Source organism: Nematolebias whitei, chromosome 4 (assembly GCF_014905685.2).
Source record: "Nematolebias whitei isolate Nwh7 chromosome 4, NemWhi1, whole genome shotgun sequence".
NCBI classification, from domain to species: Eukaryota; Metazoa; Chordata; class Actinopteri; order Cyprinodontiformes; family Rivulidae; genus Nematolebias; species Nematolebias whitei.
In genome coordinates, this window is record NC_056501.1 from 25362569 (window position 1) to 25418869 (window position 56301).

The 56301-nt window shown below is 39.0% G+C and overlaps 1 protein-coding gene across 1 annotated transcript; it reads left to right on the forward strand.

Moving 5' to 3' along the window:
• The first annotated feature begins 28027 nt into the window (after positions 1-28027).
• Positions 28028-49797, forward strand: frmpd3 (FERM and PDZ domain containing 3). Its single transcript, XM_037675901.1, has 11 exons — positions 28028-28111; positions 31918-32025; positions 35232-35363; positions 39394-39513; positions 43028-43164; positions 43630-43756; positions 44092-44181; positions 44355-44534; positions 44676-44811; positions 45472-46362; positions 46932-49797. The coding sequence occupies exons 2-11, from the start codon at positions 31921-31923 to the stop codon at positions 49745-49747; spliced, it is 4734 nt and encodes a 1577-aa protein (XP_037531829.1). The 5' UTR covers positions 28028-28111; positions 31918-31920; the 3' UTR covers positions 49748-49797.
• The last annotated feature ends 6504 nt before the right edge of the window (positions 49798-56301 follow it).

The window sequence follows — 56301 nt, forward strand, 5'->3', positions numbered from 1 at the left end:
TGTGTATAATTTCGTTCAAATCTTCCAGCAACAAAGGACATCAGCTAATTGCTTGTTTAACTAAGTATTAATGTCCACATGAAACATCACGTGTTACAGGCACTGTGGTTTTATGCTGAGTTTCAGTTTATTCTACCAGTGCAAACTGCTACACTTATCATCAAGTTTTCTTTTTTCATTTGTCGGCCTGATTATAATATTTATTACATGTCACAATGAAAAGCTGGTGATCATGTAATTTTGGGGGGGTCTGTGTATTTGTTTGTTCTGTCTGGTAACAAAATCTCTAATGAAGTACTAGACAGATTCAAATGCAACTCTTAGAAGAGAGGTGTCAAACTCACTTACAAAAGAGGGCTAAAATTAAAACCTTTTTCAAACTAGGGGCCAATTTCTGAATCTACATCAACTCAAATCAGATACCCAACATGTTTTCTTGGTCACAGGTTCCTCAACAAGAGTTTGATTGGTCTCATCTGATGTTCTCTGTTGTACTTTCCACATCATAATCAAAGATTACTGAAAAAATTCAAGAGATGCAGAAGTATTTTACATTTCACATATCATCTTGGGGGCCAGATGAGATGTCAACGAGGACCACATTTGACCCCCGGGCCTTGAGTTTGGCACGTATGTCTTAGGAAGTAGTCACTGAGTGAATATGTGCTAAAGTCAAACTTTAATCAACTCACATCAAGATGGCTGCCACAGCTAAAGTACCTTAGCAAATACAGAAATGATCGCAACTTAGCCCCTTTACAAATATTGAGCTGAGATTTGGTGAGGTAGTTGAGTCGTCCTGCATCCTATTCTATGACGTCACACAGATCACACAAGATCTTTGTTTAAAACTTTGGTATGCAAGGCAGTGGGTGGCGTATTTCTTTAAGGAATGCTACTTTATAAACTTTCAAATTCTGCAACAGTGTCCAAATATATAAAAGTTAGACATATTTTAATGCAAAATGAGCCATTTTCCTTTGTGTGTTTTTACAGATGATGTGCTGTTGTGTGTAATATATAAGGATAGCATACAATGCCCATTTTTCAGTTCAGTTTGCAGTCTTTCAGTCCCATTAACTAAGTCATGGCCCTCTGAGAGAAAAACGTTGCCCAGATGTCAAAAGGTCACAGTCATTTTAGCCAAGCGTCCACAGCTTGTTAGTATCACATGTAAATGAAAATCATGAGCGAGCTGTTGTACCAACTGCTGTTACAGACTAGCTTATTAATATTCTCTGTTCAGCTTATTATGTAACTGTGTGGAAATGAGCAAGAAGCTGCTAACATTTTTTTTTTGTTTGTTTTTCTGTGCAGTTAAAGCACAATGCATGAATTAATAGTACAGACAGACCGTTTGTGTGAGCGTGTCTAGCTCACTATTTGTTTACACTGTGGGAAATGATTATTAGTCCCAGGCGCAAACAAGAGAAAGTGTGGCTGTTAGGGGAAATGAGGTGCAGACCGCAGGACAGAGCCATTTTATTGGTAGGCACAAAAGGGCGGGGCTGGTAAGGGCGTGCGGGTGTCTCATGGTAGCAGAGAGCAGAGGGTGAAGCAGCTGAGAGAATGAGTGTCATTCTGTATCGTTGCGCTGTCATGCAAGCTGCAGAGACGTGTTTGCTTTACTGAAGGGTGACATCGGACAGACAGAGCTGCTCTACTGCTGTCACAGCCACTCTGTCCGTCACCTCTCACATGTGGGCGACCGGATGGAATAACTGGCCACTGGCTGCCGGACCTGAGTGGCTCCTCTTGTTGTTTTTACTCAGTGTGTGTAAAAACTACAACCAGTGTCATTTGTTATCTTATAACTCCTTAAACTAAAAAAAATAAAATGAAAGCGTGTAATGTGGAAGTGATTTTTGTAAAGGTCATGAGCGTTATCCTTGGTCTTCTAAGACGAACCAACAAAATGTGGAACAAAGTGTGTTTGTGTGGGAGACATCTAACTTCAAAACCTTACATTTTCATTTAGCTCTGTTACGTTATGAGCTACGCTTTTAATATTCACTGTATTGACATTGATTTGAATAAGATTACTATACCGTACTTTTTGTCAACAGTGATTTGGACCAAGTTGTGTAAAATAATACAGAAGACACATACAGAGTATGTCAAAATAATTATTAAACTCTTGGGTTTCATCTTTTCTTTTATAGAAAGCTCTTGCTTTTAAAAGTGAGACAGATTATATTAAAGACCAATAACTACTAAAAGTAATGCTTTAAATGATTAACATATACATGTACTATTTATTAGAGGTCATGATGGTTTGTTCTAAAATAAGCAGAATTTCCCTCAGAGGTTTTCATGATCCTGCCCCACACCATCCACCTTAAGATCCCTCCGATCATAGATATGAACTCAGAGCAGGGTTTTCTATTATGAGAAAGATTTTCTAACTACCATATAACCAAGTAAACCAGGATTTACTATTTGTTTTATATAATCCAACTGCTTAACCCAGGTCCAACAAATGATTAGATTAGATTGGATCAAACTTGATTGATCCCTTGGGAATATTCCTTCAAGGAAATTAAACTTCCAGCAGCAACGCACAGGTGGTCGAAAAAAGGGAGAGTTAGTAAGTATGAATTATGCAAAGTAAAATAATTTATGAAATAATATACACACATACTTATGGGCGGCCAGGTAAGACATAATTCAGAGGTTTTCAGTATAGTATGTGAGAGAGTTATGTTTCATAGGTGTGTATGCAAGCTAATTCATATTCTGTCAATGTGTCCTTCATGGATATAGATATGCTGACCCTTCCTGTGCAGGTGGTCAGTGTGAGTTGTTCAGTTGTTCACTGCTTCTTTCAAAGTCCCTGGATGTCAAACAAACAGCTTTGACTTTAGAAAAACACTCTAAACATTAACTCTTATTGTTGGACATGGCGAAACGGCTGCGGAGTCCCACACAGCGCAAAACACCAGACAAAGCTCATGTCTTATTTATAGCAGTTATGCATACTGACAGGTCAAAAATGGTAAATAACAAAAACAACTGGCAAATACTGACAAGTGAAGTCGGTGCCCAGTACAGCCACAGTTCAGTTTAGGTTCCCAGCAGAGCTGTAAAGTGGCTTTATAAACTCTCAGGAGAGAGTAATGCAATGCAGACCTGGCTTTTTCCTCTCAAACACCCCTGAAAGATTTAAACATAATCAAGTGGAACGTCCTCAAACTGAGAGCATAGATTCAAAAGAGCCAGCTCGGGAAACAATACCTCTGAGGAAGCTGATAGACAATCACTCTGTGCTTGTTTTTTAACATTGTAATTATTCTTCACTTTTCACGCCTGTTCTCCCATAGTCTAAGTGATGGAGAGGTCCTTTCTTTTTCACAGCCCTGTAGCATTATCTAGTTTTTTTGTTTTGTTTTGTTTTAAACCAATTCCCTATTGCTGTGCTTTTGCATCACCATGCTTTGATTTAAAAAGGCACAAACACATTCAGCTGCGTGTGCACACAAACAGAGCTGCGGCTGTGAGAATATAATACTTTGTAATAGACTAGGGTTTAATAAACATCTGGATATTATCCAGTCTTTTTTTTTCTTTTCACAGTTTGCATTATTGTTCAATTTTTGCTATTCAATTTATATTTTGTTTCATATTTATTGCGTCAGCAGGCAAAAATGAATCTGCACATTAATAAGTTATTTTTCTTTATGAGTTTTATGTCTGCGTTTCCTTATGTGCATATATGCAGCTGACCTTCAGCAAACAGCACGTGCACAGTTTCGTGGATGGGTAAAGCGGGAGATTGCCTCTATATTCACCAAATCCCAGCATTAAGGAGGTTTAGCTCTGCTTTTGGCTATGGTTCCACTTTTCACAGTTTAAAAGGCTCTCGCTGCCTCAAATCAAATCTGCTCCCACTGAACGGGCTTTATGGCATTTTCTAAAGCAAAACAATGGTAAAAACAAAACTCACGTTTGCGTTTGTAATTATATTACAGAAATATTTTCTTAAATGTACTTTGTGTTCAGACATTAGGAAACATCACAGTCAATGTAAAATAAAATTAAAAAGATCAGAAAAACAATAACTGTCTGTGACTTCTTGAAGAAATCCCTATCACTTGTCAATTTTCATGCCAGTTTTAAAATAAGATGATCTTCTCTTAAAAATTGACAAAGGTTTGCTTAGCCATTTCAGCCAAATCCTAAAAATAGCATTTTGTGTGATTGCACAATCACACAAGATCTGTTAGTACAGTTTTGTTGTTCGATCTTAGATTATGTGTTTGTGATAAGCCTCGGCTACTACCACACAAAAATTTAGCTCAACATCTGTAAAACAGACTGACTTATGGTGTTTTTGTGTTTGCTTAGGTCAGATAGTTGGTAGTCATTTTCCATCAGCAGATGTTGATGTAAAATTAATGATTGCCATACATTCAAAGAATTTCATTAAATTTGTCCAGGAGTTTATGATATACCGTACTTTTTGCTGTATAAGTTGTGGTGGTTTTTTGCATAATTTGCATGCCCTGCGATTTTTGTCGAAGCGACGTATTTATGGATTTTTTCCCATATTTATAAAACAATTTTTGGCTGGGATATGACCGTTTTCATTCATTCTGACTGAAAATATTGAACGCTACCATTTTCAGCCGCTAGATGGCAGTCGAGCAGTATGGCATGCCATTGTATCATGTAATAGGTAAAAGTGGCTATTAATGACACAATCGGCTTGCCATACTTGGCCACTGTCGTCTGCCTGGAGCAACCGTCAAATCAGCTTCATTTTGCTGCGCCACCCTGGATAAATGCAACTAATTGGACCATTTGAAGTGTATTTATTAAGTAAAACTTCAACCTTTACTGTAAAGTCGAGCAAACAAATAATTGTTTCTATCTTGTTAAATTTCGAAGAAATGGACAGTGAGTCGACCTCTACGCGTTCATTTTCCGCGTATCGGCTTTTGAAATGCAGCTGATTTGACCGTCAGAGTGACTTTATTAAGAAAAAGTTAGACTGAGACACACCTTTGCTATAATTTCGAGCAAACAAATAATTATTAAGTATTAATCTTGTTAAATTCTTGTTAAAGTTATCCCGTGCATGCTCCCACAGCCACCATTTGGCAGCCAATCGATTTTTGGCACAACACCGGCCCACATTTCCAGGTTCGGTCCACATTTCCAGGTTGTCAGTGGTGATGCGTGACAAACATGACACGTCAGCGGTGACACATAATAAATGCGACGTATATGGCAAAGCGACGTTTTTATGGATTTTACCACTTTATTAGACATATTTGGACTGATGTGACTTATAGGGCAGTGCGACGTGTACGGCGGAAAATATGGTATTTTGCTAACAGACAGGCAGACTAACTGGCACAGATACAGGTAGTTACATGATCTCCCACCTTTCATGGCACAAGGAAAAAGTTAATGGTTTAAAAACAGAAATAACAAAAGTGACTTGGTTTCAACACAATACAGAACCCTTTTTTTCTAGCTTACAATAAGAATTCATTGAACTGCAAGAATTAAATATGCATAAATATGCACTGCATGTCAGGCAGGCTCCTTCTCTCTCTGTTTTTAAGTCTTGTTTGAAAAGACTTTTATTCTCAGGCTTTTGACACTGTGTGAGTTGATTTTAACTTGTCTGTATTCTATAATGTTAGCCATTTAGTTCTTATCTTTACCTATTTGGATCTATGCATTTTATCCTGTGTGTCCTTTGCTTGTTTGTTTTTGCTGTACATCACTTTGGTTGGCCGTATTGCTGTTTTCAGTGCTTTATAAATAAAGTGGTATGGTCTAAATATTCTGGTTTCAGGGGGATTACCGGTAGAACCAAGGAATGCAGACTTAAAAGCAGGAACTTGAAGGGATATTTAAAATAATAAATGTAAAAAAGGCCGGCATGAAAAGGTGGTGGGAAATATACATTCCATCAAGGAACGTTTAATATTTAAATGAGATACAAAACATGACAACTTGTTAATTGCTGATTCCTTTTGGAAACCTGAATGAGAGAAAAATGACTTGGCTTGAAAATATCTGAAATATTTTTTTCATCACACTACTTGGGTTTTAATTGAACCTGGCTGATGATGAAAGCTGCTTTTAAGCCCAGAGCCAAGACAGTGAGTGAAGGTAATCAGATTTGTGTTAGAATAATTTACTGCTGATTAAACAATTGATGGGTTGATTGTTTTGTTTCCAGTTCTGCTTACGACACATTTCCCAACACCTTCAGCTAAACATTTTGCCAAAACAGCTGATTAAAGAGTCGTTAAAATATCCCCACTTTTTTTTCTTCCTTTTCAAACCATGTTGAGAATTTAGGCTCTTTAACCTTGTTAGTTGTTCATCTGGCAATTATTCTTTCAGTGAATAAACTGGGGCAGCACTGTGGAGCAGTGGTTAGAGCTGTTGCCTCACTGCAAAATGACTATAGGACTTGCATGTTTTCCTCATTCACGAGTGGGTTTTCTCTGGGTACTCTGGTTTCCTCGTGCATGTTAGGTTCAGTGGTAACTTTAAAACATCACTATGGTTTTTTTGACTCGTTTCTCACCATGTGGTCCTACGATACTCTTGTGACCCAATCCTGCTGGAGATTGGCACCAGCTCCACTGAGACCTTGAAAAGAAAACGCAGGTAGAGAAAATGGATGGATGGAAAAATGAACTATTAATGTTTATCTTCCCATGTCTCTAAATTTCTCAGTTACTGCTTGTAAGAGTAGCTTGTTTAAAAATTAGTGAATGAATAGAGCCTTGCACTCAAGGACTGTAACAAGTTTAGGTTGTAGTAATGGAAAGTAGTTTGTGAAAATAAGGCATAGAAAGTGCTTTTAATTCAACATAGAATACATTCTATCCTTAAGAAGGATAGTCCCATTATTTGCAAGTGTGGTTCTGTTGAATGGTTATGAGCAATTAATATCTTACCTGTTGAGCTGATTGAACAACTTTCAGTGACGTAACGTGTTGAATCCGACTGTCTACCAAAATTATGGAAATGTGTTCATTTGTAAAATCAGTGTTTGCTTAAGTGTATTGTTGTGTTCTATCATGGCCATGAAGGTAATGAGGCATTTATTTTTAGAAGTAAAGCTGTCTAAAGAAAGAACCTGATTCTAGATACTATGCTGCATTTCTCACCAGCTGTTATAGTACAGTTTTTTGTTTAGTTATGATGTTTAAAATACTCACAATGCTCCACAAATGGCTTCAGCTGGGAGAAATCTGAGTTTCACTCTGGTCCAATTGATGAGCTAATGTCTGGTCGAAGCAAATTATAGACCAAAGTCAATTCCTGCTACAGCTTGGAATCATTTCCTGAAACAACTTCAATTGCTAAATTTTGGAAGCAGTTCTTTAAAATGCTGTTTTAGAAAGCTTTACACTGCTATTAATTTCATGTTAGATGATTCTTCTAATAGAAATATAATGTTCTTTCACGGACTGCTAGCTACTAGCTTCTGCAACTACGATTTGTGTTTGCAAACAACCAATGAAAACATGTTAATAACTGTGCAATATAAAACTGATGATGGTATAAAGGTTTATAAATGGTTTTCACATAAATGCTATTATTTTTTTATTTTTTTTTTTTAGATGAGAGCTGCAATAAAACAGCAGAAATTCATTGAGATCTTTGCCTCGTTCAAACTACCTGTTAGCCTATCAATCCAGTCAGGAGTAAACTCTATTTCACACACATTAACTCTTTTTACTGAAACCATTAACTTTCAAAACAGTCATTTTTTTACATAAACTGTGTTTCACTTGTAGTTGGGGACTCTTTATTTTTTATAAACAAAGCAACAAGTATTCAGAGTAATTCTCTTGACTTACCTAAAAATAGTACAACATGGTTACAGAGGAAGACAGCGCAAAAAACATCAATATAAACAATGAGAAAATGCCCACATAGATACAGAACATGATGGATGAGCTCTACACTTTGGTCTTGTTAGGGTAAAATTCACATCTGGCACCATCATCTCTCTGCTCTTTAGCCCAGAGGTTTGAGGGTCAAGCTGCAAGATGTTTATGGTGAAGGTCACGTGTAGCAATGATTGCATTAATAATGCCGGAGTGAACCAGAGGAGCAATTAAGCCCAAGATAAGCTGCTGGCTGAGGCTGAGTGAAAGAAACAGTTTATTGTGTTTTATTCTTCTTATACGTCTAAGCTAAACTTTGTTTTATCTTGATATCAAGATTTACAAATCTTCTGCTTCTAGTTAACACCTGACCAGCTGGCTCATTTAGCCTTTTTCAGTACTTGGAGGTTAAACTGATACTGACATAAATGTATCTCATCAAACACAGCAGCCTAGCATGTCCATGTTAGTTCACTCAGTGACAGTTTCTGATATGGGCAATAAAGGCAGCTGCCCAGGGCGGCATCTTGTCAAGGGTGGCACGAGTGCCCGGCCACACCCTCCCCCTCAAAAAAACAACATGTATTATTTCATAGAGCTTGTCTAGCCTACATATTGGCTTTCTATCGTCCACTTGCAGGGAGTGGGCATCCTCCACCAGGTGCAGGGCACGAATCTTCTGCTGAAGTCTGACACAGGTTGTGAAAAGAGGAAAGGGGGATTCTCTCGTCTCCCTTGCTGGGCCAAGAACGTGTCTAATCACTAAGTACAAAGTAAATCACACCATCTGCCTCAAACTTGTCCTAAATGCCAACAAAACCAAAGGGATGCTTTTTTCAAATAGGAAGTTGGTCCCAGTAGTTCTTCCTCCGATTTTATCCTCAAATGGTGTCCCCATTGAGTTTGTTGATTCCTATAAATATTTGGGTATCTTGGTCAACTCGCATCTCTCTTTTAAGCTCCATGTGGAAAACTTGGTAAAGAAACTGAAAGTTAAACTGGGTTTCTTTTTCAGAAACAGATCCTGTCTAACTCTGAACGCTAGAAAACGCCTTGTATCTGTGACTTTCCTTCCCTCCATTGATTACGGTGACATTATTTACATGAACGCTCCTACAAGTACCCTGCAGATGTTGGATGCTGTCTATCATGGTGCACTAAGATTCATAACTGGCTGTGATTATCGTACCCACCACTGCACCCTGTATTCACTGGTTAACTGGACATCATTAACTTCACGCAGACTCTCTCACTGGTACATTTTCATCTTTAAATCACTTCTTGGTCTGTTGCCTTCATACATCTCCTCCTACATGTCTCTACATGAGTGCAGCTACAGCGTGCGCTCTCAGGACATTATTACCTGCAGTGTTCCCTCAATGAGGACTGAACTAGGCAAAAGGACCTTCTCCTACTCTGCTCCTGTTTCCAAGAATATCTTACAAAAAGATCTGAAGCTCTCGACCTTGACCTCTCTCAGTGGCTTTAAGAATCTGTTGGACTCCTGGCAGGGACCAATGCAGACATGTTCCTGTTTTTAGTTTTCTACATTCGCCTTAGAATCTAGCTGGGGTTTTTTTGTTACCTTTTTCTTTTAGCCATCCTATTTGTAAAAAAAAATTAAAAAAAAAAAAAAAAAAACTGCAGTATGACTTTTTATAATTGTTTATTGTTGTTGCTGTTGTCCATTGTTGTCATCATTCTTTGTTGAAATCAGGTCTCTCTTGTAAATGAGTCCTCGAGGCTCAATGGGATTTACCTGTCTAAATAAAGGTTGAATGAATGAAAATTGATTGTGCCCTAACAAGGCACATTTTAGTCATAATATTGTGAATACATAACCAATAGTTCACAATTTATGTGGGAAATTGCTGAAAAAAATAATACAACAACAACTCTGCACATCAACGAAGGTGTATCAGTTTAGGCCTAAGTCATTTTGACTCATGTTGGGGGAGTGCCAATTACACACATGGACGACGGACAAGAAAAGGTCAAATCACCAGGTGCACAGTTTAGGCAAAAAAAGAAAAGAAGAGGAGAAACAAACAAAAGATAAACGTATGAAGCTGTGTCATCTCTTGGAGCATGATAGGTGTTATATTATGTAGACTATAGCCTGTTGCAAGAGAGGCTTAATAGTAATTAGTTTAGCTGCTTACAATGACATTTGAGTTTCAGCAAAAATGTTATAGTTTTGAAGACTGCAGTCCTTCCAAAACTAAACTACTACATGTAAAAGTAATATTCTTTTTGCTCTCCTTGATGCAAAGTCATCAGTAACGTCATTGTGAAATCTGCTCAGCAGCTTGGACCATGTTAAATAGCCATTAACTGGAAGTGATGTTGATTTTTCTTCTATTCTGAATATTTCACAAACTGGACATATATGTAGGCCTGTTTGTTTTGTATTAGTTGTTAGTGTTTGATATGTCAGTATCAACCATACAGCTGCTGAGCAGATTTCATGATGACATTATTGATGACTTTGCATCAAGGAGAGCAAGAAGGGTCAATATTTAGTTGGCAGTTGTGCAGTTTAATCTGTATTTATGGTTTGAAAAGAAATAATGTAGATACACGTATTTAAAGAAGGGTAAGACTTTACATGACAGTTGTGCAACTTAATATGTGTTTCTTGAAGTTCAGTTGTCTTATTCAGAAAAGGTTTGGACCTTCCTTGTGTGGGCTGTGGGCCTCAGGCCTCATCTCAGACCCCAGGTTCATGAGGCTCCCGGCTTGGACTCCTTCAGAAGTAGTAACTCACAATAACTCAATAAAACAAGGAAACATGAGTTCAGTTCACCACTTGTATTAAATCAAGGCAGGAAAAGATTAGTTTACAGCACTGGCCTCTCCGATACAATTCGACGTGAGATCATGGACCAGAAGGTGTGGATGACACATTTCCTTACAAATATATTGGGCCTGGGCTCCGCCTTCATCCGGGAACACAGCCTATAAATGTGGATAAGAGGGGCGGACTAAGTGTGATCTCACTGGATCTTATGTGATCTGACGTGTCAGGAAAAACTATACGGTGTAGAAAAAGTCTCTCTGTGTGATGTGGCGAGCCAATGAGGAAATAACAAATAAAAAAAATCTATTCCTTGATGGGATATTGAATCCCTGGGAAACTCTTTTTTTTAGAGTTGCTGGCCCTGTTTAAACCGGTCAGAACCGGGTCATACTGTAATCTCAATACGATCCATCTCTGAGCAGATCAAAAACCCAGGGTCACATTGTAGATAGAATAATCTTAACACCAGACAGTTATCAGTTATTATTATTATTTATTATTTCTACAGTATTTATTTTTTGTATTTGTATTGTATACTTTTACATTCGTGGTATACAGACAGTATTTATGCGTCTTACTCTGTGTGTTCATAGTATTATTCTAGTTTCTTCAATTTCAAGTTTTTGGATAATATATTCAAATAAACTTCGGGTGTCTGTGATGGTACATGTTTATCTAAATGATATGGCATGACAAAGCGTGTCCATGCACCTCAGGGTGGGGGGGTTGGATGATGCCGGTTCGTGGGGGGGGGGGGGGGTGCAGGAGGAGTTGTTCTCCCATGGACACCACCCATCAGGCAAGTTCGCCCTGAGTCGTCCACTCGCATATTGTTGAGTGAAATGGGTTGGTACATCTGTTTACACTGCTCATGTTGTGCACCGTGTAAAATGTCCTGACACCATAGGACACGTTATGACAATGACTGTCCACTACCATTTACTTTAATTTGTCCTGACCAAGGTGCTAACATAGCGGGGGAACTTGGTGAGACAGCGAGAAACAGAGAGAGAGACAACAAGGTTTAGAGATCAAGATGTCCACCTCCGATGCACTACACTTCTTAAGGAACACATTTCCTGTCCTCTGTATGATTATAAGACTATGAACTAAAATATTGTCCACCACCTTCCTTACTCGTGTGAATGCCTTTCTTTAAAAGAAAGTGCAACACAGGACGGACAAATATGGAATTTATCTGAAGTTAAGGTCAAAACAAACAAAAACAAAAAAAAATCAACCCTTCCTGTATCACTGACTGAACTGAAAGTGACAGTTCACTTGGAATTGGAGTTTTGTGGAATGGTTAAAAACACTCAATATGTTTGAACAGGCTCGTTTTGGAACAATCAAGTTTTATTCTGACTGAACGGACGAGCTAACAGCTAGTCTGAGCCAGACTAAAATCAAAATGGATAGCGATCACTGTAGCCTACAAATGTCATGGTGATTCATGAAAATGTTGTTATACAAACCTCTACATCAGTGTGATGTTCACATTATACAGGTTTACATATAAGTTTATGATTACTTGTGATTGTAGCAGCAGCGGCTAACTGTTGCACTATTAAAGCAGCCTGGAACATTCCCAGCATAATGTTTCAAATATCACATTTCTTCCTAAATATCCATGTAATATAAAACTGATAAGATTTATAAAATAGCGTTTACATGAACTGTTGTGGATTTTTTGGAGATTGGAGTTGGTCCTGCTTGGACCAGCTGTTAGCTCGTCACTCTATTTCTTCAAAAGGAAGTGGTTCGAAGATCTGTCTGCATCAGGCAAGATATTATTTGTCCTTAATATTCTCATTCTCTCATCTGAACTTTCTCTTTTAAAGTTCTTTAAATGGCAGCTTTAATTTAGTCCTATCTTCCTCCACATCACTTTATCTTTTTTTCCCATTTTTGAATTTTGAAGAATAGCACTTATTTCCAGTTAGGTAAACAACCGAACACCGAACTCAAAAACTGTATGAATCTGTACAAATTTAAAGACTAGACTGTATCGGCCTATGAAGGAGACTCTTTAGTGCATATATATATATATAATACATATATAATTTTTTTTAAAGTGCACAACTGAGCAAAACTGTGTAACTACACTCAAAATCCAAGGCACATGGTTCATTGACTTGTATAGAAATAGGCTTTCATTGTTGAGCTTAGATTTGTTCAATTGCTTTTTCTCGTTGTTGTTTTTTTTTAATAACACAAAAAAAATTAGCTCGAAAGGGCAAAAACTTCTGGAAGTGAAAGTGATAAACTGGACAGACTGGCTTGATAAATGGATTTCACCAGCTCCAACCTGGAAGGCCATTTGTGTAAAGAGAAAATCAAGTAAAAACACAAACCTGTAGGTGGGTACTGCAGCTTGATAAATATTTTTATCCTTAACGTTACTGAAACATTAACATTAGGGAAATCACAATTTCACTGACAGAATAGCACGAGGCTCTCAGAGTTTCAGCTTTTACAGTTTACCAGGGAGAAGTATCCTCTAAATTAGTTTAATACAGGCCTAACATTCATTACAAGGAATGCATATCACCCGCTGCCTTGCATGACAGAATTTCAAGCTAAAAGTGTCTTGTGTTGAAATACGACCGAGTTGTATTTGTTTTGGTCAAACCTGGATTATAATGTTGCAAACTTAATTGCTCTCTGCTACTACCATGTCAAATTTTAGCTCATTTTCTGTAAAAATGACTAAGTTATGGTCATATTTGGGTTAGATCATTTTATATTAGCTGTGGCTCCCATAATGATTTGGACTGACTCAAAACGATGATCAGTTGTAGAAAAACAGCAAATGAAAATTTCCTGACAGTTTCATCAAACTGAACTAGGCAAAAGGGTCTTCTCCTACTCTGCTCCTGTTTCTGGGAATATCTTGCAAAAAGATCTGAAGCTCTTGACCTTGACCTCTCTAAGTGGCTTTAAACATCTGTAAAGTTCATGGGAAAAACCAATGCAGACATGTTCCTGTTTTTAGTTTTCTACACCGCCTTACAGTCTAGCTGTTTGTTGTTGTTGTTGTTGTTGTTACAGTTCCTTTTGATTGTCCTTTTGGTTGCCATTTTATTTTAATTTGTTTAAAAAAAATTGCATTTGTACGCATATTTAATGATTGTCTATTGTTGTTATTGTTGTCATCACTCTTTGTTAAAATCAGGTCTCTCTTGTAAATGAGTCCCCGAGGCTCAATGGGATTAACCTGCATAAATAAAGGTTGAATTAATTTAAAATGGCCACCACAGCTTAGTGAGATCAGCTAACACAAAAAGGGTATACCTTTGTGCTTTACATACAGTATATTGTACAAAAATGTTGGTGTGATTGAAACTCCGTGTGATCCACAACACTATATATATATATATATATATATTTTTTTTTAGCACTAATCCTTTGCACAAAACGGTCAATAAATGTTTGAATCAACACTGTATGTCTGTTAGCTAAATATTGTTTACACCACTGGATGGACATTATTGAAACCTCTATTTGTTAACATTTAGAGTGAATCCAATACAAGTTAGCCACCATAGCTAACTGGCATTAGCCAACACAAGAACACAGTGTTGCATGATAAATCCCTCCTCAGTCTCATAGTGCAGACTGACAACATAAAAGATACTCAGTTGTAGATGTACACCCAGTAGGCTAATTACTTCCTGAGAGTTTCATGAAGGTCTGTGCAGGAGTTCATGAGATATTTTGCTAACAGACATACGGGGTTGATGCTTATTGTTGTTTTTGTTGTTGTTTTTCATTTAGCCTTTATTTATACAGGTAGTCTCATTAAGTCATGAGGGCTCATTTTCAAGATTGGCCTGTTTGGGAGCAGATGGTGGGGGTTAAGAGCCTTGCTCAAGGGCCAAGAGTGGGGCAAATGAAGGTGGAAGCTGGTGTGGGTGTTTCACCTTTTCCACCCACATTTTGATGTTGTCAGTCTGGGGAGTTGAACCTGCAACTTTCCAATAACAGGCCCATCTTCTCTAACCTCTGTGCCACCACTCCCCAAATTGCCCTTGGTTTAAGTTTTTAAAAAATGCACAATTTGTAGATGCTCAAATTTTGTGTTAGAGACTATGCTCAGCTACTACCACGTCAATGTTTTGCTCAATATCCATAAAACTGACTGAGTCGTAGCCATCTTTGTCTTTCATATGGTCAGCTGGCTGTGGCAGCCATCTTGAAATGGGTTGGCTCCAAATTTAATAAGGTGTATATGTAAATCCAGTGATTGTTTCCTAAGAATCTTCATAACATTTATCTGGTGCTCTTAGATATTTTGCTAACAGTACAGACAAACACATACACCGACAGGCAAAAACACTAGCACTTGCCTTCTTTGGCTGATGACAAAGATCTAAAAGTAACAGTCTTTACATTTATCTTCCCTATTTGAGCTTCTTTTAGTAAAATAAAGGCTGCTTAGCTCAGAATCACTCATGTGCGGTGAACTGATTATAAGAGAAAGAAAGGGCTCCTGTTGATGAGCACATCACCACACATCCCCATTTTCTGATTAGTTTTAGTCTCTAAAGAAAAGAGCTGGAGTCAAAGTCATTCATTCTTGTCTTTAACCGTGTTCAAGAACTAAAATTAGACTAAATGTACTCTAAAACTCCAGCGCCACCTGCTTTTCATCCTTTCCCAACTTGTCATGAGCAAATAAACTCTGGTTATACAAGTCATAAATATTCACTGTACTTACAACTATTTACAGCTTTCCGGTTTTCAGCAACTCCTGCACAAATCTCAAGTTTTAGATTTGATTCTGTCGCCGATTCACATTATACTTCCCAATTTACATTCACCTCACAGTTGATCAGGGAGATCAACAATTATTACAGCCAGTAAAACAAGTTTAAAATAAAAATGTCAAGCGTAAAAGGAAACTAGCCAAATAATTTAGGAATGTAGCGTGGAAGTGACATGCTCACTGACGCTGAGATAGATCCTTTATTTCCATGACTGATAGTTTAATTAAACAAAAAAAAAACAATTTAAAAAAGAAAGGAGCCAGCAAGTGCTGCAAGTAAAAAAAAAACAAAATAAAACAGTCTAACGTAATTATGTACAAATGTTGCATTAAAGGGGACGTAACATTATTTTCTTAATGTTACTATTGGTGTGTCTGCAGTTATAAATTACTTGACAGTTCCAACATAAAACAATTCTATGACCTCATCAGAAGATTTCTCATTCGGTGTGTTGGTTCTATTTGCTGTGATGTCATTAACTGTGTTCAAAGTAGAGCTATCCAGTCTCCGCTTACTGTTTGACCTCTACCATCTGAGGAACACCCCACAGAGGTGGAGAGAAGGAATTGGGGTGAAAGTCAATGGTGGGTCAACCTCTTTCAGAACAGTTGCTCTAAACAGGGTTGTTTCAACAGTGTCTGCAGAAAAGCTCTTGTTCTTTATTACTGTGGAGATTTGGACTGAAGGGGGTCACAAATATTTCACTGACATACAGTGGTGCTTGAATGTTTGTGAAGCCTTTTGAATTGTCTATATTTCTGCTTAAATTTGACCTAAAACATCATCAGATTTTCACACAAGTCCTAAAAGTAGATAAAGAGAACCCATTTAAACAAATGAGACAAAAACATTATACTTGGTCATTTATTTATTGAGGAAAATGATCCAATATTACATATTTGTGAGTGATAAAAGTATGTGAACCTTTGCCTTCCTTTCAGTATCTGGTGTGACCCCCTCCTCCCTCAGCCCGTGCAGCATTAACTGCAACTAAATGTTTCCAGTAACTGTTGATCAGTCCTGCACCGGCTTGGAGGAATTTTTAGTCCATTCCTCTGTACAGAGCAGCTTCAACTCTGGGATGTTGGTGGTTTCAGCACATTAACTGCTGCTTCACGTCCTTCCACAACATCTGGATTGGATTAAGGTCAGGACTTTGACTTGGCCATTCCAAAACATGAACTTTATTCTTCTTGAACCATTGTTTGGTAGAACAACTCGTGTGTTTAGAGTCATTGTCTCGCTGCATGACCCACCTTCTCCTGAGATTCAGTTCATGGACAGATGTTCTGACATTTTCCTTTAGAATTCTCTGATATAAATCAGAATTTATTGTTCCAACAAGGATGGCAAGACGTCCTGGCCCTGATGCAGCAAAACAGGCACAAACCATGATACTACCACCACCATGTTTCACAGATGGGATAAGGTTCTTATGCAGGAATGCAGAGTTTTACTTTCTCCAAACATAAAACTTTCATTAAAACCAAAAAGTTCTATTTTGGTCTCATCCGTCCACAAAACATTCTTCCATCAGCCTTCTGGCTTGTCCACGTGATCTTTAGTAAACTGCAGACGAGCATCAATGTTCTTTTTGGAGAGCAGTGACTTTCTCCTTCAACCCTGCCATTGTTGTTCAGAGTTCTCCTGATGGTGGACTCATGAACATGAACATTAGTCAATGTGAGAGAGACCTTCAGTTGTTAGAAGTTACCCTGGGGTCCTCTGTGACCTCTTGGAGTGATCTTTGTTGGTCCACCACTCCTGGGGAGGTTAACAATGGTCTTGAATTTCTTCCATTTGTACACAATCTGTCTGACTGTGGATTGGTGGAGTCCAAACTGTTTTGAGATGGTTTTTAACCGTTTCCAGCCTGATGAGCATCAACAACTCTTTTTCAGAGTTCCTCAGAAATTTTCTTTGTTCCTACCATGATCCACTTCCACAAACATGTCATGAAGATCAGACTTTAATAGATCCTGTTCTTTAAATCAAACAGGGTGCCCACTCACACCTGATCATCATCCCAATGATTGAAAACACCTGACTCTTAATTTCACATTCAAATTAACTGCTAATCCTAGAGGTTCACATACTTTTGCCACTTACAAAAAAGTAATATTGGATCATTTTCCTCAATAAATAAATTACCAAGTATAATATTTTTGTCTAATTTGTTTAACTGGGTTCTCTTTATCTACTTTTAGGACTTGTGTAAAAATACGATGATGTTTTAGGTCATATTTATGCAGAAATATAGAAAATTATGAAGGCTTCACAAACTTTCAAGCACCACTGTACGTTCTCTTTGTAAGGTTTCAGCTATAACGCTGCATAATAACAAATGCAGTTAGCCATGCTCTTAAGATAAGCTAAAGCATTTATTTGTTGATGTGACCCAAAGAGGATGGAATGAATGCAGGGGTTCTGCATCATTTTCCTTTTCTCAAATGCGGCTCTCGTGGTTTCTGACAAAGACAGACGACTGAACAATGTCAATATCATTCGATTTTAAGGAAATAAAAAGATGGGGAAAATGTTAAATGATCAAAGAAAATGTAAGTTGGCAATCAACAATGACTGCATTTGATGTTTGACACAAAATATTGGACTGAAACAGAACAGGCAGCTTATTTACCCTCTCCTCAAAGGTTCTCAGTTGGTTGTCTACATTTCTTGAACGATACTGCTGCTTTTAGCCTCATACTGATGGAGTAGTGTTTGTATTCACATTGCCTCGAATGTCCTTCGTCTTTGTCATAGGCTGTGGTTTTAGAGCAGAACCCAGTGGTGCAGGCAGGACTCGGAGACCAGGTGGTAAAATAAGAAACACTTTAATGATTCAAAATAAAGGAACTGTCGTGGCAGCAAAACTTACTCAGTTACAGAAGCACATAGCAACACTAAGAAACACTAGGGATGCAGGAGGTCTCACCAGAAGATGCCTGGACAACAAATAACACAAAGACCCAGACTTATATACAGACTAAATGAGACAAAACCACAAACACCTGCACAGGACACGCAGGTGACACTGAAAAAGATTAATTACTATAATGGAACACCAGGGGGTGCAGGGGCAGAGAACAGCCACCAGAGGGCACCTGACAATCTTAGCTCTCACTAGAGCTGCTCTTTTTGGTCCGAGCCCCCAGCCAAACCTGACCCAAAATTCAGGTACATATGGGCTCAGGCTTTTGATGCAGTTTTAATTGTGCATGTAGCCCTGCCTGCCCTTTGTTCTTATCACACATTTAAGGATTTGCAATTGACCCACAACAAGTGACATGATGGAGCTAGACAGTATCAAACAAAAGCTATAAACGGGAGAACTCACTCCATGCCACCCACTCTCTGTGGGTGGCATGGAGCCGCAGTTTGTAAAACTGACACTTCTCAGGGAGAAGTTTGACAGATCCAGTCCCGACTGAGGACCTTTCTGGGCCCCAGAAAGGAGAGAGCATGGTTCATATTCTCTCTGTACATGTGTGTATTTTTTCCAGTCCTCCAGTTTTCTCCCACAGACCAACACGATCATTCATGTTAGACTAATTGGTAACTAAATTGTCCTTGAGTGTGAGTGAGAGCAAACATGGTTGTTTGCCTCATCTATTTCTATGTGGTTCTGCGACCTGTCCAGGTTGTACCCCGTCTCTCACAAAGTGACTGCTGGACATGGGCACCACTGACACCAACAACACCTGAAACGTGGAATTTAAAAAGTGGGTAAAGATGAACTATTTTGCGTAGGTATGGTGGTACAGAGGGAAGATGACGACACCTAACAATGTTGTGGAGAAACTCAATGACATTATTCCATTCGTCATGGTATGATGAGACTTAGGGTCTGTCTTCAAGTCACCTCTGATAATAGTTCAAAGGACCTTGACAGCACAGCCATGCAATCATGGCACATTTCCTGTCTTATCCACACTGATACTGTGTTTCAACAAGACAATACCCTTTCACATGCTATATATCTCTATCAGCTGTCTGAGTCAACCTGAGGTCCTTCCATGGTCAGCCAGGTTCCCAAATCATGCGTGGGGACAGCTCATATATTAACACAGAGCCCATACTGATTTGGATTGCAGCTGTGCCGACTTGCTGCAGAAGAGGGTGCAGTGAATGTATGACTCTGATCACAACTTGTATCCAAGCCCAACAAAGCTCACTGCCCTACTGACATGAGACCAGCCGTGTGCCCATACTGCCAATTTTGTTTTCTCCTTAATCTGATATTGTGTTTATTGTAATGCAGTCACATGACCTTGTAAATCAGTTTATGTCTATCACCATGTCTTGGTGTTTAACTTATTTTTTTCCAAAAAACAAGTATCTTCCTGCACTTGTCTAGTACTCTTTTCTTTCATTTAATTTAATGGGCCAACCACAATATTAACAACTCCCATTCTTTGTTGGAATGCGTTAAAAGAAAAAGTTTTAAGCTTCGGAAAAAAGAGAGATTTGAAGATCTGTTTGGGTTTTGATTTTTTTGTTTTTAACAAGAAAGAAATCTGGGCAGCACGGTGGCGCAACTGGTAGAGCTGCTGCCTCTCAGCGAGCAGGTCCCTGGTTCAAACCCCGGTCCAGGGGCCTTTCTGGGTGGAGTTTGCATGTTCTCTCCGTGCATGCGTGGGTTTTCTCCGGGTACTCCGGTTTCCTCCCACAGTCCAAAAACATGCATGTTAGGCTGATTGGTAACTCTAAATTGTCCCTAGGTGTGAGTGAGAGAGTGAATGGTTGTTTGTCTTGTTTGTCTCTATGTGTCCCTGTGATGGACTTGCGACCCGTCCAGGGTGTACCCCGCCCCTCGCACAGTGATTGCTGGACATGGGCACCAGCGACCCCCGTGACCCAAAATGGAATAAGCGGGTAAAGAAAATGGATGGATGGATGAAGAAAGAAATCTGTATTCAAGGCAGCTCTAATATGAAGCAGATGAAACTTTTTTGATTTTATCTGATGCTTTCTTCGCCCTCTCATTATATAAACATAACATTAATTATGATAATATACTCATTAAAAATGCCACAAATGACTAAATGCTTTAATTAAGGTTTTACTGCTTCTCATATGAGCTGGAATAAAAGTACTTACTGCTTGGTTATTTCTGCCAAATTAAATTTTGTCCTTTGTGACACAGCTGAGACTTCAGGCCCATAGGGTTAATAAGTGAAAGGTCAGCCCTGCATTCCCCGAGGCCTGGTGGGCTACCGGCACTGGAAACAGAGCAGGTGTCTGCTCGGCCATCATTCTCTTGTAGCGACCACATCACTATTCTCATCCACCCACCAACTTTCCATCCGCCAGAGCTTCGACAGGCATACTAGAGCTGTAGTCATAGCAACAGAAAGGCCTACCGATGCCCTTGGGGCTCATTTCTTGACAGTATTCCTCGGTGTCTTCTCTCAGCGAAAGGTTGGTCTTTGTGCCGAATAGCTGTTTGTCTTTGCAGACATGTAAGCATGCTGTGTCCGCCAGCTACTTCATTACTCTCCCATCTGTTAGGTTCTACCTAATCACTTGTAGTGAATGCTAAAACTGACCCTTAAAGTATGAGGAGCTCTCAAAGCTGTAAGTTCCACCACAAAAAGTGAACAGAGGAAGCAAACAGTCAGACTGGTGGCAGCTTCAGCTTCTTTTCAGTTCGAGTTATGTCTCCGTGGGGTCACTGTCCCCTTACTGAAGTCCCAAATCTGACCTTCTCTGAACTCAAGAAGAGGTTAGGAGGTATCTTCAAATCCACATACATCCCTCACAAACCACCAGCCAGGAATTTGCTTCCAGGAACAGATGGTGAAAGGGGAATGACATTAGGACGAAGCAATGAGATGAATAGGAAAGATGATCTCTACCAGAAACTTTAGGGACAATCAAAAATGTAATTATTTCTTAGAGGCTGAACAAGCAAAAGCATTTCTCTCTGCTGTGCACCTTTGATACAGACATATTGTGTCTTTTTAAGCCACTTGAATGCAAAAGCTTTCATTCAGATCTAGCTTTTTTTATTTGTCGATTCAAAGCATGTGGAATGTAATGGATTTTTAAGTTATGAACTGAGTTCAAAATGAAGCCTATCTATGACAGATCAAAGCTCTTCTGATACTCTGACACAAGGTAGAGATCAGTAATGCATCACTGGAATTAGAAATAGGCCCCATTCCCCTATAAGCCTCTGTTATCATGTGCGACAACTGACAAGAATATAAATCTAAAGTATTGACTATTGTGACCAACCCTCCCTCCTTTGCCGACACTTTATACTCTGACTGTGGCTCTCAGAAAGATATTTGCTCTCAACAATGTAACTCTGCATAATAATCCCGAGCTGTACTGTTATGCTCTTTGTCTGCATCTGGCTTTTTTTTCCTCCCAGCCCATCTGCACCATTAACATCACAATCAGTGTCTTATCTTGAGTCAGCAATCACAACAGCATAAATATCTGGCTGGCTCGTTCTTTCACACAATGATTTCCATTTTTCTGCCCAAAAAACAAAAACCCACATGTACACACACACACACACACTCGTTCAGTGATCTTGCCTTCGCGGCCGCCCACGCAGGCATCTGTAAAAGAGCATGTGTGGTTCACAGCGTTCGTGTCCACACGGGCAGAAGGTGTCAGGCTTCCGAGACCGTAATGTGCTACATCCTTTGTGTGGATTGTGTTAGAAAGTTGATAATTGCATTTTTCTGTAGGCATGCCGCAAATACCAGACACTTTTAGCAAATATATTTCAACATAAATGTCTATGCTTGAGTATTTTGAACTGTATATAAAGAGAACGAGGATTTTAGGAAACTTGGAATTTCACGGTTCGAGAAGCTCCACATCTCACTGATTTTTTTTTTTGTCTTTTCATTTTGCTTTTATTTCTCTTGGTCAGGTGAATGATTGCGAAACAGAGAGAAGCCTTTGCAGTGCAGACCTGTCCCATGTTGCTCCCTACTCTCAGGGAATGGCAAAGGTCCAGGATGGACAAACGAACGCTTGTGACAGGTACACAATGCTTACAGATATTGGTACATTCACACTCAAAACAAACATTTGTTCCATGCGGGGACAAAACCAAAGTAGACTGCTGCTATCCTAAAACAGCTCCAGTCTCAAAATTATTATTTATTTATTTATTTATTTATTCATTTTATAATAATAAGAATACATATCAATTTACATGTATGTAATTTGAAAACAAAAATAAAATGAAAGGCAGCAGATGAAGATAAAATCTTATCTTAAGTCTGCTCCTTATTTATCTAATAAACAATTTAAACAAACATTTACTGTAAGTAACAAAAACAAATAAATAACTCGCTTAATTTTTCAATTAACAAACATTTTCAATGAATTACATTCATATATTTTTTTTTTAACAATTTGATTTTTACCAGTTTCTTAAATACCAAGATTGATTTGGCTTCCTTAATATCTGTCTCTAAGTCATTCCATAAACCAACACCCTGAATTAAGGTAGATCTTCCCTTTAAACGAGTTCTGAACTGCGGTTTAACAAAAACATCTTTCCCCTTAAGATTGTAACAGCTTGATCTTTTCACGAAATACATTTGAATATTAGAAGGTAGTGTATTTGTATGAGCTCCATACATAAGTGACAAAATGTTGTAATCCACCAACTCATAGAATTTCAACAGTTTCATTTGATTAAATAAAATACTTGATGGATGATAATAATGTTTTCTTGTGATAATTCTTACAACTCTTTTCTGCAATATAAAAATAGGCTTTGTAATTGATTTACACGCTTTTCCCCAAACATTAACACAATAAACCAAGTGTGGAACAACAATTGTATTATACAACAAAAACAATGCTTTATCATTGCTTTATCCAGGGGCGGACTGGGACAATAATCCAGGCCGGGAATTTCGATACCATCCCAGGCCACCACCACCTGATTAACGCAAACCACCAAGACTGAGTTCAATTGAGCGCACTTTGAATGCATGTTGTTTGCACACGTCTAAAAAGCCATCCATAATTTCCCATCTATTCATTTTCACTTATTGACTATTTATATGTATTGGCTATTCATATAACAAAAAAAAAGTTCTTAATCTCAACGGAACTTTACCTGGTAAAATAAAGTTTAAATAAAATATTGTAATACAAGGATTTTAATATTCAGATAATTTATTGGAGTAATGAAGGGTATACACAAAATATCCTCAATAATCCAGGTAGAAAATCTAAAAAAGTTAAGTCAGGTCCTCTGGACAGATTAAAAAAAAAAAAAACTTGTTGAAACGTTTAGTCTTTAATCCAAAAGACTGTCAGTTTGAGAAGCTGCAACAAACAGTTTCAAATAGTCTCTTTTCATAGTGGATCAACCAGTTTGTTGCTGACATCCAGAACTAGCTGTTAACATGATAAAGGAGGACCATCATCAGCCTAACAATGGATCGTTAGTGCTCTAGGCTGTTTGCTATTCACAGGGGGCTGAGAGATACCAGCAATAACAGCATTGTAAGAGGGCTACAGTTGGACACAGAGGCCTCTGTCCCTGTTTAATGATGGATGAGTTCTCATCACAAAGATGGCTTCCTTTACTCCTCTCTCAAACCAACACTTCTCTCTATCAAGGATGAGCACATCTTCATCCCTGAAAGTGACTGCTGGCCTGCAGATGAGTGTAAACCACAGAGTTCTCCTGGCCTGATGATGTTGCTCTTTGGCCCAGCACAGAAGAGCAACATCTTCAGGCCAAGACTCGGCAGTTTACACTCATCTGCAGGCCAGCAGTCACTTTCAGGGATGAAGATGTGCACATCCTTGATAGAGAGGAACTATGGTTTAAGAGAGGAGTAAAGGAAGCCATCTTTGTGAAAAGAAACCATTGTTAGGGGTTGTTAGGCTGCAGGTCTTCCTTATGTTAACAGCTAGTTCTGGATGTTAACAACAAACTGGTTGATCCACTATGAGAAGAGGCTATTTGAAACTGAGCTTGTTGCAACTCCTCAGACTGAACTTAGTTTTTTGGATTAAAGACAAAAGTTTCAACAAGTTTTTTTTTTATTTGTCCAGAGGACCTGACTTAACTTTTTTAGATACAAAAAAATCTGAATTCCTAGACATTTCAACATTAAACTTTTTTCAGATCCTAACCCATATTATAAAATTTGCAATATTCTTTGTAAAAACTTAAAAACATTTGTTATATTAAGTCAGTTTTGGCCCACTTAGGTCCCTCAAAGTGAAGCTAGCATGTGGATATTAAGCTGTGCTGATAAACTGTGCCAGAGTTCAATTTTTTCAACACAAGTGTTTCTCTTACCTGCTCCATTACGAACAAACATTAATTTATAGCACTTAGCAGCATCCGCGGCCAGAGCTTATCTCTTTTTTATCCTCTCTCTCTGCTCCACCTTTCCTCGCTGTTGCTCCATTCTACAACTCAGAGACGCACGCACCGCGCGCCAACACCGTCGGGAGCGCGAGTCCTAGGGCGGGGAGGGGGGCGGGTGCAATGTGTGTGTGTGTGTCTCTGCTCTGTGAGTGACACACAGAAAAGGAAGGGAGGGGGCCGGCCCGGCCGGGGGATGTGCCAGGCTTTCTCCATCGCTGCAGTGCAGCGTGAGACCTGAGCCCAGGCAAAAGTGAATTGTTTATTTAAAATAATAAAGTCCGTGCGACCCGAACCGAGCCTTTAGTCCCGTTCCTCGGCAACCAGGCCACCGGGAATTGTCCCGACGCTCCCGATGGCCAGTCCGCCTCTGGCTTTATCAAAATGCTTACAGCAGTTTCTGCAAATGTTATTTTATAAACTGTTGTCAATTTACACCAAAGAATCTGCTGCTATCAACATTTGCACTTGCAAATAACCATAGAAGTATGAAAAAAACCTTGTCATGCAAACTGAGGGAAAGTTAAAGGTTTCTAAAATGACATAAACCATTTTTTTATTTGAGATGAAATAGGTTTATTTTAAAGTGGTAATCCATTTTGGTGTTGGCCCTGCTCTGACTAGCCATCAGCTCATAAATTCAGTCAGAATTCAACTTGAGCTTTTTACAGGGGAACTGCATTTTTTTATGTTCAAAAGTTGTTGGTTTTTTGTTTGTTTGTTTGTTTTTGTTCTTTTTTTTTTTTCTTTTTTTTTTTGTCGCTTCAGCCTTGCAGCTACACAGAAAGAGTGTTTTCAGAGTCACAGAACTGTATTGTTTTTATGGCTTCCAGAGTAGAAAAAAATCTTGAAAGCCCAACCTTGCCATTGTGTGTAGGCAGCTAAAATACAACCTTTTAAATAAAGTGATGTCATAGCCCCATAGCCTAACCTAAAACTCATTCATTCAACCTTTACTTATAGTCTCACTGAGTCATAAGGACTCATTTTCAAGAGAGACCTGTTTTAGACAAAACTACAAATAAGGTACACACAACAATAAACAACAATTAGAAAGAGATTGAACAGACATGACTTCCTTGGAAGAGTTACAGGGTAAACATAAAATAAAAAAGCATGGCAGCACAATATAAGTTTGTAAAAGTTTCATCAGAATGAAGTATAAGAGTTCTGGAACAATGTATTTTGGGTTGATGAGACTAAACTAGACAGAGTAACAAAATAGGGATGTTGGTTTGGGCTACTTGCTCTCATTACGGTAAGTTGACCATGAACTCCTCAGTTGACCAAAGGTTTTTGGAGTCAAATGTGAGGTCATCTATCCAACAGCTAAAGTATAAACCAAACTGGGTCATGATGCAAAAGGTCAAAAGCCTATCAGGTTAACACCCATAATGGCACACTCCAAGGTTGCATTAGTGTTGCTGATGGTACAGATCCCAGTCGCTCACGTACAGTTAGACCTTTGTATACTGCATTACTTCAGTTAATAGACAAAGCTGCTGGACAAGAACATTTACCACATACTTGACTAACAACAAAGAAGTAAAATAAATGGCTGAGGGAATTAAAACTTTAGCTTTGGTATTTGCACTTTGTGCCCAGTGTGCAAGCTTTATGCACATGATGCGCGTCTTGTTTCCTGCTTTTTGTGTATTTCTGTGGCAGCGTTACAGCACCACATACTGGCCTGGCATAATTAGCACAGTGTTTTGGGTTGTGTTCTGTTTTTATGTGAATGAAGGCATTTCTAGAACTCGCACCATGTTTACAAGGGTGTTTATAGAAACTGTAGAGAAATATTGTTTTAGAAAAACTGTTTTTTCATGTGGATATATCTCTATTTCTATAACTGAAGGCCTTTAATTTGCTTTTTGGCAAACAAGATATTAATTGTCTATAAGCTTTCCAGTGAACCTCTGAAATACAGCTTTATTTTGTGGGTCCTCTACAGCACTGACATGTTAGAGGAGAGCCAGGATGGTATGGACAGTGGTACCTTAAGTCCTCCTTCAGCTCGACAGGTCACCATCAAGAGGCACCCAACTCAAGGCTTTGGCTTCATTGCAGGCAGCCAGAGGCCTGTCATTGTACGCTCCGTCTCTGCAGGTTAGTGTGCATGTATGTGCAAAAGAAAGACACCAGAATACAGCAAGAGCAACGGCTGAAGTTAAACATTCATTCATGCACGTGCATGTTTCATCTGCAGACGGCCCTTCCTTTGGAAAGCTTCTCCCCGGAGACCAGATCTTGGCCATTAACGAAGAGACGGTGAGCGACGCGCCCCGAGAGAGAGTCATAGACCTTGTAAGGTAACATCCTTTACTGTCCCAGGAGGGAGGGGGGAGGAAAGGGGGTCCCACAGGTCAGGTGATCAGCAGTATGACTTGGGTAAAGAGGGTTGGATCCAAAGGAACAAAGTGTTTCTTACTGCAGGTGATGCGTGACATCAACACAAACCTGTGGATGAGTCAGTCCTTTAGCAGCTAAAAACAACAAGAAACCAGCAGAGATAAACTCCTCTGTATGTTGTGCGCTGTCTGCACCGTTGTCTAACCCACTCCATTCTCTGCTGTCTCTCTGCAGACGCTGTAAAGAGACTATCGCTCTCACTGTGCTGCAGCCACATCAGGTAGTACAATGGGACACTCGTTCGCTTTCATCCTCTTCTCTCTCAAGATTTCCTCATTGGTCACAACGCTTCTTCCTTTCCTTTTGACTCGTACAGGGAGGAAGAAAACTGTACAGTTTTGTTTCAAAAGTGCACAGTAATTTAGTGAAGGCTTACGTTAGTATTCACGGCCATACTCTGGAGTCATTTCTTTTTCTGGTAACCCCTCAGTACTCCAGGTGGGCACATAAACACCCACGTGAGACTTTATCAAACAAGGGTTGTATGATGATGTATTAATCATTACTGAAACAATGAAAATGTACTATTTATCCTGTTGAATAATAGGTTCTTGTGTTGTTTTGTGTGTGTGTGACAAGAGAAGCATTGTGCTTAGACAAACAGTCCTAAACATTGCACATTTTTGCTGATGAAAAAACATGAAAACCTTACAGAGTACTGCAGTTGTTACCTTGCATTTATCTAACACACTTCTATACAGGGTAGCATAAGAGCTGAATTCTCTATAGGTGTCATCCTTCCGTCAGCCTTCCTTTACAGAATTATTCTCCTTTTCTTTCTTCTCATCCTCAGTCACCTAAGTCTGCCTTCATAAGTGCAGCCAAAAAGGCCCGCCTGCGAACAAACCCGCCTAAAGTGCGCTTTTCAGAGCAAGTGTCCATCAGTGACCCAGACTCAGTAAGTTTGCCTCGATGTGCGTCGTTGTTCTGTCCGCTTCTACTTTTTTCTTATTAAAAAAAAAAAAGCCACGAATGCATCTTTTTCCAAACATTTTGTTAATATGAGTGTGTTTGATAGACGAAGACTGCTTGAACTCTGAAATGATTTGTGACTGATTTAGATTGGCAGAAGTGCATCATGGCTGTGTCACCTATCTAAACTGTTTTAGTCCTGTAGGCTGTTTGTGCACAGTCTTGTGTTTTAGATGCAGAGGACACAGTAATCACACTTACAAGGATAAGCTACATTTACAAGCTATATAAACTATTTGTGTGGTACGTACAGTTCACAAAGATAGCGAGAGACATATTCAGTAGTGTCAGTTAAACACGGATAAAATGTTTTATCGGTCTAAAGTCTATTTACTTGAAATAAAATTGTTAAGATTAACACAGGCTGGCTCATCACATCCACCATGCCACAGTTTTCTGATTAGACCTCAAACAGGAAATCTGCTAATTTACAGGTATACAACAGTGTTGATAAGGCTCAACTTCAAAATCATCCAATTCTTCTATGATAATGTTCCTGTCGTTCCTGAGTTGCCAGGAGCAAAGAGGGATTTTTTTCAATCATATTTATGTAGCACAAAGTTGCACTTTCCCTCCCCCATTTGTTACTGTGAGCTGAGAGCTGTGATTATTGATCAGGCACTGTTAAAAGATACTAGACATAATGTCATGCTTTCTTCCTGTGTTGGGAATTGAAGTCTTGTGATCCTGTTTTATTTGTGCTGCCACGTTGTAGTTTTGGAATTAGTGTCTGCTTATTAATGATATGGGCCTTGAATTCCCACCTACTCCACTGCACACAATGCTGGTGTCACATGGCCTTTCTTTTAGCTAAATCAACAAGAGGCAAGGCCCTGCAAAATGATCTGAGTTTTTTTTTTTATTATTATTACCAAGGGCTGTGTTTCATTTTATTGCATAGACGGGGCAGGATTTAAAACTTGTACTGCACCCAGCCTCTTGTTATATTAAATATTGGTATTGCTTGCCACCATGAAAGCCAACTGACTGTTCAATTGTGTGTACATTTGTTAGTTAGCCAAACATCTCATGACCCTTTAGACAGATTTTAGTGAAACTCAGAACGTTTTAATTGCATGTACATTCAAAACTCATTAACTTGTAGGATCAACTCTATTTAAGATGGCTACCATGACTGATCAACCTTACTAAATCCAAAAATTATTATAACTCAGTCAGTCTTGCAGACATCAAGCGATAAGTGGGTGTGGTATTCCCTGAGAGTACATAACTTTGAGTAGCATATTCTATTCTAAGCACTAACATATGTGTAAAATCTCGTTTAAAACTGTGGTCTTAAATGTTGAAGTCAACCTTGTCCATCTGTTAGCAGAATATATTTTATTGGCACTCTCAGAAAGTAATCAGTGGATGAACATGTACAACTGATGAACTTTTACAGATTGAAGAGATTTGGAGATTCAAGATTGCTGGTACAGCTGAGCAACGTTAACAATCACAAAATGAAACACAAAATTAAGCCAATTTGACAGATACTGAACTAACATTGGATATGTTCGGAGCTGAACACTGTCACCAATGTATGCACTAAATGTTGAGAGAGAATCTAAATTTAAACGTTGGAAGCAAGTCAGCAGGCAGTATGTATTTCTTTGAGGAATCCTACTTTGTTTGGTTTGTTTGTTTGTTTGTTTGTTTGTTTGTTTGTTTGTTTGTTTTTAATCAAGTATTTTATTGAATTTTTGATTTTTTTTTAACATACAACAAAAAAAGAAAAAACATAGAACAAACACCCACCACCACCACCCCTTCCTTCCCACTCCGGATCATTCACACACACAAATGCATTAAACAGGCACTGACATGTTTTCTACATACAACACAAAAGGCTGCCAAGTGTCCCAAAATCTTTTGACAGAACCCTTCAGGGTTTATCAGATTTTTTCTAGATGAATATGATAGATCACTTCTCTTATCCAATGTACATATGCTGGGGGGGGGGGGGGGGGTCCTTCCAACTGCACAAAACAAGTCTCCTGGTCAGAAGAAAGCCAAAAGCAATCACATCCTTCTCATACGTGCTGAGGACGTATCCACAGGGACCACATCGAACAGTGAAATGAGTGGTGATGGGTGCACAGTTTTCCCACATATCCCAGAGAAGGTGTCAAAAATAGATTGCCAAAAAGTCAGCAGCTTGGGACAGGTTCAGAATGTAAGCAGGAGTGTAGCTGGAGTTTGTTTACAATGATTACATGCGGGGTCCATGTAGGCTTTGATCTTGGTCAGCTTGTCTTTGAACCAGTGCAGCCTGTGCACCATCTTGAATTACAGCATGCCTCAGACAGATTGAGGATGAGTAAATGTTCTTAATGATATTTCACCGAATTGAGTCCTATGGATTCCTGCAAGTACACTTCCCATTTCAGTTTAAGAGAGTCCAAACTGGACTCATGGTATGAACTGAGCAGCTACTTTGTTTTTTTATACCATTATAGCTATACTTATTATTATAAGACTATTTAGATATGGAAGTAACAGTTTTTAAATACAGGCATTTAGATCATATGATTTATTTAACTTTTACAATTTTAGTTCTATTACATTAAATTATGACGTTTCATCAGGATCAGCCCATAACAGCCCATGCTGACAGGAAACAAAACAACTGGTTTTGATTAGCTTTTCTTTATCGTTTACTCTGATCTATGTTTGCTGCTGATCAGCATCATCAAAATTCTGTTTGGCCTTGTTATAACTCAAGGCAGTTGAGGCAACTTCTCGAAAGACACATTTTGTGTGATTGTGCCTCTCCTTATTTAGGAACAGAGGTTGTAGTGTGTTGTGTGAAGTGATAGCCCTAGATTTTGCACCCTTAACATATGGGGGAAAAAATTTGTTTTCACACAAACTTTACTCACTTCCTGCCAGCAAAACAGAACAGACTGCTCTCGAATCTTTAATTTTCTCAAAACAAACTGCCAGGCATCTGTTGCGAACACAGATTTCCATTTCAAGTAAATGGGCTTTATGAAATATGTTGTGTGAAATCGTCTTCCACTTGTTTTGATCCCTGTTCAATTTTTCCCCCCACAAATCTCACAGTTAGTTCAAATCTAATTTGTCTTGGTCATGGATCAGCATTGTTGCCTCATACTGTATTAAAATTCACAGTTTTATCTTATTACATTAGAAAGTCTGCTTTTCTTTTGATCACAAATGTAACTTCAATTTGAGCTACAAACCATTTTATTTAAAAAAAAAAATGGCAAGATTAAAAATAAAATAAATTAAAAGGTGACAGCGAGTGGCGAGTCCCTCTTTCATTTGATCCGAGCCAGACAGAATATCAGAACTTTTCTCTTTAGGAGTGTTTTGCGTAACGGCAGTGTGCTTAGAGCCCAACTTTCCTCTCTTGGTTTCTCTCACACAATTCTATGGGGAATGCTTTCAATCCCACCATCCAATTTTCTTTGCAGGGCATAAATATTAAATGGGCAGACCAGAGAAATTGAATAATCCCTTCTTTGATCATAACACAATGCATGGGGTAGCTATCTTCAGGCACAGTTTGTGACCCTTTCTCAGACATTTTTTCCTTGTTCACAAAGGACATTTTGTGTCGTTCTTTGCTACTTCCTATTGATTTTCCCTGTTTAGTGCAGAACAACCACTGCATTTGATTGTTTTCATCCCTGCTGCCTATTTTTAACACATTATCACAGTCCTTTAAATCTAAACTAGGCTATTTTCTCCTTTTACATCTTTCAGACAATGCTAAAGGACGACTCCTTGCTACTCATACCAAATGTGCTGAAGGTGTTCTTGGAGAATGGACAGATTAAGTCTTTTACGTTTGACAGCCGCACCACCGTTCGGGTACGTACAAAGGCTACTGAATCCCAGTATCACTGTGAGACTGCCTTAACTTAGCTGTGGTCAACAATTTTATACCAGTCATGGTTCAAATGACCTTCTCTGTGTGTAATGATGCAGCAGCATCACTGGCATTTAGACTGTTTACTCTTGTAGAATGAACATATGCAGATATATATTCATAAATTAAACGGATTCTTTCATTTTTCTGGACTGTATAATATCGTGCATTGAATTTAATAAAAATGTGGATGGAAACGTTAATTCTCTTTGACTCACCAACGACAGTGGGTCATTTATTAACAGAATCAAGTTTAACACATCACACATTTACATTAATTGGCAAAAATTGAAAATAACAACAGCTTATTTAGCAAGTTTTACAAGGAGTAAACAATACGGCGATTGTTTTCTCACTTCCAGCAGTACAACAGACATTAACCACACGGCGGTGGTTGAAAAACTTTGCTTCAGACATTTCTAAAAATATCTGGAATGATTTCTTAGCAGGATAGAAGAATTTTAAAGATGGGAAATGAAGTTTAAGTTGAGAGAGATGGGGAGGGAATTTGTCTGTTATAACCAGAAACAGCACGCTCCTTCTAGACCAGCTTGACCCAACGGTACGCTTTGGTTGAGATCGACTCTTTTACCTTTAGATGATAGTTTCAGCGTTGGTGTAGAGCTCTCCTTTCAACTCTTTCAGCGTCTCCGTAAGAACAGCTAAACCTTGGGAGTCGTGAGATCATCCAGAACAGACATTTCATAATTCCCTGATCTTCTCTCGTTCAGCTTGATTTTTCTTCCTCCAGCATCCTGAATTCCAGCCTTCTGAACTCTGGAACTTCTGAGGTTCAGAACTGCAGAACTGCTCGAGCTCCTGCAGAACTTCTTCATCTACAGTGAACTAGGAAGTGTTGCACCTTTTAAAAGAGCTCACTTCCGGTTCATTTGAGAACTTTCTGATTGGTCGATTGACCAAAACAGAGGTGTGTTTTGTGATGTAAGAGGTTATTAAAAAGTCAAGGAAAAAGATTAAGATTGTTTAAGAACAGACAAAAGATATTATGAAGAACTCAGACTTCGTGGAGTCAATTCTCTAGTATCTTGCTGTAAAAGTTAAACATGACATTTCTTTTTCAGTAAACTTGCAGTTGACCGAAACTTGAACTTTGACCAACTTACACAACTTGCTCATTTCAAACAGACGATCAAGAAATTGAATCATTACTCTGTAACATATTCCAACTTGATTTCCACTTTGAATGAGGATTAAAAATCGTTATTACTGTTTCACAGTTGATTTAAAAATGAGTAGTTCACTTCAACATTTAAACATTGTTTGAACTAACACAATTTGATTATCAAACATTTGTAAAATAGTAATGATAATAGAGAATAGTCTTCTTTCACTTGATTAATTCAAGAAAGAAAGTCTCAGGATGGGTCAACCTGTATTTCTGGATTCAAATCAATGAAATGACAGTTTCTGTCCCATAAGATCCTTAAGGTCAGGATTTGACCTCAGGCCTAGTTCACTACACTCTCATCAATGTCTTTTTCCACTTTTTCAGCTGCGGCAGGTAGCTGTTCAAGGGAAAAAGAGAGCGAGACAGAAAATAAAAGTGCTTTAAAGCTACCGTTACTCAGCTGTAAATGACAAATGAAGCTTCCAACTTGGGATCATAACTGAACATTTAGCTTTCAAAACATCAAACAAATTCATCTGCGGGGTGTTAAAGACTAATATGAGGGGAAGTTATTATTGGAATTGCATTTATCAGGTAATGCATAATGAATGAATGAATGAGTGACAGTATATAAAGGGTTGCGTTTACAGCTTCAAGCACCACCACTCATCCTGACAAAGTAATCAATGATTGTGGTCTTACGCACTATAAATAAATTAAATTGTGTGGGGTTTTTAGGCTATCTAATAAAAGTACATTTGGATTGATTTGTAATATTACAAGAAAAAATCCCTCCACATCTGTTTTGGTGCTGAAAGACTAGTGAAAATAAATAATGAAGTCTGACTCACATATCAAAGTTTGACATATACAAAACTAAAAAAATAAATCACTCGTGTCAAAAGTCCTGTCAAGTGTCCATCAGCTACCTCATTAGTTTGAGAAAATACAAAGAAAAACAACTTGCTTCATCAGTTCCCAGAACACAAAGAATCGTTAATGTCATTAAGCTCACCAGGAAATAAATGAACTTAGTCAGGCAGAAGTCATTTTTGTCGTCATGCTGGCCCATAAGAAGAGGCTGACGTCTCGTATTAGACCTATTAAATGTGCTCCATTACATTTTACAAATCTCCCTCCTGCTCATGGGAGACTATAGAGAAACACAGAGGCTCTTTTAAGGAAAGATGGATGATGCTCTCTCCTGTCAGTCTAATTGAATGAAATTTCAGCATAATAAGAAAGCTCAGATCAATATTATAGTGCCACAGATTAAATCAATGGCACAGTCCGATACCCAGTTGTGTGCCCATTAGACTGCCTCATCAAGCCAGGAGGCTACTATCAATGAGGCCTTCAGCTGATTGTGTGTCCTTAAATGAAAATCACACGTGTCAATACAGTTTAAACTATCTTTGTTTCTCACGCACAGCTTTTGTTTGAATTCTTTATGGAAAGTAAATTGTTAGCATGCAAGCTTGATTTTTCTGCTCCTAATGAGCGTTCCTACAGATAATAACAGCCAAAATGATGACATATGACTGATAAAAGCCGATTTTAGTCCGTCTTTTTGAAATATCATAAGGGCAGAGAAGTAAGAAAATTTCATCCTGAGGCGAAGCCTTTTCTAAGATGTGATAAGCTATGAGTTTTTCTTTAGATTGAGCTTTCTGTGCATTGTAGGAAGCAGATATGATAAAATCTCCCCATCATTCATAGATACTAATCAGCAGAAGGGCAATATTTTGCCCTACACATCCCAACACCGACAATATTTTCTTGAGCTAGATCCACTTACTGAGTATCATAGAGACTCTTTATAAAAGCTCTCTATTGCTCAAAGCAAAAAGCGTATTTGTAAAGTAATGAGCCCGTTTAGAAATTATTCCACGAAAGAAAATCTGTTTCTCTAACCACGTTCCATGTATCAATGCAGTGTATTTATCTGGTAGTGTGAATGTATTTTATCTAGTCAAATGTATTCAGGTCTCTCATCTGCTTCCATCTGTTTCCTTCCAGGATGTAATCTCCTCCCTGCAGGACCGGCTCTCGCTGCGCTACATTGAGCACTTTGCTTTGGTGTTGGAGGCAGGTGGTCTGGACCAGAATCAGAAGTTGCATCTGCTGCAGGAAAACCAGCCGCTGACACATGTAAGAAACCATTAATCTGGAGTGTCAGCAGGTTTTGTGTAAAAACTGTTTGAATGAGGTGGCTTTAAGGCATTGGAAGGATGAAAGATACAACAGCAACTCAGCACTAGCATGATGACAAATCACATTATACTTTAAAAGTCCTGCACAGAAAGTAAGCATCCAACCAAAAAAAAAAAAAAGAAAGATAATAGTAAACACAAATGCATGCAAAAGAAATTACTGCATTCAAATCAGGTTTTTGTGGGGTTTCAGGCCATCACAGACGGTCAGTGTGCAAATTTCCTCCTCAGAAGAATCAGTTCAAAAGTTCAGTTCACACAAATTAAAACTGTTTTTTTTTTACTAACTTTTTTACTTTAACTAAATTTACAGTACTAACATGAACCAGCTCATGTTCTATATGTCTTATAAAAATAAATATTTATATAGATGACATCATGACTTTAAAAAGCCTATTGTTTGTATCATCACACTGAAGTTCTAATCCGCTACTTAGACTACAAGTATGTCTTGAAGACATAAAAACCTGGATGACCCTAAATTTTCTGATTCTGAACACAGACAAGACTGAGGTTTTGTTTTTTAGACCTGAGCATTTTAGGAATAAATTTTTCATTCTTTTGCCCTCCTTGGATGGCATTAATCTGTCCTCCAGCTCTAATATAAAAAACTTTGTGTTATTTTTTTATCAGGACAAGTTTTTTTATCCCCCACATTAAAAACGTTACTAGAACCACCTGCATAATATCACTAAAATTAGAAATATCTTATCTAAAACTGATGCAGAAAAACTGGTCCATGCATTTGTCATGTCTAGACTGGATTATTGCAACGGTTTATTATTAAAAAGTCTTCAGTTGATCCAAAATGCTGCTGCCAGAGTCTTAACTGGAGTTAGTAGGAGAGATCATATCTCTCCAGTTTTAGCTTCTCTCCACTGGCTCCCTGACAAATACAGAATTGGATTCAAAATCTTACTTCTAACCTACAAAGCTCTCAACAACCTAGCTCCATCTTATTTTACAGATCTTGTTGTTCCATATTTTCCTAACAGAGCACTTCGCTGTCAGACTGCAGGCTTACTCGCGGTCTCTAGAGTTTCTAAAAGCAGAATGGGAGGAAGATCTTTCAGTTATCAGGCTCCTCTCTTGTGGAACAAACTTCCAGTTTCTGTTTGTAAAGCTGACGCATTGTCCAGTTTTAAGACTGGGCTTAAGACTTTCCTTTTTGATAAATCCTATAGTTAGGTTTGGCTTATGCTGCTATAGACAGACTACTGGAGGACAAATTTACCTAATTTCCTTAAATTAATTTTAAATATTGAATAGTTTTCATTTGATACTATTTATAACGTGTAATTCTTGACCTGCCATTGTGTATCTGTTCCTTTCAAACCCAGCCAGTCGAAGCGGTCGCTTGTCTTGAGCCTGGTTCTGCTAAAGGTTTCTCCTCATGAAGGAGTTTTTACTTTCCACTGTTGCCTTCATGTTTGCTCAACATGAGAGTTCTGTGATAAAGTTAAATTCAAAACAGTCCTCAGATAAATAATATTATTAACTTACTTTTTTATATATTTGAATGTTTCTGTTCAGTGCCCTGAGATGACTTCTGTTGTGACTTGGCACTTTATAAATAAGTTGAATTGAATTGAAGTGGGGCAGCACGGTGGCGCAACTGGTAGAGCTGCTGCCTCTCAGCGAGCAGGTCCTTGGTTCAAGCCCCGGGCCAGGGGCCTTTCTGGGTGGAGTTTGCATGTTCTCTCCGTGCATGCGTGGGTTTTCTCCAGTTACTCCAGTTTCCTCCCACAGACCAAAAACATGCGTGTTAGGCTGATTGGTAACTCTAAATTGTCCCTAGGTGTGAGTGAGAGAGTGAATGGTTGTTTGTCTCGTTTGTCTCGATGTGTCTCTGTGATGAACTGGAGACCTGTCCAGGGTGTACCCCGCCCCTCGCACAGTGATTGCTGGACATGGGCACCGGCGACCCCCGTGACCCAAAATGGAAGAAGCGGGTAAAAGATAATGGATGGATGAATTGAAGTGCAACCAGATCACTGCCAATTTTTTTACATCTATATGCTTCCCACCCGTTCCCTGCATCACGACGTACTTTGTACATTGTTTGGCTAAACTTATAATCAAGATGCTTTCATTTCTGTATTTTTTTGTTTTTATTGACAGAAAAATATTAAAGTAATATTAAGAGGTTCCTTAAAAAATCTTCCTTAAACAACTGCAAGCTTGATGGTTTACTTTGCTAATATAATACTGATTTTGTTTTAACTAAGGTTGTCTGAAAAAGCCTTCCCTCAAAAGCTACATGTGTGTCTTTGTTTTAATTCTAAAATGCAAAGTGAGTATTTCCCCCTAAAAAAATGTTATTCTTCTGTTCTTTTCTCCCTCAATCTCAAACTCGGTGAGATCAGAACTCAATCTGTGTTGGACCTGGCATGCAGACTTGGCATAATCTTTCATCCTAGACAGTGAAGCCATGAACCAAGGCATTCAGTTTACGCTGCTTATTCACTGAAAACTAAAGTAGCATTCCTCAAATGAGTGCATATTAATGGTGCCTTGCATACCAAAGATTTTGCACAATTTGTTAACGGTTGGAGTCTACATTGTTGAGTCTAAGCTACCAGCACACCAAATCTTAACTCACTATCTGTAAATCAATTAAGTTGTAGCAATTTTGGGGTTTGCTAAGGTTGATTAACTGTGGGAGCCATCTGGAATCAGGTTAACTCCAAAAGTTAATCAGTTGTAGATGTACATCCAATTATTACTTTCTTGAAGTATCATTAAAATGTGTTCAGTGATTTATGAGAAATTTTACTAACTTATAGACAAATGATCTCTCTCTCAGTCACACACACATAATCAGCCTCCTTTCGTGGCAGGAGGTGATAACAATCGTATATAATAATCTAATTTAATGTCTCCAGAATGATCTGTGCACAGTTCCAGTTCATCACTTATCAAACAGCCTTGTTAAGGTCAAAGTTCACAGAAGATATGAATGACACTCATGAAAGTGCTCATTTGAATGCATTTGAGCAGAACACTGCAGACTATAAAGTTAAAAAATACAAGTGGAGGTCACCTCCTCCTCCCTCCCCAACAGGCTGAATGAATTTTATGACCAGTTTGCATAACAACCCAAATGTGGAATAGCTTCACCTGTCAACCAACATGGCTGCCTCGTCTCATGGCAACTGTTGTATAGACACAAGAAACGTGTTTTATTTTGAATTTAATCAATTCATAATTTCAAAGGGCCTATAATATATGTGGGTTAATGCTGGATAGACATTAGTACGAAATGATTTTAAATTTGAGGACTAACAACTTTATTTCTTTATATCTATTAATTTATATGGATATCATTTACACTTGTAGTGTTTTGCACTGGTCTTGTTTTGTGGTGGTGGTGGTGGGGTTCCATATCTGCACTCATTCATGAGACATGAGGCACAGTTTTATCCCTCTGTACTTTAAATACATAATGTCAGTGGCAACGTATTTATATAGCACATAAAAACAACAAAAGCTGACCAATGTGCTTTACAGTTAAGACAGATAAAAAGAGTAAAAAATGTGCCACTCAAAAACATAAGAAAGTCAACAGTAAATACAACGCACAACAACAATAAAAATCAGCTCAACGTTTGTTCTCAGACTCTGCGTGGATCAAATGCCAACGAGTACAGATGAGTCTTAAACAAAATGCTGTTGGTATGCATGATAACATCGTTACACCCGTCAGGTGGCTTCTTAAATTTACACTTTGAATATTGTTTTCAATCTGTTTACAAATATTAATTGTTTTAGGCCTCTAATTTTCCCTGCATTCATTTTTATCTTAATTTGTATTTGCTGCACATAATTCATTGTAGCAATACAAAAACAAAGAAAACACTGCATTCAGAGGTCAATCTTCTGTCTTCACTATAGTCAGATGATCCTCGGATACATTCCGTGACTGAACATATAGCTGTCACCAAACTGACTGAGTCATATTTTCACAGGTGGTGCACAGAACATACTTCCAAGGGATGAAGTGTCTTTTCCGCATCTGTTTCTTCCCAAAGGACCCTGCAGACCTGTTGAGACGAGACCCTGCTGCATTTGAGTACCTCTATATACAGGTAAAGCATGGGATTATATGAGGGGTGGGGGGATTTAAACAGATGTCGTTCAATCTCAGATACCGGCTGTCTCTTTCAAGTAAAGCCGGTGACAAGTGGGAACCAAAGCTTTTAAGTTCCTTGAGAAAGCCGGCGTTGGTTTTAGTTTTTATTATGGCTTGTACTGTATACTTTTGTGACCTTTGATTGATTTTGAGTTGAAAATAACTGTTATGTAGGACATACTATAAGACTTTAAAAACATTTTAATACACTCATTATGGACATGACTGGCATATAAATGTTGGGGTTTTAATAATGATGGATTTTTTCAACTGTTTTTTTCCACAGGCTGTTGTGTCTACGTATCATACAATTAGGTTAGGCCTTTGATAAGGCTACTCCATTAGCCTAACGTTAGCTGCTTTATTCAGTCACGGTTATGATGAGTGTTTGGCATAGGCGTCACCACAATTATATGTGAATGGGACATGTCCCCCCCCCCACACACACACACACACACACACACACACGCGCACACACACATTTACCATGAAATATTAGTTCATCCAGAGCTGTTTCTATTTCTTCCTGAATGAATTCAGTCAACTTGATTTATAGGAAAATACTCAAACCACTTGGGGGAGGTTAGGATGCGTGAGAGAAGTAGAGCATGCTCTATTCACACAAGGAGTGCTGTTGGTCAGGCTACTTCTTGTTGTGCCGTGCTCAAAATAGTTATTGAATCAAGTGCTTACATACCGTATTTTCCTGCGTATAAGTTACAGTTTTTTTGCATAAATTTCAGTCCTGCGACTTATACACTGAAGTGACTTATATACGTTTAATTTTCCATATTCATAACGCATTTTTATGACTGATACTTTAAATATTGACCATTAACAATTGACCATTAAATAAATGCATAATAAACACAACGGGTCAGCAGTGATGCATAATAAATGCGACTTATACGCCAAAGCGAGTTGTATATGTTTTTTCCTCTTCGTGACACTTTTTTTGACTGATGTGACTTATACTCCGGAAAATACGCTAGTAAACATAGATGTTTAACGACCCGTTAAAATACACCAGAATGCAGGAAATGGCATCTACATTATTAAAATTTTGGGGGGAAGGACCCTCAGACCCCCCCACCACCTCCCCCAGCCCCCCCCCCCCCCCCCACACACACACACACACACACACACACACACATTACAAATGCTTCTGATGCCAATGGTGTTTGGGATCATTGTCCCATTGGGCCACCCAGCTGTGTCCAAGTTTCAACCATCAGGCAGTTGATTAGAGGCTAAATTAAAAAATAAAAATGTAAGTGGTGGTTCTTTATTATTGTTCCATGCACTTTATACAATTGACCAGTACCAACACATGATGCTACCAACTCATGATTCATGGTTTGTATATTGCTTTTTGATTTGAAAGCCTCCCTTTGACTCCTCTAAACAGAATTTTTGTCATTGTGGCCAAATCGTTCTATCTTTGTCTTGTTTGCCTATGAAGTTTCTTGGGAAGACATTTGTGCAGCTAAGAATTTCAATTGAGCCTGAAGTTGGTGTTTTAGTGGCTTGGTTTCCTTCTTGGTGAGAGGTGATGCAACTTACTACTTTGTGGACAGTGACCCTGGTGTTTCAGCAGTTTTCAGTTCATGACAGGCTTGAGCCTTGGTGGTTAATGAATTGTCCCTGAACATTCTAACCAATTTTATTTCAGTATGAGTATTAGTCATTCCAATAGGTACTTTCAAATAGTTTATATGCTGGCTAAGGGAAACTACCAGCTGCAGAGTATCATGATTACCAACAAGAACTTCATAGATCTTTGCCTTGTCTTATTAAAATGTATTCAAAAAATTTCAGCACCATTTATTAACAGATGTAGGTCAATCCACGTATGTATATATATTAGCCAGTGTGTATAATTTAGCAAAATCCACTATAAATTCAAGCTTGTGTGTCTAATATTTTTTTTGTCATTCAAGTTGTATGTTTTATAATCACTCGCTGGGAGGGTGAAAAGTCCACCTGTCTCCAGTCCTTCCTCCAGACCTCTAATTGAGAGGGTGGGGAGTGAGGCTGCTAGCTAACTCTTAGTTGGAGGCGGAAACGTCCAAGACCTGCCTAGCACCAAAAAGAAGAAACAAAAGCCTACCTGCGTGTTCTGCTCCGAGGCAGCTTTCGCAGATGGTGTGCAGACCAGCGCTGAGGATATATCCCGTCTGCTAACATCTTCTTCTGGTCTTAGTTTTCTTATGTTGCTTGCTAGCTGAAGAAAAAGGGAAGCTGAACCCTGGTCTCAGGGCTATTTATACTGACTGGGGGTGGGGCCCACACAGCAGGTGGGCGTGGACTAAAGATTTCGGTGCTGGTGCACTACGCACGGGATGAACCCGCTAGCGACAGCCTTAAAGGGCTATGCTTATACTCGTAGAATCTGGAGTTACCAATATATTAACCAATATTTTATAATCATAATTAGCCCAGCCTTGAAAAAGTTTGGTCATATTAGTTATTAATAGCCCATAATTAATAAAACATTCATGCTCATGAGCAGTGTATATAAATTTCTGACCACAATTGTAATAAATTAGTCATGAGCTTTTCTAAATTCAATAACAGCAAATATCTCATCTAAATAATTCTGAACCTTTTGTTGGCAGTTTACCCAGAGATCAAGTTACATAATCTTCTAATAAAGTTTCTCTTTGCATTCAGCCAGAAACCCATAATTCTCAGTCGGGTCATCTGGACAGTTTCTTTTTTATAGAGACGTTTCTCCCTCTATCTGGAGGGCTTCATCAGTCAGAGGAGTTCCAGTAAACTGTTTCCCCACAAAGTAGTAACCTCCTTAAGTGGACCAACCAGTTTGCTGGAGCTAAGATGGTTTCTGGGGGCCGTCCTTTCCCTCGTCGACTCTTCCCAGGCAGGCAGCCACAGCCGAAGTGGTTCAAGGCGACAAAGTTCATGCTCAATCATCCAGGTACCAAATCCAATAATTCTCACTCGGGTCATCTGGACAGTTTCTTTTTTATAGAGACGTTTCACCCTCTATCCGGAGGGCTTCATCAATCAGAGGAGTTCCAGTAAACTGTTTCCCCACAAAGTAGTAAACTCCTTAAGAAACTGTCCAGATGACCCGACTGAGAATTATTGAATTTGGTACCTGGATGATTGAGCATGAACTTTGTCGCCTTGAACCACTTCGGCTGTGGCTGCCTGCCTGGGAAGAGTCGACGAGGGACAGGACGGCCCCCAGAAACCATCTTAGCTCCAGCAAACTGGTTGGTCCACTTAAGGAGTTTACTACTTTGTGGGGAAACAGTTTACTGGAACTCCTCTGACTGATGAAGCCCTCCGGATAGAGGGCAAAATGTCTCTATAAAAAAGAAACTGTCCAGATGACCCAACTGGGAATTATTGGATTTGGTACCTGGATGATTGAGCATGAATTTTGTTGTCATTCAGCCAGAAACAAACAAACAAACAAAATTTTTTTTGTCATATCCTCACAGAGTCGCAATGACGTCATCAAGGAGCGCTTTGGCATGGACTGGAAATCTGACATCACGTTACGATTGGCGGCGCTCCACATCTACATCACTGTGTCCTCCGCGAGGCCTAATCAGAAGATCTCCCTCAAATACGTTGAGTAAGTCCACAAAGTCTATTAACGAACGCGAGTGGCATATCAATGAGTTCCATATAGTGAAGCGTGTTCGTTCAATAATATCTGAAGGATTAATAATTAATCCCAACAGTATTAAAAATTCCAATTACTCAAGGACAATTTTCCCTAGGTAGTTATCTATTGCAAAATTCAGTGCTTTGCAAAATTACATCCCTCAGAATTTGTGAATTTACTTTTCTAAACCTCAACCTTGCGAGTAATTAGCTTTTGCTATCACAGCCACAGAAGCAGAGCTGGTTCAGTGTTTGTAATTGACTAAGGATGGATATGATAACCCAGGAGTTATAGAGAATGGAAGCTAGGCTAAACAGGTCTTCTCATGCAAATACAAAAAAATAATAATAATAATCTCAGAATCAGCTGCTTTTCAGTGTTTTCTCTTTTGTGTACTGAAATCTGCAGTTTTTCTTTTTCTCTCAATCACAGGAAAGAGTGGGGACTTGAACCTTTCCTTCCACTGACTTTGCTTCCCACAGTGAAGGAGAAGAATGTGTGTAAAACCCTGTCACAGCTGCTGAAAACATACCAACATCCACCTCCGTCAGGCAACAAGGTGTGTATCAATTTTATATCATAAAGATAAGTTTTATTTATAAAATAAATAAATCCTAATCTCATCTAATTTAGATACTGGTAATTGCAATTAACTTTTATTTTTCAGCATTTTGCAGCTTAAATACAGGTCATTTTATTGTACTGTTTTATCTGGTTATGTTTGCTTGATAACAAGTCCTTAGGGCGATCCTTTTATCCCCACAGATTTAACTGTTGCATAAGACTATTATCAAAAACTGTGGCTCAACAGTGCCCCCAAGAGCATTTAGGCAGTGCAGGGAAAAGATTTCACCTTCAGAGAGAACAATTTGCTCATTATCACTGTGCTGACAGGTTCCTCCGCTCCAAGGGAAACTACAGTACATGAGAGTTCTCAACGACCTTCCACCTTTTGGGGGGATTCTGTTTAACACTGTTGGATTGGTAATACACATTTTAATATTTTCATTCAAAAATTACTGCTGTGTATTGTTTATGTATTCCTGTGCTCCGTTAAATTTGCTTGCATGCTCTTTGAGCCATGTGAATGTAAACGAGTTCTTTAAACAACAGTAGGACGTACAAGCAATTCTGAAACGTGTGGCATTCTCGTGCAGGATGAGAAACAGTCTGCTACGATGCTACTGGTGGGCCCCCGACATGGCATCAGTCACGTGATCGACCTGAAAAATAACCTCACAACTGTTTTGGCCGAGTTCAGCAGAGTTTCCAAGATTCAGCTGTACAGAGAGAGCCATGGAGTGGCCCGTGTGGAGGTGTCAATCCATGAGGCCAAGGTGTTCCCTTTTGGTTTTAACGTCATCAAAGTATTGCTCTACAATTTTATGTTTTATTTAAACATATTGGAACAAAATAAGAAGACAATGTTTGTTATCTGCTCTCTAATCCCTAACTTTTCTGTTAATCATGTCCCCCAGCCGCTGGTCCTTCTTATGGAATGGCCTGATGCCAGTAACTTTGCATCTCTCCTCTCCGGCTACTACAAGCTGTTTGTAGACCCTAAACGGACTATTTATTTTCGTAACTTTGGTCAGACTCAGTTTGTCAAGCCAGGTAAGAGTTTTGATCAATTAAAAATTTTAAATATAAAACATGATTCAAACAAGTAGGGAGTCATAAACATTATTTAAAAGCTGAAGCTATTAAGCATAACAAATTTAAAGTGAAACAACAGATGTTTTGATTTGCGCCATATTAGACACCGCATGCCAAGAAAAATTTGCCAGTTTTATTTTAAGTTTGGTCAACATGGACATTATTGGACTCGTCTTCTCTGTTGACTAAAGTCACTGTAGTAAATCAGATTTGCCTGGAACTCCCATCTCATGGCGCCCTCTGCTGTCTTTCTTCTCATCTCCATCCTGACTCATTGGAATGGAAAGCCATGTTTCTTTTTCCTGGGGCAGATTGCAATTGTAAAATGCATTGTGCTTTTGGTGTGATCATAAACTTTTAGTGTTCAAACATGAAGACATTCTACACCATCTGCTGCATCAGTCTGTAGAATACATTAAAGAAGAATTGTGCTATCATATCATCACATTATATTAGACTCTAACCCTCCAAACTCAGAAAAATTCAGCTATTAACATCCATCTCTGAAATAATCCCCATCTGACCACAGCTTCCACTGCTTGTCCATCTGGATCTTCTCTATACCCACTTGTTCTTAACACCTCAAACTCTCCACTGCTCTGACAATTCTGTCCTCAGATTACCGAAGCTCCCACCACCCCCACCCACGTTCTGGGGCAACTGGATTGCAAAGTGGAGGGAGGCGAGGGGAGGAGAGAGAAAGCTCACACAGAGAGTCGGGGAGCTCAAGAGCCCTGGTTCCTGCAGAGCCTCAGCATCTGGGCCTGTGTCATGTTCACCTTCGAGAACACCAACAATTTCAGGAGCACCAAGTGCACACTGAGGCTGAACTCGACATCAATGAGAACTTTATTTCTCAAGAGCCCCACGGGCGGCCCCGCACCAAGTCAGACCCCACACAGGAGAGTACAGAAGACATAACTGGGGTTTTAGAGAACCCAGTAGTGGAGAAAGCAGTTTTTCGAGCCAGAGCTCAAACAATGGGTCAATCCAAGAAAGCCTCACGATACTTCTGTGACTCCTGCAAAGCCAGGCTTAGGGCAGAGGGTCTGTCAGCAGTAATGAACAGCAGTGGGAGCTCTGGGAAGCATTGTTCTGGTGCATGTGCCTCCAGAGTTGCAGGAGCTGTTGATCTCACGGCACTTCCACCTCCTGGGAATGAAGAAGAGGATGAGGGGGAAACTGATGGAGGAGCAGAAATGTTGCAGCCACCACCGCCTGCAATTGCTGCCCCACCACCCGGCTTCAGGGATAACAGTTCTGATGAGGATGATCCAAAAAGAGGAAGGAAGGGTCGAACAGGTGCCATGATTGGGATTGCCCCTGGGAAACAGCCACAGACCAAGGAAGATGTGCCTGTGACACTAATTGATAATGTGGCCTCAAGAACAGTTCGAGACCATGCCCAAGAGCTTGACGATGCACTGGTGTCCACCTTACAGGCACTTGAGGCTTTGGCAGCCTCTGAGGACTACCCACATCACCCTCAGCAACCAACACAGACTGCAGGTCAACAGCCTCAGTCATGCCACAGCTCACATTTCACTCAGAAAGCAAACACTTTCAGCAATACCTTTTGATTAGCTAAATTTCACATTGGCAAAATGTGGTTCTGCAAAGTGTGAGAGTCTTTGCAGATTTCATTTTATAGAAACACTTGAGTAGTCTTTATCATGAGATGACAGAGAATGTTTTGTTTAAGCTCCTAAGCTAGAATTGTAGTCAAGGTTAATTGAAAAAGAAATTATACCTTGTATCTGCTTCACATAACTAAAGAAAAAACAGTACTGGTAGATTATAGACATTGTTAATGAAATGTGTTTAATACATTTATACTACAGTAAAGAATTTACATAAATAGCATATTTGTTTCAAAATCTTTATTAATCATGAACCTGCTTTTAAATGCTGTAATACTTTCATAGTAGATTACACCATTTAAGTACATAATAACTGATTTGAGAAAACATTTACAGCTACTTCATCCTTTTTCTATTTGTGATTCTAATCAATATATTTTGTGTTATTTCTTGCTTCTTGAATATACTAACGTTGCACTGCATTCTTGTTCTCCTCAGGGCTGATTGTCTTAGCTGCAATTACACCTGAGTCGTCACTGGATTCAGGTCATGAGACCAACTCTTCTGAACTGGCAGATGTTTCTGAGATGGTGTCAGCAATGAAACAAAACCAGAACCAGACTTATCTGCTCGCTCATCATATCAACAAGGAGCGTATTCTCTGTCGCCGTGACTTTCCCCTGGCTATACCTGGATGCACTGCAAAAACAATAGGAACTGGGGCCTTTTCTGTGGGTCAGATCCGTGCTGGCTGTCCACCCAAGCAAGTAATCCTCAGTAAGACTGTTCCATTTAAAGTCAACCAGCCCAGCCAAGATTCAGCAATACTTAGGGTCATGACAGAGCTTGGGGACAATCAAGGCACTACACAGACTAACCAGAAAGCAGAGATAAAAGCAATCTCTGAGTCTGCCAAAGCAAACAACCTTGATCCCTCTTCTAAGCTACCAGAAGAACTTAACGTGACTGATCCTTTACTGACAGCTCAAGTCAATACAGATCAGAATTTATCCAATTCTTCTGGAGAAACACAAAGCCAAACTCTCCATTATGGTATGAAAGTGAAGACACCAGCACCTCCTTTTGTGGAGTCAATGAAGAAAGCCTTACCGAAAATTTTGGCTGTGGACACAACTGTCCCTGCCAAGATCTCCCACATCAATATGTGCCAAGATGCCATTACTGCCTCTAGTGAGACCATGAAGCCTTCAAGCTCTACAGAACTTCTGCCAGTTGATGACCTTTTCTGCACATGTCCAGTGCAAAAGGAGTCTGCATCTCAGCTAAAACTAAAAGACCCACAAGTACAGAAGATAGTGGTATTTCAATCATCATCCCCCACAGATGATGAGCGACTTCAAGCTAAAGGCCTCCAACTGGCAAACAGCAAAGAAAATGCAGCAAGGGCAGGAACAGATCCAAGTTTGGCAAAACCAAGCCCACAAATACAAACCAAGTTATCCCCTCATTTGCCACCAAAAGTAGAAAACAAGGAAACAACTGAAAACAAAAGTGAGAGTGCCCAGGGAAAATCCCAAGAGTCACAGAAATGCCCAGTAAAGGCCTTACCTATTTTAGATGACCTTACAACACCAAGTCCCTCTGTAGAAAAAGTATCCACTCTCCCAGCCAGAGACTCAGCAAAGCAGGACAATGGTAAGGGGAAGTCTCAAAGGAATGCTCCTTTCTTGAGCTTTAGAAATCTTCTTTCAGCAACATTTCCAGCTCGAATGCGAAGAGAGACTGATGAACGTAGGGCTCAGTTGCAAAAAGTTCGCCAGTATGAGCTAGAGTTCTTAGAGGAGCTTCTGAAACCCAAGTCATCACAGGGAGAATTTTTGCCTCAAGGTTCTTCACCTGTACCATCAGGCACTCCTTGTGCATGCCAGCTTCGTACCAGTCCTGTTCTTAAGGCTCCAGGAATCTCCAGGGAGCAGCGGCGCAGTTGTGACTGTAAGCGAATGTGTAGGGGCATGCGATTACCTGACACACCTGTTGGCACCGCAACAGAGACAAAAAACAGAGGCAGAGAGAGAACTACCTCGAAGACCCCTCCATCAGTCTCCAAAGTCCCTCATGCTGAAGGTGGCACAAGTAGACCTCAAACCTTAGAAATTAAGACCACAAGAATAAGATCTACTAGCCTTGAGTCAAGAGAGCCGAGGGGAGACCTGACCTCCTGTCTGCCTACCTGTACTTCTCAAAATGATTGCATGGGAGGTCCACAGTACAAAAAGCTACAGAGACGATACAGTATTGGTGAGCTGGATAACAGCACTAGCACACCTGTGTATGCAGAAGTGAAGCCCAAAGCTAAAAGTCTGGAGAAGGAGATGGAAAGAGTAAGAGCCACAGGGCTAAGGCTCCCTACTCCAGTAGAACCAGCTCACACACAGTCTCACCAGGTAGAGGGGAAAGGAAAGAAGGGTGTATTTTTTATTCAGGGAGAAGAACTCCTGCGAGAAAGTAAAGAGGGGACTGGGAAAGTGTTGCTTTCCCTGCCCAGTGAGGACAGTGATGACAAAGACAAATGCTGCTCATTCTGTTTCTGTTACAGGAAGTGTGAGGCTGCAGACGAAAGCAGTGAAAAAGATGAACTATCATACTCTATACCACTCCAGGTCCTTCCAGGCATGGAGGTAGACTCATGTAACTTTCCTGTTGTAAGCAAAACACTCCAAGTTCTTCATGCTGAGGATTGCAGTGGAGAAGAAGAAGAAGAAGAAGAGGATCAGGAGGAACCACAGATACAAGACATTGACCTTAGAGCCTGTGGTACACTTGAAGGAAGTCTTGCACGGGTACAAGCTCTGCAAGGGAAAACCTTCAGCTTGCCTGATGGTTTCCTGAATGCTCAGCTGGATGCTAATGAGTTGCTATCAATCTTGCGACAATGTGCCAACAGCCCACAGGCAGAGGGTGAAGCTCGTCTTCAACCCTTGCGGATTGCAGAGTACAAACAGGAGCTGGCAGTGCGCTTCAAGGAGTTCAGAGCATCCTGTCGAAGAGTGGCAAGTGTTGAAAAAAGTCCAACACGTATGCTTGCTGTTGTCTCAGATAGCTTTCGGGTGCTGTGTGAACTAACTAAGACCTTCATCAAATTGGTCCGAGGGGTTCGTTCAGAAACCCAAAGGCTTCAGCTGTTGAAGAAAGTTGAGGAAGTAGCTATCAACTACACTTTGCTTCTGCGTGCAGCAGAGGAGTCCATGGGGCACTCAAGCAGCTTGCCAACAAAGACAGTGAGCCCTCAAGTCCCCTCCAGTACCAACAACATGAGCTCACTCACACGACCCATCAAAACCCTGCCTGTCTAGAAGGGATGAACAAGGCAGGAATGTGGGTTGTTAATCTATCCAAATTCATTATTTATTTATTGTTTACAATTTTTACTTATTCTGGAATGAATCATCCTCGGTAAAAAAAAAATATTGCAATGCAACTGTTCCATCCCGTGTTTACAGGCCCTGAGGTAGCCTTGTTTTGAAAAATGAAGATATACCAAACTAATGCACAATGGATTAAGAACCCTATAACAAACTGGGTGATACAGGGCTAATCACCTCATATCAATACTGAATATAAATAAATCTATTATAGTAAAATATTTTATATGTAATGTATATTTAAGTTGTGTCTACTTAGCAAATAATACAAAGTTTGTCAAGAAAATTGGTGAAGAATATATTTAAAATGTATTTAGGTAAGAGAATTATAAAGAAAAAAGATCTATTATTTATTAGTAATTATATGTATACGTTGGATGAAATATGTTCAGAGATGTTTTCAAGAAGCAACTTCTTGTAAACTGAATAGTCCAAAGGGTTGGCTGGTTAGATGATGATGTGTTTGTGGAACCTGCTAACTGTGTTAATGCAAAATTGATTCCTGTTGCTTTGTTGACAGTGTGTGTGACCATATAAATAAATGTGACGGAACTGAACAATGAAAAGCACGGAAAGATAAGTCTGACATACCCAACTACACTGACTGACAGAAGCATATTCTCTTCTCATTTAAAAACTGCAGGTATGAAACACACCTGCTTAGGGCAGACAATGTAGCAGAGACCCAATTCACAGTTTTATCCACTGTAACATAATGTTATTACCTCACTCAGCTGTAGAGAAGACATGCCCACAGTATAACCAGTAATACAAACTGTTTTACATTATCACAGCTCACTTACATCTCACTGGAACCATAGTTTTAAATATAGACATTCAAACGAGTAAGCCTATAGGATTTTGCACAACCTCTGAAATATCTGCTGAAATCGAAATGTATATTTTAATGTTTGATTGTGTGTTTGAGCCATCTCGCTGCTGAAAATCTTTACTTGAGTCAGCATTGCTGGTCTTTCATAAGTCGTCTCCTCAAAACTCATTCTGACCCTTTTCCAAACTAGGTTTTTGTTTCTATCCAGGTTTTCAGACGCTACATAAAATAACTGCTTTCTATGTGCTGTCACATATTGTGCAATCTAGCAAATATTTAAACACAAAGTAGTTTTCTATGTATTTTAATAAAACTAACACTCAATTTCTTGTCTGAAATCTTCTTTGCCTCTCACCCTCTTGTTTTTCCTGGAAATTAATAGACAGCGATGTTATCACCCACTTCGAATGTTATCAGCCATTAAATGGTCGTTATTAGATGTTATCATCCCCATATGTAGCGGTCAGACTGCCCCTCCTGTACCTCCTAGTGGGTTTAAAAGTATGTTGTTAGCGATGATAATAGACTCCGTTTTTACCTTTGTTAGCTCATCATAGCTTCATGTGGTTAGGTTTAGAGTAAAGGGTCTGGCAGTTAGGTTTAGGGTATGGTTAGGTTTAGACACAAGGGTAAGGGGGTTGAGTTTAGGGTTGGTCCTCTGGGTCAGGTTTTAGCTTACGTTTAGGAAAAGGGTTACATAAGCTGAAAAAAAACACACTTCCTGGTTTACCCACCTGCAACGCTGCCTATTATCAGCAATAATAACGATAATAATGTACCTTTAAACCTACTAGGAGGTAGGTGGGACAGTCTCACCGCTACATATGGGGATGATAACAACTAATAGTGTCCAACAACCCAAGTGTCCTTGTCCTGAAAGGCGCTTTTTAAATTAAAATGATGATTATTATTATTATTATTATAATAACAGCCATTTAATGGACTGATAACATCCGAAGCCGCTCGTGTTATAGCTTTGCTGGCCTATGATGTATTGTGGGTATACTTTTAAAAGACAGTGCTATCTGCTACAACAACACTGCAAACATGAAATGGATAATATTATTTATTCTCAACTCTTTTTTTTTTAATCCATTTGAAAAACCTTGCAAAGCTGTATCAAAAAAAGTTGACTCAAATGTTCCTAAAGTTCTTCACCTGACGCCCACAACCTCTCCCATGAAATTTAATGGCTCTGGTGAGAAAAGGTTAGTTGAAAGATAATGTGAGCAAAGCCAAAAGGTTACAATGTGATTATTCATCAAAGAAACCAACTAATAAATGTTTAAAAAGCAGAAGGAGTCTTGATTCAGTGCATCAGCTTAGGTGCATTTGTGTCAAACGTCAGTGTTTCCAAGCACTTCTTTTAACAGTGTTTCCTTTGCTGCGGAGGTTGCATCTCCACACTGATTATGTGGCGTCTTCTCCCTCATTGTGCTGCATGTTTTCCTTTGCAACTTTCAGAGACATACACAGACATTGGAGGAGAGGATGCTGTACAATTTATTTGAGACTAAACTGAACGTATATAGTGGCCACTTTTACAAATGGTATTCAGTGAAACGAATGATTAATTTTACATTGCAGTTGTAGATAAACGTTTGAGAGAAAATGTGATACTTTTAAACTACTTGTAACGTTATAGGATTTATTCAAACTCGTCGCGATTTTGTACATAGCAGATGTATGTGAGGTAATTATTTATAGCGTTAATGTAACATAGAGACTAATAGCAAAACATATATTTTGAAGACTACGAGTATACAGCATGGGACATGTTTATTTTTATAAATGAAAGTATCAGTACAATTATCCCATGAGCCCACAACGAATTGACGTTACAGTGAACATTCTGTGTGGTTGTCATAGTTTTTGTTGCTTTGCAGTAACAACGTGGATTAGTCTGTTTCATTCACGCGATGAGCCTTCCATGACCTGGTCCATTGTTTGTTTCGTTCTTTTTGTGTGTGTGCCTTTTTTCATTCCTGTCTGATTTCACTGTCAATGATCTTGTCCTCACTGTGGTCCTCTGTATGTGTACAAAGTTAACTCATGTTTTAAAAGCAATAAAATATATTATAGAAACTCACTGAATTCGGAAATGACATTGCATGCACTAAACTTGCTGGAATGCAAAACTATCTGTTAGTATTACTTCACACACACAAAAAAAAACACATGAAACATTATAGTAGCAGGAAATATTATTTTTTCCCCCCTTTGGACTTTTTTCAACTCCTTGAGCAAAGAATTATATTGATTTATCTGCAGTTTGACATACCGGTAATAATCCTCAAGCTAGTAAGGGTACATTTTATTTTTACTTTTACTGTTTAACATTTGCAAAACAAATAGTAATGAACACACAATATGATTTGGCTAATATAAACTTTATTTCTTTTGCTTTTATTTTATCACAATGCCGTGATGCCTTCCTTAGCAAATTCAAAATAATATTTTAGATAGTTTTAAGATGCTGAAAGGTTATAAACAATTAATATCTTGTAGGTTTGATAAGTAAATGGCTAATCCAAGTGAAGCCATGACACAAGAGGATTGTTGATTGGGGGAAAAACTGCTAAAATTTCACTGCAATTTATGCCAGCAGCAAAAAAAAGTTTTTTGTTTTTTTCATGTTAGATTATGCCAGTTCTATGAGCTTCAAACAGGATCTTTAAAAACAAATATCTATAATTCAGTTCTCTTAAGTCAAAAAGGACATTGTGGGTATCCAAAAGGCCATTTGTCCAATCCACAATCAACATTTTGGTTGTACAAATGTCGATCTGGTGACACTTTTATCAGTTATGTGTACTGAAATTTTGTTCAGCACAACTCCAAAAATATTTTTGTTGTTGTTGTTAGTTCATTACCTTTTTTCTTTAAGTTGGTTTTGGTTGCTAAGATTTGTGATGAGCGTTTTATTCATGGTAAGTACTTATGTTATAAAAATTATAATGTGACTGCAAACTGATTACAGCTGGAATCATTTTATTTAGATAGTTGCTAAAAAAAATAATTTGTTGACCTTTGTGGAATAATTTATATTTAAGCTTTTTTTTAAATATAGTTTTTAGTACAGATAAATATATAGATGCACATTTAAAAATAAAGACTGCTCACGAATCACAGTCTTACTACAATTATGCACATTCAACTCATCTAACAAGGTTAAGTCACGTCCTCTGGACGGATTCTTCTTGTTGAAACGTTACGTCTTTTATCCTAAAGACTTCTTCAGTCTGAAGAGCCGAAACAAACTTTGTCGTTTAAATAGCACCTTCTCATTGTGGATCAATCAGTTCTACATTCAACCACACTCAACTCACCTTAGCTATAGGAACGAAAAGAATTTGACACCAGCCACACAGCTTTGTACCCAATGTTTGCCTCTCATGTGTCTGCTGACTCAAGGGCCTTGAAACTTTCCGCTCCTGTTTAATGTGACAGTTTGTGTTTTATACAGTTAGCTACAAATGTCACAATATATAAAGTATGTGCAAATCCTTTATAAGCAGGGACTCAGTTGAATATCTTTCAGCAAATACAAGAGGACACAACGTTAGTGTGTTTTATTCTGGATAGCACCTGGTTTGATAGCACTGCTGATGGAAGGTTATGACAGAATAAAGAGAATCAACTACATGCACCTCAGTATGGCCAAACTAGTGTAGATATATTTTTAAAAACCTAAAGAGAAAAACTTGTTTTTATTATGTACAATTTTTTATGTTATCTTAGATTTTTTTATTTCAATTCTTATTAGTAAGCATGCCATTTGGAGGAGGTGTGCTATTATTAATGGTATTGATGATTACCGGTAAGTATTGAACACTCTTATTGTTATTCTGCTCAAAATGTGTGTCCTGTATGTAGATTGACATAAAACATGCAAATTACATACCGAAACGTCTGGCTCCATGAGGAACAGTATGATATGACTTTTGGTGGCACTGCATCACACAACGTTGTGCAAGACACTGCGACAAAAATAAAGATCGGTGAGATTTGAGCAAAAACACATGAGAAAACCCAGCCAACTTTGGAGCTCTGTAGATAACGTTTACAGTTTTGACACAATCACAGTTTAAGTTTTGTGATTTTACAGATTTTTTTTCACAGCAACTGCCAGATACATAGGTCAGATATGGAAGTGGTTTGAAAAGACAGTAAACAAAGTGAAACAGAGGAGGACGACTTGCTGTGGTGACCTCTGAAGAGGGTGCAGCCAAAAGAAAAGAAGACATTTGACTGACAGTTTATAATGTCTAAAAAATTCAAATCTTTCACAAACAAACCATTCTTGCGCCTATAACACTTTTGGTGCACCTGCAGTGTCTTTCACTGCTGGGACTGAAGGTCTGGACTTTTCCAAATTGAATCTTGCTGATTTAAGTTGAGATGTTCTTTTTCGCATTGACTATTCATATCTAGAGAAGTCCTGATGAAGTCCTCCCACCGCAACACCCGTCACATGCAAGCAGAATCAACACAGTTTTGTATTTAGTTGATGATGGAGGAGTTAGCAGAGGAACATAACATTTCTCTGGTTAACCGAGGTGCGGCACAAATTTGAAAATTCGTCACAAACAGTGCCACCATTTCCGACAGACAGTGCAGGAACGTTACCCTGCACTCCCTCCAGGCCATCACCACCATGTCTACATGGGAGAGACACACTCCCAGTCAGCACAACCATGCGCCACCAGTGTCTCTGTCCAATCTCGTTCCATGAGTTCTTTGACTATCTTTGTATATTTTATTTGACTTTCTTATCATTTTTGCTGGAACTGTTGTAATGATCTTTGTATTTTCCAAAAGCCTCAACCAACTGCTCCTCAGCAGATGCTGCTCTCCAAGATCAGCTGACTGCTTCTGACTTGAGGCCAAACACAAGACGGAGTGCAAGTAGAAAACACTATTTTATAAAATTTCAAGTGTGACTATTAAGACAAGATGGCATTGGAGTTTGCTGACATTATTGCAGACAGTCTATTTCTCATGGACCTTTTATACTCAACAGAAAACCACAAGGAAGAAATCCTGATAAGTCCTCCCACTGCAGCGCACGTCATGCACGATCAGAATCAACACAGACCGCACGGTTTTCAGAGTGGGTGTTTATTTTCAGATGGAGTTGGAGGAGGAAGATCTGACATTTCTGTTGTTAACCGAGGAGACACACCATTTTGTAAATTTATCACAAAAAGATAAGCCGCTTTACATTAAAAAATCCATCCAAGCTCTGACCAAATGCATAATGCTGTGACTAGTTCTGCCTGGAGGCAATGCAAAAGATGGGGGTGTCAGCAGGTAAGAGTAGAATAATTACATTTTTGTCATGCACCAGTGGCAACAAGACATAAGAATGGAGCTTCTCAGTGACTATAAACCAGCCTTTAGTCTTCCGAGTTGAAGAATTTTTAATATGCAACTCAATTTTCACGTAGTGACAATTTGTTTGAGATGTGTTTTCAGACTACTTTTCTGTCAGCCTCTCATTAACTTGGCAGTCAGGGACTGGGACAATTGTTTGAGATTATCATGGTGACCACAATGAGAGCTTTTAATATATGTTTTATCTTATCCAAAAAAGTTCAATCTGATCCTCTGGACATTCAAAAAAACAAAAAATAAAACAAAGCAAAAAAAT

Coding starts and splice junctions, on each gene's coding strand:
- frmpd3 (XM_037675901.1), top strand. CDS start 31,921: ATGCTAAAGGACGACTCCTTGCTACTCATACCAAATGTGCTGAAGGTG. Junction 44,182..44,354: donor TGTTTAACACTGTTGGATTG/GTAATACACATT, acceptor ATTCTCGTGCAG/GATGAGAAACAGTCTGCTAC. Junction 44,812..45,471: donor GACTCAGTTTGTCAAGCCAG/GTAAGAGTTTTG, acceptor TTCTGTCCTCAG/ATTACCGAAGCTCCCACCAC.